General features: G+C 39.3%; 2 protein-coding genes across 3 annotated transcripts in view; one reads left to right on the plus strand and one right to left on the minus strand.

Annotated features, from left to right (window-relative positions):
* The window catches only part of nos1apa (nitric oxide synthase 1 (neuronal) adaptor protein a), a 477,337-nt gene extending 476,795 nt beyond the window's left edge, over window positions 1-542 (plus strand). Inside the window, exon 12 of one of the 2 annotated variants that reach the window (XM_063063833.1) lies at window positions 1-542. This exon is cut by the window's left edge and continues 1,790 nt beyond it. The gene's annotated coding sequence lies outside the window, so the exon portion shown is untranslated. The other variant, XM_063063832.1, reaches the window with a different exon arrangement.
* A 26,085-nt stretch (window positions 543-26,627) lies between these two features.
* Window positions 26,628-60,632, minus strand: uhmk1 (U2AF homology motif (UHM) kinase 1). Its single transcript, XM_063063837.1, has 9 exons — window positions 60,484-60,632; window positions 59,044-59,517; window positions 50,456-50,748; window positions 49,300-49,491; window positions 45,995-46,089; window positions 43,571-43,647; window positions 42,236-42,334; window positions 41,528-41,616; window positions 26,628-33,714 (listed from the first exon to the last, which is right to left on the minus strand). Exons 2-9 carry the CDS (start codon window positions 59,363-59,365, stop codon window positions 33,559-33,561), a joined length of 1,323 nt encoding a protein of 440 aa, XP_062919907.1. The 5' UTR covers window positions 59,366-59,517; window positions 60,484-60,632; the 3' UTR covers window positions 26,628-33,558.
* Window positions 60,633-60,948: the final 316 nt, after the last annotated feature.

A 60,948-nucleotide genomic window follows, 5' to 3' on the forward strand; every position in this document is an offset into this window, starting at 1 on the left:
TTTGGTGAATAGTTTTATTTAATTTTGTTCTTATTTTCTAGTTTACTAATTTTAATTATTTCGATTAGTTTCGTGAAAATACAATGAATCCTCTCGTTCACCCCAATCCTCACATCTACCTCATGGCCCTCTTCACAGTTTTTGCTTTGGGAAGTCTGAAGAGGGAAGTGTGTATTCAATATGGGTTTCAGCATATCACTGCCCAAACTCTCCACTTAAGACACACAGTGTGTGGAGTATTGCATTGGGAGTCTTGTTTTAATGAGAGTTACATTCTTTAAAGTGGTGTGCGAGGGTCGGGAATTGCCTTTGGGAGGAAGCTTTCCCAATCAGTGTCAATCTTTTGGAAACCTGTGAGCTACTGATTTCTGTAGAATGGATCTGAAAATGTGATTGGTATTTCAAATTTAGTGGTTTCATTCAAACACAAATGTTAACACTTAAAACCTGTAGTGTTTATTTGCTTTATTTTATAAATTGAAATCTTTTTAAAAAATTGTGGTTTTCTTTGCGATTTTAATTGTGTTGGGCATAGTCTCTCTCTGAATCGCTTTGAATGATTTATCGGTGCTAGCCTTAATTAGATTGCCATTGTAATTTGTAACGTTTCAGGTATCACCCTTACTTTATAATTCACTCACACGTGCGGTATTATTGTATAATTAGGCAATCTACAGCTGAGGAAGAGGGAACTAGAAAATTAATCATCCACAATTTTGTTTAATTTCATAGTACATGTATTGTTGTGATGAGGCAAATTGCATTAACAATTCAATTTATCTCATATTTTTGACGAGTTCAGAAGAGACAGCATTAAACCTTTTGCCTGTCATGTTTTTAGTTTCGGAGTGAGAGTCGCCATCAATTTTAAGGTGATTTTAAAATCAGTATTGTTACTGGCCCACTACTAAATGAAATTTGATTAACACTTGAAAGAGTAAAGTTTGCAAAGCTTCTCGAAAGGCGTAGAGCTATTAGTTAAGGCCTTTCAAACAAAAAGTGGGCTCAATCTGTGCTGTGAGAGCACCCCCTTCATATCTTTTAATATAAAATATAAGTTCATTAAAAACGTTATATTTTGTTCAAACTGACTTTCCCATTGAGTTAACCAGAGGAAAATAAGTTGATTTTTCCCCCATCAGATGTTTTGCTAAATGAAAATTTTGAAATGCATCTGTTTCTTTTCACGGTTTTGACCATTGAATTGTTGAGAACCAAGTCGAAGTTGCATTGGTGCAGATTTAGTGGGAAGGGGAAATTTCACGGAATTTATTTGGCCATTTGATCCCTGATCCCTGGTTTCTCATCAGCAAACACTAACTATTGCAGTACGCTATAATGTGACCAATAATTTCCTATTAGTACTGGTAAAGATAGAAGCAGAAATGGTAGGGATATGGAAAGGGTCTCGGAGAACTATCTTATTTTTTTATGGGAAAAAGCAAATGATAAAATACTGGATGTACATGCAAAATGTTGATTTCAAGTCTCCTCAATATTCACACTTGTCAGTCCTACACTAAGGCTGCAGTCACCATTCAGAAATGGTTTAATGGGCAGGTATGCTGAAAGGGCTCGATGCCTTGTTGAAGGTTCACCCTCTCAAAAAATGCTGGGGCATTGGCTTCTGAGACAGAGATCATAAATTGCCGGATGCTGTGAAGAATTGCATAGGTGTCATGTTATTCTTCCTACCAAAGTGTGCATAAAAGGCCTTGAGTTCATCAGGGAGTGAGGTATCACCTAGCATTTATGCTGTTAGGTTTCGTCATGTGCCAGTGATAATAAACCTGATTCTGATTAGTAAGTAATGGCATGTGAATACTGCCATAGCTATCAAGATCCAGTTGTGTCTATAACTTTGCATGGGATTGCCCTTTTGCTCTCACAATGCCCTAACACAGTTTGCATCTGGACTTCTTGTCGGATTCTGAATCACTAGTCTTGAACACCACAGATGTAGCCCTCAGCAGCCCTCCTGGTTCATCTAGGTCTTCCGATTCAGGAAGTTCAGTATGTTTTTGAAGACACACACCCATCCACACAGGTCTTACTGGAATCAGTAATAGATGTGAATTGCAAGACCCCTCTATTCCTCTGCCATTAACCCTGTATCCTGCCTTCAATTTCAACCTTCCAATGTGGATCACTTCAACTCTTCCGATCAAAATTTACAGAATTCGTGCAATTTTTTACCGGATTTACAGTGGAGAGCAATCTGACTGTTTGCCTCACAGCCTGGTGTGGAGTCTCCAATGCACAGAATTACATGAGGCTGCAGAGGTTTGTAGTCTCAGCCAGCACCATCATGGGCACAACCCCCTTCACCATTGAGGGTGTCTTCAAGAAGGCAAGCCTCCATCATTAAGGACTTCTCACCACTGTCGTCAAGGAGAAAGTGCAAGAGTCTGAAGTCCCACACTGAGTGATTCAGGAACAGCTTCTTCCCCTCCATTATCAGATTCCTGAATTCTCCGCAAATTCCTGAACGCTGCTACATTATTCCTTTTTCCTTACTCTACTTACTTTGCAATTTATGGTAATTTTATATATTTGCACTGTACTGCTGCCACATAATAACCTAATTTACATCAAAAAAGACAGTGATAATAAGCCTTATTCTGATAACTTTCTAACTTCATATGCTTCAGCAATGTCGAGAGGTGTGCAACCTTGTATCCCCTCTAAACGCTAATCTGTGTTAAATTTATTGCAAGCTTCATTCTTCTGCCATTGCATGAGTTTAATGAGACCCATGCTTAACTGAACATCTCATTTGCCTTTCTTATCAGTGCAGTGCCTTTCCACAAAGAGAATTTTATATAAGGGTATGATATGAAGGTTGATAAGTTCAAGAGTTAAAATCCTTTGCCCACCTGTTCAGTCTATTATGTTTCTGAAAAAGCGTGTCACATCAGAATTAAGTTTGGAGTGAATTTAACTCCTGACTTTGCATGCTGAAGGAATCTCACCAGTGTTAGTTGCCTCACGTGTTTTGCACATCTAGAAGAAGAGATATCAACTTGCACAGTGAGACTGTGACATCATTAATTCGAAGGAGGGGATCACCATAAATCCTGAGGTAGTCTTGAGAGAGTCAATCAAGTGGATTTAGTAACAGGATGATCTGTAACAAGATGAGATAAGTGTACATGAACGTTAGATGGATCAGGTGAGACAAAGGGCCTATTTCTGTGTTGTATGACCCTATGACTTGTTTTGAATGATTTGTCATTCCCGCTTCAGTTGTAGAAACTTTCCAGAAATCTAATTTCTCTGCAGATAACAAATCCTTTTTGCCCACAAAATACTGGATTGTGAATCTTCTGTCTCCTTGTGGATGTTCTAAATCAGTGCAGTCTACCGGAAGAAGAAACATTTTCTCACATTGGCACTGATATAATTTTCAGTACCTAAATGCAAGAACATCTTCAGTTATAATTCCTTGCTCAGAAAATACACGGAGATCTTAATTCTATGTGCTGTAGACAATACTTACTCTGGAAAAATATGTGCTTGATTTATTAACACGTGGTAACATTGTAGTGAGTTTTGCAGCAAGCAGGGATATTCTCACCTTGAATGGCATTAATATAGGCACAGTAGGTCATTATGATACCAGGTTTCAGTTCAAACAATGTACAAAAAGTGGGATAACTATCTATTAATGCCAGGCTATAAGGATAAGCTTCAAACTCCTCTTGACTAGTGCAAAAATCTTATACACATTCAAGGCTGTTTGATGCAGACCTCTCACAGTCAAACAGGCCTCAACTGGACAGCTGAATGTGCTGCAGTGTTGGGGAACCCGGCTTGCCTGGGATCTGCAGTGCAGAAGCCCAAATCATTAAATTCAGTAAGGCAAATTCTCCAAGGAGTTCACTGGTCTTTACTTCGCCCAGTCTCCTGTCCCCTGCTTCACCCCTGACCTTCATTACTTCTCATGTTTCACAGGTATCTCATTACAGTCTGATACCTTTCCACTCCACTGGTCTCTGGCCTACTTAAATATCTGGTCCCGAATGTTCGCTGGCCCTTTCCAAAAATCCCCTTACCTCCACCTCAGATCCTTCTCCTGTTCCTTCCTGACTTCTTTCTTTCTCTCTCTCTCTCTCTCTCTCTTTCTTTCTTTCTTTTCTTTCCCTGTTGTCCCCCCACCACCACCCATAGCCCCTCTCTGTTTCACACTTTCTCTTATTTTTCCCTCTGTCCCTCTCATTCTCTCTTCTATTGCCTCTTGCTCTCTCGCTCTCTCTCTCACCTGCCCCCCACCCCCATCTCCATCTCCCTCTCCATCTCTTTCGACTTTCTTTTAGGCTTGTGGTATGAGTAAGGTAAGATTTTTAAAAATTGGTTTACTTTAATGGTTTTAATTTATCTTTTAATGAAATTTAGTTGTGAATATGTTAATATTTTATCATTGACATCAGTTTTAGTAGTTTTTGAACTTTGAATGCTTTTTAAAATATTTTCTGAATAATACTAATCCAAGATTCACAGTGGTGACAGAAGGCAACTTTGGCTTGTGACAAAGCTTAACCAGTGTATCTGAGGGGAAAGTCTGGATTTCAGTGCTCCAGACCAAGTGATTCATAGAACACATTGTCCACCTTTTAGGTGTGTTTGGCCATCTGCCTCCAGATCAAGTAAGTGGATAGGTAGTAAGTCTGGAAATCCAAAAAGATCCTCCTATAAATTTTGCTTCTCTCTGCATTGATGCTGCCTAACCTGCTGAGTATTCATCACTATTTTGCATCAACCCCATTACATATATGTTGTGAGCTGTCACATTCACAGTTTACTCCCCTAAAGTGGCAGCACAACCTCAGGTGAAAGGCTCAAATCTATTACTGTTTGATTTATTTTCTCATAATAATTCTGTTGTTGAATGGAAGAACAAACAGAGCCAAACATGTGGGAGTGATAGCCTATGACTCTTGGCGTTCTGAACCATATCTTTGCCATACATCTTCATTGGACATGTTTTCCCAGTTAACCTAATTAAAGTTTAAAAAGGGTAAATAATGGGGATACTCAAGAGGTCAGGCAGCGTTCATTCAAACCATAAGACTAAGGAATAGAATTAGGCTATTCAGACCATCAAGTCTGCTCCACCATTCCATCATGGCTGATTTATTATCCCTCTCAACCCTATTCTCCTGCCTTCTCCCCGTAACCTTTGATACCCTGATTAATCAAGAACCTTTGAACTTCCGCTTTAAATATACCCATTGACTTGGCCTGCACAGCTGTCTGGGGCAAAGAATTCTACAAATTCACCACCCTCTGGCTAAAGAAATTTTTCCTCATTTTTGTTCAAAATGGATTTCCCTCATTTCTGAGCCTGTGTCCTCTGGTCCAAGACTTTTCCACTGCAGGAAACATCCACTCCACTCTATCCAGACCTTTCAATATTCGATAGGTTTCAATGAGATCCCTCACCTCCCTCATTCATCTAAACTCCCGCAAATACAGACCCAGAGCCATCAAATGCTCCTCATACAGGAAGCCTTTCATTCCTGGGGTCATTCCTGTGAACCTCCTCCGGGCACTGTCCAGTGGCAGCACATCTTAAATAAGAGGGCCAGGCTGTCCACAATACTCCAAGAGCAGCTCTGACCAATACCTCATAAGGCCTCAGCATTACATCTTTGCTTTTGTATTCTAGTGCTCTCGAAATGAATACGAACATTGCATTTGCCTTCCTTACCATGGACCCAACCTGCAAGTTAACTTTTAGGGAATCCTGCGTGAGGATTTCCAAGTCCCTCTGCACCTCTGCTTTGTGAATTTTTTCCCCCATTTACAAAATATTCCATGCCTTTATTCCTTCTGCCAATGCGCATGACCTTGCACTTCACTACATTATATTCAACCTGCCACTTCTTTGCCCATTCCCCCATTCTGTCTAAGTCCTTCTGTAGGTACCCTGCTTCCTCAACACTACCTGCCATTCCACCTATCTTCGTATTGTCCGCAAACTTGACCACAATGTAATCACTTCCTTCCTCCAAATCACTGGCATACAACATGAAAAGAAGCAGTCGCAGCACTAACTCCTGCAGAATATCCCTAGTCATCAGCAGCCAACCAGAAGAGGCCTCCTTTTTTCCCACTCTTTGCCTCCTGCCAGTCAGCCAATCTTCTATCCATTCTAGTACTTTTCCATAATACCATAGCAGCCTCGTGTGCGGCACCTTGACAAAGGCCTTCAGAAAATCCAGATAAACAACATCCATTGACTTTCCTTTGTCTATCCAAAAAGAATTCCAACAGAATTGTCAGTCACGATTTCCCCTTGAGGAATCCATGCTGACTTGGGCCTATTCTATCATGTGCCTCCAAATACCCTGAAACCTCATCTTTCCAATCACTGAAGTCAGGCTAACTTGTCTATAATTTCCTTTCTTCTGCCTCCCTCCCTTCTTAAAGAGTGGACTGACATTTGTCAGTTTCCAGTTTTCAGGAACCATTCCAGAATCTAGTGATTCTTGAAAGATCACAACTAATGCATCCACAATCGCTTCAGCTACCTCTTTCAGAACACTGGGGTGTAACTCATCTGGTCCGGGTGACTCATCCACTGTCAGACTTTTCAGATTCCCAACTACCTTCTCTTCAGTAAAGTCAACGACACTCACTTCTGCCCCCTGACACTCTGTAATTTCTGACATTCTGCTGGTGTCTTCCTCAGTGAAGGCTGACATAATATACTTAATAAGTTCCTCTTTTTTGTATATAGACAATATACTTGCTAGGTTCCCCCATTACTAGCTCTTTAGCTTCATTTTCCAGAGAGAAACTGCACTAATATTTCAGGTCGAGGGCTGCAGGAAAGAGAAAACCCATGATAGAACACTGCTGCCTTATGTTCATCCTGTGTTGCATTTGCTGGTTAGTGCCACTTTGGTAGTCTGCAGGATCAATAAGAGAGAAGACATATCTTGTGTTTAAATCCGGGTTTATGCAAATAAAAATGCATGTGAAAATCCAGTGGGTTGGGATAGCTGCAAAAGGGTATAAAGGAATTAACCAATAATCCGAAAAGGGGCAAGCAAGTAGGAAAGCTAACAGGACTTTTATTGGAATTGATGGTCATGGAAGGGAGTGTGGCCTTTTAGAGGCAGAAACTGTCTAATAGTGGATGGTGGAAATGGGCAAAATACAAGCAATGCAAAGGAATTAGCCAGAAAATGATGAATCTACCATATCTAAGGTAAAGACCTCCCAACTTCGGTCTGGTCAAGAAACGAGCTACCTATTGCACCCCCTGTTCATTTTACTGTGGAATGTTCTATACGATATATAGAGGGTTAAGGTAACATCATGAGGCACTGAAAAAGCTGGGCTGTAATGTTTCGAGTTTTGTCAGTTCAATGGTGATTTAAAGCTCTTTTTTAAATGATAAAGGAATACAACAAGGAAGACAGAAGGAAACTATTTTATCTGCTGGGGGAATTGGAGCAAAAGATTATGATGTTGCAGGGCTCCTAGAAGTGAAACTTCCTGCACAAAAGGCAGGGTCACTTGAAATTTGCAAAACCAGGCTGAATAAAAGTTGTGAGTCAGGGAATCAAAGGGAAAAGCACCAACACTCATCCCGGAATAAAGGAATTTCTGTGTTGTACTCCTTCAGTCAAAGTGGACCAGAAGAATTGTTTTCCTCGGATAAATAGAATGTGGCACCTCAGACAGGGATCACCGAATCCATCACACCTAGTCCTATCACTGACCACTGTTGAACAGATGTACTGGTGCTTAGAATGTTAACATCTAATGTTAATAAATGGCCATATTATTTGAACCTTCTGTTATTGCAAATCCTTTCATTTATTAACTACAATTCACAATCCTTTTCATTGTATTTATTCTCTCTCAATACTTGAGTAACCATTAGTGCACGAAATAAGAACCTGAGGATTAAAAATACATTTATTCTGCAGCTGCTGAACCTCAGTTGCATTGGCGTGTTGCATTCAAAGAACCATGGTGTTTCTGGGCCATGCCCAAACTGATTACTTGATCAGAAGATTTCAGTTCTGCAGCATTTGATGCTGAGAGAGTTTTATCTGTTTGGTTCTTATTGACTTTCCTACAGTACTACACTACAGATAACAAAAGTATCAGCAAAAAAAGTGCATGATGAAAGTGTATTGACTTATGTGAATAAAATCCATCTTTGCCCATTTTCCTGGGGTCTCTGGCTCACTGAGCTTCTGTCTTTAAATTCACCTGCATTTCTAAGACATGACATTTTCCCTGCTTGCATCTTGTGGAACAAGCTAGGGTTGGGGGTACTGGTTTAAAAATAAAAGGTTGCCCATTTAAGGAAGGGATGAGGCAAAACTGTTTCACTCAGAGGATTGAGTCTTTGGAATGCTCTTCCTCAAAGGCTGGTGGTCACAAAAACTTCTAATAATTTTAAGGAAAAGGTAGATAGGTTCTTGATAAGGAAGGGAGTGAAAGGCCATAAAATTAGACCAGTAATGCAGAACTGAGATTACCATCTGTTAGGCATGATTTTATTAAAGGACAAAACAGGCTTGACAGATTGCTGCTTCTAATTTGTATTTTTATTCCTTTTGCATCAAATCGACCTGGATTAATAAATAATGATAGCTGTACTGTCACGTACCCCGTGACAGGTTAAAGAACCAGCAGAAATGGAAAACACTTTGGAGTCCAGTATTGCTATTAACTAATGATATTTATTAGCAACTACTCAATACAGTAATATAAATGCAGATAAATCAAACAGGTTAGTAATGATTATAGATAAGTAAGTATATCAGTAAGTGTGGAAATATATGAAAACCAAGCTTCTTCAAGTCTAGGGGTAAATAGATAGTCTTACAATGATGAGTAAAGTTCAGTTCAGTTTGTGGTATTGAGTTGGGTGGTGATGGAGAGAGAGAGGGGGAGAGATTTTAGTCTTCAGGTGAGCTGACCCCGTCAATCTTCCCGTTGTCTTCTGAAATCCTTTAGAAGTCACTGATCATAACTTCAACAAAAGGGACTGTTCTTCTGTAGTGGAGTTATCAACCCAGGTGAGGGTTGGGCACACAAACAACTCCCCACCGCTCACACCCTGTTCACACTGCGAGAGCCACTGATGGATCTGCCGAATCGATCCTCTAAAACCCACTTTTTCTGTGGGCACAACAAAGCTCATTCAATGTCCAAAATCATGTGTCTCAGGTCTATCATCTGACCTTCTATTTATCTCCCCATACTGAGTACCAACTGTCATTCAAACAGCTCCTCCCTTCTCTGTCTGTAAGAATGTACAAGCAGGCAATGTCCTTGTAGAAAGTATAAACAAACTATGAGCAGTCTTTCTTTCTCTCTCTCTCTCTCTCTCTGTCTTAAAAACAAGACGTTGGTGTTAAATAACTCTCTCTCTCTTTTCAAAAGCACAGTTCATAGGGGTAATCGAGCACAGTTCAAAGGGGTAATTCAGGACCCCGTCACAGTACAAATAATAATTGCTGTACACAATGGATTTATTTATTCCAATCCTTCAATAGAAAACAATGTGATACAAACTCTACGTTAATCTAACAGTGAACATTTTTGAACATCACCTTGAGACATTGCAAATGAGACCTAAATTTTGTATGAACCATCTCCATTTCCTGCGTCAGGAACGTGAAACATGTCTTGCATTCAAATGTACTGCCATTCTGACTGATAGTTTCATCTTCTTGAAGTCAGTTTTAATTGATTTACAGTACCTAGAAAATGCCATATTACAATTTCAAATTAAATAAATTGATGCACATAAAATAAGAAGTAGATTATTAACATTCATGCCCTGGGATTTAGAAATGTTAATATACCCAAGGCTGGTAGGTTTAATCTTTAATGTTCATGTTCCTTCTCCACTAAGATATTTCTGCACCTGTGATTGATGTATTAAATCTATTGCCAGTACAATTTAACATAACCTCTTCTTTTGTTCACAAATTACCTCCAGTTTTTGGATTTTCAGGCACACTTATTAGAAGTGCTGTTGGCAATAGAACCTGAAAATTACTGGATAGAGGTTCAGATCACAAGTAAATATTTTTAAGTTATCCTTTCTGATCTGTTTTCTTAAATTTAATAAAACGGCAATGTGTCTCGCTACATTCTTTGCAGAGATAGATACATGTCCTATATTCCTTTTTGCACTTTATATCATGAAAAACTTTTAAATCCATTGGTTTTGAGGCATTGTAAAATGAGTAGATCATTTAGCCCTTTGTTCCTGTTCAGTGGGATCATTAGTAATACATGAGCTGACTGTGCCTAACTCCTCACATTCCTTGACATGTTTGACCATCACTCTTACATTTAAAACAGTGTTGATCCAGCTCCAGTTGTTGTTTGTAGAAGGTTGCTTCAAACATTTTTTAGACTGTGCTGCATATTCTTAGATTCCTCTGGAGGAAACAAAATAGCTTGGCCTAGATTAGTTGGATAGATAGAGCCCACCTTTTAACCTGGTACTCAGTCCCATATCCATTTCGACCAGTGTAGATCATGCTGGAGAATACTTCTGGGGGAAGACTTGCCAGGGGCAAAATTGGACCCCGGAGCAACAAACAGGGGAAGGGTTAGGGTGGAAATGTGAAGCAGCTGTCAGATTATCACCAGTAATTAATTTATTTATTCAATTTATAGTACCAACGACACACCTGACTTCTCTCCAGTGTCAAATATACACTAAATTGTGTCATTGTTTTCATAATACTTATTCTCCCTTCCCCAATAAAAATGGATTTTAACACTCCACATTGTGATCACAAAGAGAGAAAAGCATGCCACACTCTTGTTGTTGCTCCTTTAATCTTTATTATTAATTAGACACTCTACTGACATCAGGAGACTTCATTGCACCCACTCAGCAAGCTGATCAGACACTTACCAAAGATCATAGTGTACACTAAAAGCAACCCTATGTTTTCTCCAGCTGAGATATTAACTCAGCAATAGCACAGTCTGCAGTACTACAGTCTTGGAGAGGTTGGGTCAGGGACCTGCAAGGGACAATGAAATGGCCACTAAAGAAGCAGCCATTCCCACAGCATCTTTGAAGTTCCCACATTCTACCAAACCCTCGCATGAACAGTATATATGTATGTCTGGATTCAGCTTTTCCAAGGCCATCATCACTGAGGTAATGGGCATTCTGAGTGAGAATCCTTGACTGCACTTTAACACTGGGATTGTTCTCATTGTGGAGCTCGGTGTCATGTCCATTCTGTCCTAAAAAGTATAATGCTTTTTGTGTTACTAATTTAATTGGCATCTTTTTATCTAGTTTTGGGACTTACATGAAGATCTGATCACATTTTAGGTCATACTTACGCAGAAATAGAAAAAATTCTACAGGGTTCACAAACTTTCTAGCACCGCTGTAGGTATGACAAAGGTTCTCGAGTACTATCTGAGCCATGCTTAAGTTACTTTGAAGTAAATGACATCACATAGTGAAAAGATTGAACATAGAACATAGAAATCTACAGTAATTACAGGCCTTTTGGCCCACAGTGTTGTGCTGACCATGTATCCTACTCTAGAAACTGCCTAGAATTTTCCTAGCGCATAGACAATAGACAATAGGTGCAGGAGTAGACCATTCAGCCCTTCAAGCCAGGACCACCAGTCACTGTGATCATGGCTGATCATCCACAATCGGTACCCTTTTCCTGCCTTCTCCCCATATCCCTTCACTCTGCTATCTTTAAGAGCTCTATCTAACTCTTTTTTGAAAGAATCCAGAGAATTGGCCTCCACTGCCTTCTGAGGCAGAGCATTCCACAGAACCACAACCCTCTGTGTGAAAAAGTTTTTCCTCAACTCCATTCTAAATGGCCTACCCCTTACTCTTAAACTGTGGCCTCTGGTTCTGGACTCCCCCAACGTCAGGAACATGTTTCCTGCCTCTAGCATGTCCGATCCCTTAATAATCTTATATGTTTCAATCAGATCCCCTCTCATCCTTCTAAATTCCAGTGTAGACAACCCCAGTCACTCCAATCTTTCAACATATGACAGTCCCGCCATCCTGGGAATTAACCTCGTGAGCCTACGCCGCACTCCCTCATTAGCTAGAATGTCCTTCCTCAAATTTGGAGACCAAAACTGTACACAATATTCCAGGTGTGGTCTCACCAGGGCCCTGTACAACTGCAGAAGGACCTCTTTGCTCCTATACTCAACTCCCCTTGTTATGAAGGCCAACATGCCATTAGCTTTCTTCACTGCCTGCTGTACCTGCATGCTTACTTTCAGTGACAGATGAACAAGGACACCTAGATCTCATTGTACTTCCCCTTTTCCTAACTTGACACCATTCAGATAGTAATCTGCCTTCCTGTTCTAGCCTCCTATTATTCTAAGCTCCATGTGCCTATCTAAGAGTCTCTTAAAAGACCCTATTGTATCCGCTTCCACTGCCGCTGGCAGTGCATTCTACGCATCCACCACTCTCTATGTGAAAAACTTACCAATGACATCCCCTCAGTACCTATTTCCCAAGCACCTTAAAACTACGCCCCCTCATGTTAGCCATTTCAGCCCTGGGAAAAAGCCTCTGGCTCTCCACACAATCAATTCCCCTCATCAACATATGTGCCTCTGTCAAGGTCACCTCTTATCCTGTGCCGCTCCAAGGAGAAAAGGCCCAGTTCACTCAATCTATTCTCTTAAGGTATGCCCTCCAATCTAGGCAACATCCTTGTAAATCTCCTCTACACTATCTATATAGTATCAACATCCTTCCTGTTGTGAGGTGATCAGAACTGAACACAGTACTCCAAGTGGGGTCTGACCAAGGTCTTATATAGCTGTAACATTACCTCACGGCTCTTGAATTCCATCCCACGGTTGTTGAATACCAACACACCATACACACATTCTTAGCAACACTGTCATCCTGCACAGCAGCTTTGAGTGTCCTGATGGACATGGACCCCAAGATCTCTCAGATCCTTCACACTGCCAAATATTCTGTCATCAAATTTGACCTACCAAAATGAACCATTTCACACTTACCTGGGTTGAACTCCATCTGCCACTTTCTCAGCCCAGTTTTGCATCCTATCGATGTCCTGCTGTAATCTCTGACAACCCTCCAGACTATCCACAACACCCCTAACCTTTATGTCATCAGCAAACTCACAAACCCACCCTTCTACTTCTTCATCCAGGTCACTTACAAAAATCACAAAGAGGAGGGGGTCCCAGAACAGATCCCTGCGGAACACCACTGGTCACCGACCCCCATGCAGACACGGATTCCTCCATGATGTAGGGAGAAATGGATTTCAGTTTGCAGGGCTCTGGCACCTATACTGGGAAAGGACAGAATTGTTCTATTGGCATAGGCTTCCCTTCACTCAGTCTAGGATGTGTGCTTTGATGAATCTACATCACCGTAGCGTCAAATTAAATAGTTGATGGGGAGGCAGGGCACGGAGGGTTGAGTTGGGAGGATAAATGCCGTGTTACAAAATGGGAGACGATGCAGTTTGTCAGGAATGTGCAATGTATACCTCAGATCAAGAGTCAGAGTAGAGAAATATGAAGAAACAACAGAACTGAAGGTTCTTGACCTGAATATACGCAGGGTTGTTTTAGGGGATTGAGCTAATGGTAAAAATGGTCATGGAGTTGACCAACACAATGCTGTCTCTTGTACCCTAGCTATATGGTTCCCACATACCTTCATTCACGCCATAAATGGAAAATTCTACAAGTTGCTGGGAAGTTTCCCAGGCAATGTGCGGGTCTCTGTGCACCAGATAGTTTTGGGAAGTGACCCCACACACTGTAGGGAATGAAAAGAAATTAATAAAAACATTTTTTTTAAAAATGCATAAAGTAAAAAATCGAAATCTCAATCATGTATTGAAAGAGTGGATTCAACAGTGTCTGAGTGAACATGTACCGCTTAACGGTATGCTGATCATGAAACGAGAAAAGATCCATCACGACAAATTGAAAATTGAAGGTAATTAGAGTTTTTAGCAGGCTGGTTACAGAAGTTTGAGAAAAGTCGCAGCATTAAGTCTTTAAAGATGTGTGGTGCTAATGTCTTCTGGTCACAAAGGAGCAGAAAAATTCATGAATGAGTTTGCCAAGAAAGTCACTGATGAAAATCTAACATGCTGAACAGCTGCATCAGTACATATGTGTGATGAACAAAGACTGTGTATGTGTGAGACAAAGACTGTTTACCAGCAGCACATCAATTCAGAGTCAGAAATGACAGCAATCTCAAGCTACCTCATTATTATTCCAAACTCCAAAATCCAAAATCTGAAACACTTCTGGCCCATAAGCATTTCAGATAGGGGGTACTCGACCTATACTGTGACAGTGACATGGTTGCAAAGTGAGCAAGGAATATTAAATATTCCAGGACACAAAGTTTGGAGCTTGAACTTTTGTACTTAAATTTTTGAAGTGCTAGGCAAAATGGAAAGGAGTTGAGGTAAGTATGAATTTAAAGAATCAGATAAAGGCAGCAGCAAAGCTCAGAAAATTAAGAAGCTGAATCAGTTTGGCTAGAGCCAAGGTAGCAACATTGGGTAGAGGTCATCAGTATGAGTTATACATAGGGCTCCAAAGAACAGTGTTAAAGCAGGGCATAGTACAAATCAGGAAATCAAAGATGCATGTAACAAGACTAATAAATAAATCAATTCAGTTTTAATCTATATATAGACTAAGAAATTTAGCTATAAAACTGTGGAGGAAAAATTTGTGGAATGTATAAGAGAGTCTTTTCCAAATCAATATATTAAGGAACGTGCTTCACTATATCCAGTATTGTACATTTTAAAATGGTTAATTGTTGATTTTGTGGATAAGGGAATTCTAGGAAATGTTGAACATAATATGATAGCATTTTGTATCAAGATTGAAAATACATTTGTAGTTTAACTTGCTCTGCAACTGGGGCAAAGAATCCTAAACAAAGCAAACTACAAAGATATAAGGTATGAGCTGGCTATGATAAGTTGAGAAATCATATGAAAAATGCAATTGTTAAAGGAATTAATACATTGTTTACAAATACTATAATGTATGTCCCAATTGTGTAAAGATTAAAAGTCCAGCTGTGGCAACCAAGTGAAGTTAAAGATTATTAGATCCACATTTTGTTGCCAAACAAAAACATAAAGTCTGAGAGTTGGGAGCCTTGCAGAATTCAGTAAATGATGTCCTAGGCATTAGTAAGGAAAAAGCAAGTGAAGTGCAAGACAAGCAACAGGAATTCTGCAGATGCTGGAAATTCAAGCAACACACATCAAAGTTGCAGGTGAACGCAGCAGGCCAGGCAGCATCTCTAGGAAGAGGTACAGTCAACGTTTCAGGCCGAGACCCTTCGTCAGGACTAACTGAAGGAAGAGTTAGTAAGAGATTTGAAGGTGGGGGGGGAGGGGTAGATCCAAAATGATAGGAGAAGACAGGAGGGGGAGGGATGGAGCCAAGAGCTGGACAGGTGATTGGCAAAAGGGATATGAGAGGATCATGGGACAGGAGGCCCAGGGAGAAAGAAAAGGGGGAGGGGGGGAAAAACCCAGAGGATGGGCAAGGGGTATAGTCAGAGGGACAAGGGAGAAAAAGAATTGCAAGAGCAGTTATGCTGGAAACATAGAACTTTAAAAGCTTATATAAATATATAAAAAGGTAGAAAACACCTTAAGATAACCGGAGTACCTTGTAAACTAACACAGAAGAAACTGCATGGAAATGTGCATAAGAGAAAGTTTAATCAATTTATAAAAAGTTTGAAATGTATAAATGTATTTTAAAAATGTTTGTGATGTGTCCTGCTGTTTTAGTATTGTGGCTGGAATGGAACAGTACAAAAATTGTTCAAACAAGTGCAACACCTGCTATTATGGTGTAAGGTTGAGAAACACACTACTCTGTCACTTGTCAAAAGTGGCCCTAACTGCAAACAGTGTAAATAGGCTGATTACACACTCAGTGTCCAATTTATTAGATACACCGGTACACCTGCTCATTAATGCAAATATCTAATCAGCCAATCACATGGTAGTGAATGCATAAAAGCACATAGACATGATGAAGAGATTCACTTGCTGTTCAGACCAAACATCAGAATGGGGAAGAAAAGTAATCTAAGTGACTTTGATTGTTGATGCCAGACAGAGTGGTTTGAGTATCTCAGAAACTGCTGATTTCCTGGGATTTTCACGCACAACAGTCTCTAAAACTTACAGAGAATGGTGCAAAAAATAGAATAAAAAATCCAACGGGTGTCAGTTCTGAGGGCGAAAACACCTTGTTAATGAGAGAGGTCAGAGGAGAAAGGACAGACTGGTTCAAACTGATGGGAAAGCAATAGAAGCTAAAGTAATCATGTGTCACAACAGTGGTGTGCGGAAGGGCAACTCTGAACTCACAACACATCAATACTTGAAGTGGATGGGCTTCAGTGGAAGACCACGAAACATACACCCAGAGGTCACTTTATAGGTACAGGAGGTACCTAATGACGTGGCCTCGGAGTGTATTTGAATCTTGTGTACTGTAAAGGTCAAAGCAATGTCACGGATCAGAATTAGAAGCAGGTTTAACATCACTGGCATATGTCATGAAATGTGTTGTCTTTGCGGCAGCAGTAGAATGCTATACATAATAATAGAAAAAAGATGAAGCAGAAAGACCATGGAATAGGTCAAATTAAGCCTACTAAGAATATGTCATAATGTGCTAACGACATATGGTACTTCGAACAATTAAGCTAAGGGCAGAGCATTAATTAAAAGAGAAGATAAAAGATTTATTTGTCATTTGTACATCGAAACATAGAGTGAAATGCATCATTTGTGTCAGTGTGAGGATGTGCTGGGGGCCAGCCTGTAGGCCAGTAGCGGTGTCATCATGCTTCTGGCATTCTGGCAGCCTGCCCTCAACAGGAAAGGGAGGACACTGAAGGAGTGTTTCTCTGACCATAGGGGACTGTACCTGTAACATAATGTGAGATAATTAATGTGACAATAGGAGAGAAATAAGCGTGATAGGGGATGACACAGTGAAGCAGCTAGAGCTGCTCCTTCTCAGCTCCAGAGACCCAGGTTGATTCATTCCAAATGTCTGAGATTCATTTTGGATTCAGATTCATTTATTTGTCACATGTATTTTGAAACATACATTGAAATGTGTCGTTTGCATTAACAACCAAACCTCCTAACGATGTACTTTGGACAGCCCAAAGTGTCACCATGCATTCCAGCGCTAACATAGCATGCCCCCAGTGCTCAGGAACAACATAGAGCACAACAAAACAACAACAGCTAAACAAGCCCCTTACCCCACTCCCTCCCACCCACACATATGGACAGCCCTCCAACGCCAGAACAGGACTGGCCTCTGGGCCTCCAGTCTCCAGGCTTCAGCATCGGGCTTCCATCAACCTTTGGGCTTTATGCTGTCTGTGAAGTTTGCACGTTCCCCTTTTGACATGAGGTTTACTTTTCTAGAAGCTGTGACTTCCTACCACATGCCAGAGACATGTGGGTTGGTGCATTAGTCACGGCAAGTTGTCCCAAATATGTAGTTAAGTCATGAGGCGGGGTAGGGGATGGATATGTGTGGGGAGAATGAAAGCAGATGAGTGTAAATAGGTTATTAATTGTCAGTGCAGTCTTGATGGGCTGAATGGCCTGCTTCTGTGCTGAATGACCCTGTAGAAGAAGAAAATGAGATGTAAAATATTGTTGAAATGCTGAGAAAGAAGCTACTTTGCTATCACATAAAATCAAAGGGAAAATTCAGATAAAATATTAATGTCAGAGAGAGGACAAGGCTGTAGTAAAAGAGACACTCAGACGTCAAACCTCAGAGGTTTCAAGGAACAGATTATGACTTTAATTATTAAGTATTGCTGCTCCGTATTGACTCAATTTAATAAGTATACCTGTACCAATAGCGGGTAGTTGTGGTCAAGATCAAATCTCTTGAGTTAGTTTATAACCTTTGAAAATAAACTAAAACTACAATCTGGCAGATCTTATACAAGGGAACAGCAGATAAAATTAAACAAATGTTTTGTATCTTTTTCACAGAAGAAGTCATAGAAAATCGTGAAACATAAGGAACTGCATACTGTATCTAGAATGGATTTAGAGTTCAAAATAAATAGCAATGATAAAACATAAACACATGAGATTCTGCAGATGCTGGAGATCTTCAGCAACACGCACAAAATGCTGGAGAAACTCAGCAATTCTGCAAGCATCTGTGGAGGGGAATGAACAGCTGATATTGCCATGCTCATTCTGACATGCCTGTCCACAGTCACGAAGAGGACACACTCGGTTGGCGGAGCAGCACCTCTTATGCCATCTGGGCAGCCTCCAACATGACACCATAAACACTGATTTTGCTAACTTCTGGTAAATGTTCCCACTCCCTCCTTCTTTCTTTTTCCATTCCCCATTCTGGTTACTCTCTCATCCCTTCTCTTCCCCTCACCTGCCTCTCACCTCCCTCTCGTTCCACAGCTTCCCTTTCTTCTATAGTCTGCTGGCATCTCCTAGTAGATTTCTTTCTCTTCAGCCCTTCACTTCTTCCACCTATCACCTCTCAGCTTCTTATTTCATACTCCCTCCCTCACCCACCCACCCACTTACCCACTCACCTTGTCTCACCTGCCAGTTTGTACCCCTTCACCCTCTTATTCTGGCTCTGTCCCCTTCCTTTCTAATGTTGATGAAAGACAGTTGTAAAACCTTGCTTTGGGAAGGAGGAAATCTAAGACAGGCAACAGTACATTAGTTAACCTGACACGCATTGTGGGGGAACTGTTGGAATCTGGTTATTAAGCAAATGTATATAGGCCGTTTGGAAAATGGTAAAAGGATTTGGCAGAGTCACCAAGGACGCCACGGTGGCATGGCAGTTGGCGCGATGCTATTACAACTTGGGGCATTCTGGAGTCTGGAGTTCAATTCTGGTGACGTTCTGGAAGGAGTCTCTATACGTCCTCCCCATGGAATGCGTGGAGTTTCTCCGGGTGCTCCAGTTTCCTCCCACAGTCCAAATGCATACCGGGTTGGTTAATTGGTCATCATAAATTGTCCCATGACTAGGTTAGAGTTAATCGGGTTTGTCAGGGCTTGCTGAGGTAGCATGACTTGACGGGCTGGAAGCCCTACACAGCATTGTAATGCTAAATAGATAAATGAAGGGGAAATTACTTCTGACAGATTTGGTAATATTTTCTTTGTAACTGGCAGAATAGATGTAGTAGGTTTTGATTTTCTGCAAGTCATCTGCAGGGTGCTGTGCAAGAAATTATTAAACAAAAGTATAGATAATTATATACAACTTTGGTTAGGCTGTACTTGGAATACTGTGTGCAGTCCTAGTCATACCATTACAGGAAAGATATGGGGGCCCTGGCAAGGGTACCTGGATTGGAGAGTATTGGCTACAAGGAGAGGATAAACAAACTTATATTATTTACTCTGGAGTATAGGAGTCCGAGGGGATACCTGATAGAAGTTTATAACGTTATAAAAGGCACAGGATAGACAGTCAGAAACCTTACCCATTGTAGAAATATCACCTACTAGATGGAATGCTTTTACACAGAGAATAGTGGGTGCCTGGAATGGGCTGTCAGGAACAGTGGAAGCAGATACAATAGTGTAGTTTAAGAGGTTGTTAGATGGACACATGTAGCAGGGAATTGAGGGATTTGGATTACATAGAGGCAAGAGATTTACTTTAATTTGGCACCATGTCTGGCACAGACATTGTAGGCCAAAGGCCTGCTCCTGCACTATGCTGTTCTACATAAACAGTAGAGTACAAGGGAATAGTTGGGAGGCTATGACCAGTAGGCCACTGCAAGGGTGTCAGTCAATAATCTGGATGATATCCAAGGTGGCTCCTTATACAAGACTGGGTCAGAGTTGTGAGGAAAATGCAGAAAGACATCTGAGAAAATAGTATAAGAGAATAGGCAAGGACATGATGGATGGAATATAATGTGGAAAGTGAAAGATCATCCATTTTGATAGAAAAATAGAATAATTTTTAAATGTTGAGAGATCGAAGTCATCTATGTCTAAAGGAATCTGGATGCAGTTGTACTCGAATCCCCAAAGTTAATACGCAGATACAGCAAATAATTAGGAAAGCAACTTATGCACTGGCCTTTATTGCAAGAGAATTTGAGTACAAGAGTAGAGATTACTATTCCAATTACATAGGGTCCTGACAGGACTATATCTGAAATATTGTGCTTAGATCCGTTCTCCCAAACTAAGGAAAGATAAACTTGCAATAGAGGGAATAGTACAAAGATTAGCCAAATTGATTCCAGGGTTGGTGGCTTTGTCATATGAGGACAGATCAAACAGACCGGGGCTAGACTCTCATTTAGAAGAATGAGAAGTGACCCTAGTAAGGTGTACAATATTCTGATGAGGTGTGACAGGGTAATACAGGAATTACAGTATGTTTTTCTTAGCTGTCTCTAGAACCAGGAGTTGCAGTCGCAAGTGGATGGAAAACTTGGAATTTTTTTTACCCAAGAGGACTGAGGAGAATCAACAATTGGAAATATTCAAATTGAGAGATTTTTTAAAAAACTGAGCGAGTTAGGGGATATATAGTTAGTGTTATAATGGTCAGGCGCAACCTTACTAAATGGCAGAGCAGGCAGAATGTGTTAGGCCACTCCTGCTTTGATTTTTTATGAACTTATATATCCAACCTGAACTTGTGATGTGGCCAGATATGAGAATGGTGTTTTCATACATTCCAAACAATGCCTGGGATTGGAAAAGTCTACAGAAAATGGTAGACGGAGCGCAGTCCATTACAGGCACAACCATCCCATTAGCGAGTGTATCTACAATGAGCCCTGCCACAAGAAAGCAGCTCCCATCATCAAGGACCCCCATCCTCCAGCTCATGGCCTCTTCTCACTTCTACCATCAGGCAGGAGGTACAGGAGCGTTAAATCCCAAACCACCAGATTCAGGAACAGTTATTACCCTACAACCATCAGGCTCAAAAAAAGAACCTCTACATTTCCACTGTGCATTTTCTTGGGTACATTGGTTCCCAAATTACACTCCATATTGCTTGCCAAATAGCCTCATAATTCACCCTCCCCCAGCTGAATACTGTTTTCTCCTATCCCTGTACAAAGCTATGGTAAAGGCTAGGGTGATGTAGTCACCGTCTCTGAAATGTTCACCCACTGAGAGGTCTGTCAGCTGACTGGGTTCTTTATCCATAAGACATAGGAGAAGATTTAGGCTATGTGGCCAATTGAGTTTGCTCTGCCATTCTTTCATGGCTGATTTATTCTCCCTCTCAACCTCATTCTCCTGTCTTCTCCCTGTAACCTTTGATGCCCTGATTAATCAAGAACGTATCATCCTCCACCTTAAATATACCCAATGACTTGGCCTGTACAGCTGTCTATGGCAATGAATTCCAGATTCATCACCCTCTGGCGAAAGCAATTTTTCCTCTTCTCTGTTCTGATGAAGGTCTCTCTACTTTGAGACTGTGCCCTCTGTCCTGGACTCCCCCACTATAGGAAACAGCCTCTCCATATCCAGTCTATCTCGGCCTTTCAATTTTCAACAGGTTTCAAAAAGAATTCCCTTCATTCTTCTAAACGCCAGGAAGTACAGGCCCAGAGCCTTCAAACGGTCCTCATATGTTAATCCATTCCCAGAATTATTCTTGTGAACCTCCTCTAGACCCTCTCCAACGTCAGCACATCTTTTCTTATGTATCCCTCAGCAGGCTTGTACACGCACTTGGCTCATTAGCCAGCTATGCTAACAGCCACATGATCAGTGGTGAGAACACCATCTTTCACTAACAATATATGCCTAGGGTAGGTATGACTTGGGGTTCAATCAAACAGGAACATCATTATGTTCCAATTAAAGGAACCTTGATTTGAGTGAACGCTATATAAATATTGCCCATACACAATTATCGGTCAGCCAGAAGTAACAGATGGTTCATCGCATGAAATTATAAAGAATGTCTATTGGCTAATTTCGCTTTATCAACCATTTAAGAGAAAGAAAAGAAAGAAAAATTTAAAGGGCCCATTACAGTTAGACCCGTCTAAATGTGCACGCAACCATTGGCGCTCATATCTTCCAAAAGCCTGGTATAACCATTGCTCACAGTGCTGAATTCTCATCAACAATCACTAGTAGAACTTCTCATCTTTGTTTTGCAAAGCACTCCTTGCTGTCGCATCTTCCTGCCATCTCCGCCGATCTTCTCTTCTCTGCATCTCCCACCAAAAGGCCACAAATCCCACTAGTGTCTGCCCAGCTCTCTCCAGAACCTTCTCCCAATTCCTTCATTCTGATTGGCTGATGTAACATTCCTAAGTTGAACATTTTAGCCCATTCTCTTTAGCTGAAACCAAAACATTCTACCAGCACTGGTTTTACAGAAAGTTACTAAATGAAATACCCCACGCAATAGCAGTAGAAATCTTAACCAAGGCATTACCCTTAGATAAGTGGTTCAAAACTATTCACAATACTGCGTGTAGTCTGACCAGTGCCTTATAAAGCCGCAGCACTACATCCTCCAGTCCACTCGAAATGAATGTTAACATTGCATTTGCCTTTGTAGCACTGATCTAACCTGCAAATTAACTTTTAGGGAATCCTACACAAGGACTCCCAAGTCCCTTGGCATCTCTGATTTTTGAATTTTTCCCCCATTTACAAAATAGTCCAGGCCTTTATTCCTTCTAGCTAAGTGCATGACTGTTCTGCCCTTTGGACAATTGACTTATGTTTTTTACTATGTAATTAAGCATATTCAGCTTTTATGTTAAAATGAGCAGTTTCAGATCAGGTCACTTGCTGTGCAGTGAGGACATAGTAAGAAAGTACATTGGCTGGCAGAAGTCCAGAGGCTTATGTCAGAAGCAAAATAAGTTTCTATCTAAAGCCATCCTGTTGTTTCCCCAGCAGATGTATTACTTGTAAGTTGATGTTATATTGTTTAGAAGTTAATCTAAAGGTATCAATATGATTTTGCTAAAATAGAAAGTTATAATTGAGTTTATTAGACACTAACATTTTACACATACTATTTACTTGTAGTATTTACTTCTTGGAATCTTAAAATATTTACCTGCAGGACACTTAACAAAGTTCTTACTTACCTTTGTATATTTACTTATGTGAATGGACTATGCAGTAGTTGTACTCCATTTTGGTGTTTTTCAGTTTCATTCCTATTGGCATGCCATTGAGTCTGCAATAAACCCAAGGAGCTAGGATGCAACATCCTGTCTCATATCATTTTTGAATGAAGTTTGGCTGACTGTCTACTTGACATTACAACACCTCAGCAAGGGCAGTACAATGACCATGCACTTCTCTACACTATATTTCATCTGGCACTTTACCTAGTTCCCAATCTGTCCAAGTCCTTCTGCAGACACCCTGCTTCCTCAACACTACCTGTCCCTCCACCTATCTTCATATCATCCACAAACTTTGCCACAAAGCCATCAATTTCTTCTTTCATATCATTAACATATGTGAAATGAAGTCATCAGAACATCAACGCCTGCAGCACACCACGACTCACTGGCACCCAACCAGCAAAGGCATCCTTTAGTCCAACTCTTTGCCTCCTGCCAGTCAGCCAATCTTCTATTCTGCAATACCATGGGCTCATCTTCTTAAGCAGTCTTATTGGTGGCACCTTGTCAAAGACCTTCTTAATATCCAAATAACAGCATCCATTGACACTCCTTTGTCTATTCTGACTATTATTTCCTCAAAGAATTCCAAAAGATTTGTCAGGCAAGATTTCCTCTTAAGAAAACTATGCTGATTTTGGCCTGTTTTGTCAAATGTCTCCAAGTACCCCAAAATGTCATCCTTAATAATAGAAGGATGTCTCCCTACATACTGGTCTGGAATCCTTCCTTCACGCATGTTACTCCATCTGGCAGTATGTGTACACAGATCATTGAAACTGGCAGGACAGTGTCATAAAATGCTGAATTTTGTGTGTACATAAATAAAGATATTGGCCTGAGATATTGAGAAAAGTACTGGAGGAAATCATGAGGTCACCAATCATAATTGTTCAGTGCTGTGGGATTGGCAGAATAAAGTTAAGCCCAGCAACTACAGGTCAGTTTTATCCCTGGTGGTGTGAAAGCATTTTGAAATATTGATCTGGGGCACGAACAATAATCATCAGGGGAAGGACAGATGAATTAAGGCAGCATGGCTTTAAGGGCAACATCAGTAAAGGGCAAACTTAGCCACAATTATTCTAAACCCTGGTGCTTCACAAAATTGCATTCTCAGTCACCTACTCTACTCCCTGTACAGTCAAACTGCATGGCCGGATTCTGCTCCAACTCCACCTTGAGGATAAGTTCTGTGGTAAGCTGCATCTCAAATAACAGTCAATGAATATAAGTACAGGAAGGGCATAGAATGTTTAATGACAGGGTTATGACAACCACCTTTCTCTCAATGTCAGCAAAAGAATTGGTCAATGAAGTGTGTGTGGGGGGGTGTGCATATGCTGTTGTTTGTCAATAATGGTGTTGAGGTTGGGAGCTTCAAGTTCCTTGGTGTGAACATTACCAGTAGTCTGTCCTGGTCCAAGTATATTGATGTCACGGCCAAGAAAGCTCACCAATGCGTCTACTTCCTCATGTGACTAAAGAAATCTGCCATATCCCCATCCACTCTTATCAACTTTTTAAAGCATTATAGTAAGATTTCTGTCGGCATGCAGATCAGTATCAGCTTGGCGTGGCAATTGCTCTGCACTTGACCACAAGAAACTGCAGAGCTGTGGACACAGCTCAGCGCATCACAGGGTCCAGTCTCCCCTCAATGGACTCTATGCTTCTTGCTATCTCAGTGAAGCAGCCAGTATAATCAATGACCTGATTACTCACCCCAGATATTCTCTATTCATCCCTCTTCCATTGGGAAGAAGATACAAAACCCTGGAAGCACGTATCACAAGGCTCAAGGACAACTGCAATCCCACTGTTATCAGACTCCTGAATGGACCACTTGAATGTTAAGATGGATCCCTGGCCTCACAATTTTACCTTGTTATAATCTTGCATTTTTGGTACCTTTTACACAATGTTCTGCATTGTTATTGTTTTACCTTATTGTAGCTCAATGCACTATGTAATGATTTGATCAAATATGCAAGACAAGCTTTTCAATCTATCTAGGTGCATGTGACAATAATAAACAATTGCAAAATTAGGTTTACCAAATTTGACAGTTCTTTTTTCCAGTTGAGGTAACAGATGAAAGTTGTCAGAGGTAACGCAATTTATGTGGTGTGCATAGGCTTCCAGAAGACTTTTGTTGAGAGTTTCACCAAACAGGCCTATTAGTAAACCTTACATAAAAGAGACATCAATAACTTCAAAATAAAGTTGGATAAGAAACAGAAAACAGTAGGGCATGGTGAATGATTGTTTTTCAAACGGGAGGCAAGTAAACAGTCATATTCCCCAAGGGATTGGACTTAGGACATTGTCTTCTTGACATATTAATCGAGTGCAAGCCATAATTTGTTTTAAGTTAATGGATGACACAAACTTGGCACCGTGAGCTGCATAGAATGCTGTAGGATAGGAAATACTCTGGTTGAATTTTCAGTTGCATGGCAGATGAAGTTTAACGCACAGAAATAAACCAATATATTTTAACTGGAAAAATGAGTTGCAACATAAAAGGCACTTTTCTAAAAAGGCAGGACCTGACAGTATGTGCACAAATCACTAATAAGGCATGCAGAATTCTGAACTTCAGCAAACTCTATAAAAAGGACAATTACGTTTTACCTTTTCAAACAATTGCCTGTCCTCAGGAAAGGTGCATAATGTTCAGTTCTTTTTAATATATTATTGTAAGGATGTGAAGGCTTTAAAGATGGTGCAGAAAAGTTTTATCAGAATGGTGCTTGGTAAGATAGTACAAGAATAAGCAGAAACTAATAGATTTTATAAGAGCATATACAATGATAAGAGATCTAGACAGAAAAGATAGTGTCAGGCTGTGCACTTTGGTGGAGGGATTAAGGTCCACAAGTTATACCAATGTAACATGGCAAATGTTTCAATGGTAAATTCACTTTCATGACAAGACTGAAAAGTTTGTTTAGGTAGCTCTTTATTGTGACTAAAGCATAAGGCATTATTTCACCAACAAAAGATATATGTTACAAGACATAGTAGCATGTCTTTTAAGATAGTTAAGTACACAAAGCAGCAGAATAATCAATGTAACAACACCAGTGTACATAACCAAACCCTTGCATAAGGTACGTGGATGCAGCACTGTAAAACTGCTTTTCTGGAAGAGGATAGGAATTGATATACTAATTGCATATTTGGATGCAGGAACCATCTAGTAATGCTACAAGTTTGGTGGAAAATTCAACAATTTTATCATACAATAAAAACTGTACTGGAAATACAGTGATAAATTTTGTTTCCTCTTTTTCTGCAATACGGTTGTGCAAATTTCTGTCTGCAACTCAGACAGAAATTTCACATTAATCATTGTGGTTAAAGTAATGCAGATGTGAAACAACCCATTGTTTAGAATTAATGGTCTGAAGATAAATCAGAATTATAATCACTCATTTTTTTCCATCTTCTAAAATTTTGTAGCTACAATATCAATAGTTATTTCATTTTTCCCATGACCAATAGTACTCTGCAAATATATGTAAGTATACAACAGCTCTTAATCTATCAGGCTGGCCTGAATTCTCCCTTGCTTAATAAACTTCAGTTGGTACTAAACTGGAGTTGCACCCAGATTATTAGCCTGCTCCAAAAGAGTTCATGTACTATTAAGTGCAGTTTCAGTGTTTTAAAATATTCAGTGGAATAAAATTTGACAATATAACCATGAATACAACACAAGCCAAAAATTTGCAAGTGGAAGAACAATCCCAATATTGCAATATACTGTATATAAAAAAACTGCCTCCAAATGTGAAAAATGATAAATCAACACTGATCCATTTGTGTCAAATGACTTCAGTCCTGGAAACACAGAATTAACTCAAACATTGGCCTTTTTGCTAAGGCAGAAATTAGCTTAAAACAGAGTTGACATTTTCTTTGAAAAAAAAATGTTGTCTATGAAAGACGATTATCTGCAGAATAAACTTGCACAACCAGCACACCCAATGAACATTCATTCAAACTGCTTGGGAAATTAATCTTTCCAATTGTTTTGATTTGCAATTCCTGTGCATTGTCTTTTACATGACTTCTTCATTTACTAGTGTGTTTTTCTGCTCTCTGTCTTTAATCCTCTCTCTCTCCCTCCAAAGAAATAACTGCAATAGGTTTCGGTTTCATTGCTTGGCACAAGTGTTAGAAATAGGCATCTATATGGTACTTAGCATTTTAGTGCAGACATTTTTAATTATCAATCATTATGAAATGCATAAAATGAAAGCTGAAAAATACATTTCAATGTTGCAGCAATTAATGTATACAAACTGCAGCTCAATCACAATATTATTATACACAGTTGGTTTATGCATTTTATGCATGTTCACAGTAGCATATCAATATATTAGCAAAAGAAGTATCACGAACAGCAGTATTTTATAATGAAAACAAACTAATGCACCTCCACTTACATTAATTCAGTTAGATGATGCTTCAGTGCATAATTACATTTATAGGCCCACTTTAAAAAAAACAAAGCACATACAATTCTTGTAATAGTACATAGCCAAGATATATTAAATATTGAGAAAGATCAATTTCTTGAACATCTGGCGGTAATGAATGGATTTTCAATTGCAGTTGAACACACAGTGCTTCAGTGTTTTTCACAACAGATACAAACTGACAATATAGATACCTGACTCATTTTTTAAAAGCACTGTATTCAATCATTTGTGTTTATAAAGTTTCAGTGTTTAATATTAGACATCCAATATAGCAACCTGGATTAGGGAAAAATTATATTTGCTCATTAAAAGTTTGCCAGAAAAAAAACTGGCTTATCTATGCACTAAGAATTTTGTTCATCTTTAAAAACCTAACACAGCAGCAGAGAAATAATGGGTGATGGAGTGATCTCAAATCAGAAGTGCATTGAAAGACATCCAAATGCCCAAGTACAGGGCCACATTATGGCTGGTACATTATGTCTTAAAACTGCCTGGGGTGTTATGTTTTTGAAGACTAATGAGTTATCCAAACAGCAAACTGTCTGGAATCTGAGATGCAATCAGCCTTCATATAATGTTGCGGCTTCTACAGAAACTGCCAAGGATTACGATTGATTGTACAACTTTTAAGGACAGTTAATTTTCACTTTAACATTTTTGGGGATTTAGAGGATAATAATTCAGAAATATAACAACATTGTATATCATACTTCTTCGTGGCAGCACATTAATTTTACAGAAATAAATTTCAAATGATAAACAATCTCTCAGTTAAAAGCAGCTACACCCAGAATTAACATTTACCAGCATATAAAACTTAGTAATTCCTTGCAAAAATCCAAATTTTCCTGTTTTACAAATGAAACTTATATCACCCTTGTCATAGCAAGAATCAAACAAATGCAAAGGAGAACCCATGGAAAATTAGAAATGGCACACAAAAAACGCAATAAAAATGCAAGAGGTTACAACTTGCATAAGCCATTCAGACTGCATTCTGAATATTGTGATCTGAAATGTAAACTGTGAACCTATTGTATTTTTGTAAGTTTTGTTAAAAATCTAAATTAAAATGTTATCTATAACTGGAGGAACAGCATGTCAGATTGAGGTGAATGATCTGAAGCACTCTTTTGGAATAGCCTTCATTTAATCACAAGATTTTTGAGCATGATTGTACTCCTCTTAGGAGTGGATATGTTGCAGATGACTGACCCTGAGAAATGCTTTGGGGATGATTCTGTAATATATTTTAAAAATAACTACTGGAATCATTCCAGTTGAGCAATTATCAACTATAGAATCTCAATGCATGGCTACGTTTAATCATCAAAACCATAAAATTTATTGAAGATGGCAACAAACTCAAAGAGATAAAACATATCCAAAATCAACTGCACAATGTTCTGGTAATCACATCAGTCTTCAGGTATGTAAAAGAAAGGGTATATAAATAAAATTTTTATAAAGGCTTATGCTTTTTGAAGTGGCCCTATGCACACTGTTCAAAAGTGGAAAGTTTTATCTCTTCCCTTCCCATTTTCTCTTCTATTTCAGTAAAAAAAACTGGGTGCACTGCTACAAGGCATCTAGGGAAACACAAATATTCAACCCACCCCAAACAACTGCTATAAGGTGGCATGTTTATTTCTTTTGATTCAAATCTTTAGCACGGGGGACACAGAGATCAAGGGAAAAGTGTGTATGATCTGTGCAGTGTCAGATTATTCACTACTTTCAGTAAATAAACAAACTGCTGCTAGACAAATCATACAGGTCTAATACATGCATTCTTAAAAATTAATCCGAACAATGTTAACTTTCAACAAGTTACCTTACTTGAGAATTTCATATACAAATCTGGCTGTATATTATTTCGTGAAACAAATTGTGATGTAACATTAGTATGCCGATAATGAAGAGAAGCTTTGCCTTTCTATCTCTCGTTTAATCTCACTTAGATGCTGCAGTTCCTAAAAACAGAATCCAGAATACACCATGTTTACCTCCCAAGATTTTGGTGCAAAAGTAACTGGGATTGTTGCATACTTAAATGGAATATTTTACTGTCTTGTGGGTGAGTTGCCAGATAAAGAACCCTGACTCACAATTCAGTAAATGGTAAGTCACATTGCATTCAAGCCCATGCTATGTATGGTTTTTAATTTGCAAACATGACTCAGGACTGATCCAAGAATGTAACCAGAATTAACTGAACTCTTAAAGCATCCAGTAGTGAAAAAAACCAGCAGGTTTCTTGTGTTATCATTTAAATCCCATGAATCAACATCATAGGTTTGCATAAACACACTGAAAAAATCTTTGGCCATTTAAAAATATGTATTATTTTGCTCCATCTGGACAGAAATTTATAAGACAAATTAATATGGCCAGAGCTCCAAAACGAGCAGTGCTAAATCCAGTTAATTATATCTACTGCAGCTCTTTCAGCCTTATTCAGCAACAAATTAAACCTACTCTGTTAAAGTTCTTGTGTCCTGGAGAACTTACTTCAGGACTTACAAGGCCCTTCAAAAGGAGTTGTGATTTTTTTCAAATTTCAAAACAAGTTTTTCACATTGCAAAGATGTATGTTTTTGAAATCTCATAACCCCTTGGATTTTCTATGAAAAAATCTTCTATGTATAGTCTAAAACTTTACAATTGTTTAGAATAGATTGGAGCACACTGAAACATGCCATTGCGGTTTCATTGTTTCTAACTTCAGCATTGTGCTAATGAGAACTGTAGAATTACATGTTTAAATATTAGTACTTACTAATTTGATTAATTGCTTCCAAACATACTGAAAATCTGTTCTTTTTCGGCAGTGTGTAGCTAGATTTAATGGCTTCAAAAAATCTTATGGCAGAAATCATATCAAGATTTGAACTAGCACAAATGACCAAATCAGAGAGTATGAACTAATATCATAAGCCAGGGAGAGTCCAGGTACATTGAAACTTAAGCGTGCACCTGGTAAGTACATTTCATATTCAACTGCTGAACTGTTTTACTCATCTGTGTGTGAGAACCGATTTCAAGTACCTATGCATTTACTTGACCAAATCCGCAAAATATACATCCAAAATTTAGGAAACCACCTTAAGAAAAATGTAATCCAAGAACCAGCACTGCATCGGAATTGAATTGGAATGTTAATATCTAGTTCAACAGAATTATTCAGATTCACTTGTTTTAAATTGGAACTGTCTCAGCCACTGGTAATATAATATTAACATAAGCAAATAACAAGATCAAAATGTACTGTATAACACAATCCATGAGGATACAAATATCCCTAGATGAATTCTCATTTCCCTACAAATATTTTAATACTTTGATAATCACAGAATATTTAAATCAGAAATCTATTAATACTAATCAAATAAAACACTAACTTAGGAGATATGCACTTTGTCTATACCAATGGCTGGTTTCTGAGTGTAGATAATAAATGTTCTAAATAAATATCAGTAACAGTAAAGCAAGAAATAGTCTTGAAGTGCATTATTTAATTAAAATGAGTTGGAAGACACAAGCTCACTTTTGTGAATAAACACAAGAGCTGAGTAATGGTTTAGCGTATTCTTGTGTATAGAAAATTATGGGTAAGTGTGATACGTAGGGACAGAATTTGCAGCCACATAGGAATCTGATAGCAGAAGGATGCAGTTGTGAGGCATTCCTAATTGTTGGGAGTATTTGTGTTGTTTTTTTTTACTTTGGCATAATTTGATAAGTAAACATTTTAAAATGGTTTACTTTGCTATAAAACATCTGAACTAAATGTTAGAAATACCTTTTCACAAATTGCTAAATTTAAGTTCACTGTTTTGATTCTAAATTTCTTGAGTTTAAGTCCACAGATAAATTGCTAGAGTTCATTTGTTTTGTGGCTTAAGATTGCAGAGTACAGCTAAGTGACAGAAAGACATATCAATTTTTAAAACACTTTTATAATTGCCTTATATTATAGGTTCCCAACCTGAGGTCCACGGAGCCCCTGCTTAATAGGATTGGTCCATGGAATAAAAACGGTTGGGAACCTCAGCCTTAAACGCACCTGAGCAAATGCCTGAAAGAAACAACCTCAACCGTGCATAACCATACTGCAACAATCCAACAGAGTTCTTTTTGAGACTGAATAGTTCATGTGTCTTCATAAACTGGTTCAATATTCTTGTTCTGCATTTTCTCCATTTCAGCAAGCTGTCTTTGGTTATTAGCTAGAATTGATCAACTTCATGAAATATCCTGCACCTTTACAATTCTAATATTGTAGGAATAAGTGCAATGAACTAGAACACATAACCACAATAATATTTTAACTGCTAAGGACCTGATACTAGCGCTGTGAATACTGTCAATTCCAAATGTAATCTACATTTAGGTGAGATGTTTTCCAAATCAACTGATGGGGGTCCCTGTAAAGGACTACATGGAAATATTTTTCCTAAAATATGTATTTAATATTGCCACAGTAAAATGCTAGGTACATGGAAAACTACGCAACAGTGATGCAATCCAGATTAATTGAATCTTTTGGTTAGGGTAAGATTACTTTTGGTTTTTGTTTGGAGTATATATTAAATTTTACTGGAAAGTCAACATTTAAATTGCACTCACCGGATTATAACATATGTGCAAACTCACTTGAACCACTGTTATGAAATTCATCTAAAAGTACTTATTAAAATCATTTAATTTTAGCAGTATCTTTTAAAATGTTTAGACTCCCAAAGTGATTTGAACAATTACTGCCAGTCTACTTAGTCATTTAGTCTAACAATGATTGCACAGTTTCACTATTTTAGAATTACTATTTTATTGTGTGGGTTGTCAATTTGCTGAAAAACTAAGTGTAGCCAGCAGTCTGATATTTTCCTCAGCCTTTATACCAAATTACATGGAATTAATTATCTGCATGCTTATTATTTCTGATCAGATTTGCTCAAGTATTAGAACACTTGTCATTCATTATGTCTTTGTGTGCCACTGTGGTCAAAAAGTTCAAATCCAGGCTACACAATAGCCAAGCCACCCCCATGCAAGGAAAACAATATAAAAAAATAACCTTAATGCAATCTCTAAAGCTGAGAAAGGATACAAGGAGCTTTCTTGTGTTTCTCCCCTAATATAAATAAATCTGCAACACACCACACATGTATACACACCATTCAAGCAGCTGTATACTAAGGCCAAAAAAAGCACTATTAAGGAATTCTAGGAGTTGTGCTCAAATATGTGTACCACTTGCCCACAATAAAAATCCATTGTTTAATGTATGTCTATTTATGCAAATACACTCACTAAAATCCTTCAAGATATCACAAATATTCTCCATCTGATGTACCCATAGTAGCTATAGTTAAATGCTTGCAACAGGATCCTTATGGCATCACTAACATAGATTCAATCTATTTTACTTTTTATTCCATCATTTACAAAAAAGTGTTCTTTGATTTATTCAGATTAAGATATAGTAATCTATAATAGGCTTCATCAGCATGCTCCCCATTATCAAATGCATTCTTGTTACCTCTGCCAGCAAAACTGTTAAATTAGCATTTTATAAACCAAATGCAGTGGCTATAATTTCTAGTAATAAAATAGATTTTGTTAATAACTTGCTGGCAGTTTTAAGTGCATTAATACCTAAGTTTGTAAACCTTTTTCTAAACCAGCTGCTTAAATCAATGCTATCTTACACATAAAATGAATCAGAGCAAAACATTTAACCTTTATACTGTTGTACTGAGGAATTTTTCAAAAGGGACCTGGGTGATTGTAAAAGGTTGCATGCCCAGTTGAAACTTAAGTATCAGTAACTACTGTATGATACAGATATCCCCTCTTATAGGCACACAGAGGGTAGAACGTAGCCACAACAAACTTGCCATCGAACATTCTTCCAGTCAGCATCTGCTGAGCTATTTTGCAGTCACCAGCGCTTCTGAATTCAACAAAAACCTAGTTTTAAAAAGAAAGAATTAGTGTTGCACACCTTTTGTTTCTGTAAACCATTTGGTCATCTTGCAATAGCTACATTGTCAATTGTTGCTGAGGAAATTACATCGGAATTGGACCGTCATCAAAAGGGTAGCACCTTTGGCAGTTTTGTACTAACTCTGTTCTGCACTGAGGTTTAATCTTGTGCTCTATTCTCCAGAGAGGGGCTTGACACTTAAATCAGAATGTTGTGAGTTCATGCCAATTTAGTCAGAGTTGATAGCCAAAGTATAACTTAACTATCATAAAATGTGGTACTTTTCTAGGCTGAGTCCAATCCAGAACCAGTGATGCGGAAGTCTGAATATCCTCCTGTTGAATGAATTGTCTCCACTTGGTGCAGATTGGACAAAATACCCAACTTGAATCAAAATTTCTCAAAATAGCTAGACAGCGGAGGCAGCAAAAGAATTAAGTCCCAAGATATTTCCTCATTCCCAAGTTATATCAAATCCATGCACTTAAGGTGAGAAGGAGTAAGTTTTTTTTTACACATAGAGAGTGATGGATGCCTGGAATGCACTTCATGGAGTGGTGGTGGAGGCAAAAGCAATCAAGGTGTTTACGAAGTGCTTAGATAAGGTACATGAATGTACACAAAATGGAAGGATATGCTGAATGTGTAGGCAGAAAGGCTTAGTTTAGTTGAGCATTTGATTATACTTCAGTTTGGTACAACATTACTAGATGTGGGTGGGGCCTGTTCCAGAGCTGCACTGTTCTTCATGTTCTATCCTCCAATTAACAGGAAGACAAAATAAGCTGCGAGAGTGAACTATAAGCTATTGGAGCAGACAAGTAGCATAAAGAGGTGAGGGCATCTTGTCTCAATTCTCTTCCTCGCCTCTTTCTTTGTGGCTATATCCCTTTACGATCTCAGTTCTGATGCATGGCTTTGATCCAAAACATCAACTATCCCTTTGCCTCCACAAATGCTGCCTGACCAGCAGCTTGCTTTTCACTCCAAGTCCCAGATTCTGCAGTCTCATGTGCCTCTAAGTCTGCTAGACTTGGGTAAGTTCACAGCAAGTGGAAACTTTTTCCATTTCCTGAGGAAAGATCTTTGCATTCATCCATACCCTACCCCTGCTGCTACAATAATCGTTTATAGCCACATGGGTTATATCAAGCTCCAGGTCGCACTGTCATGGATGTGCCCTGTACAGAAGTGATCTGTGAGCAGTGACTAAGCTTCAAGCAGCTAGACCACCCAGATGTCCTTTTGTCAGTTGGCTGAGGTACTTAAAAACAGCTAATGACAAAAATAATTAAAGTAAGACCATAAGACAAAGCAGCAGAAGTAGGCCATTCGGCCCATCGAGTCTGCTCCGCCATTTTATCATGAGCTGATCCATTTTACCCTACTTAGTCCCACTGCCCCGCCTTCTCACCATAACCTTTGATGCCCTGGCTACGCAGATACCTATCAATCTCTGCCTTAAATTCACCCAATGACTTGGCCTCCACTGCTGCCCGTGGCAACAAATTAAATAGATTCACCACCCTCTGACTAAAAAAATTTCTTCGCATTTCTGTTCTGAAAGGGCGCCCTTCAATCCTGAAGACATGCCCTCTCGTACTAGACTCCCCCATCATGGGAAACAACTTTGCCACATCCACTCTGTCCATGCCTTTTAACATTCGAAATGTTTCTGAGGTCTCCCCTCATTCTTCTAAACTCCAAGGAATACAGTCCAAGAGCAGACAAACGTTCCTCATATGTTAACCCTTTCATTCCCGGAATCATTCTAGTGAATCTTCTCTGTACCCTCTCCAACGTCAGCACATCCTTTCTTAAATAAGGAGACCAAAACTGCCCACAGTACTCCAAGTGAGGTCTCACCAGCGCCTTATAGAGCCTCAACATCACATCCCTGCTCCTATACTCTATTCCTCTAGAAATGAATGCCAACATTGCATTCGCCTTCTTCACTACTGACTCAGCCTGGAGGTTAACTTTAAGGGAATCCTGTACGAGGACTCCCAAGTCCCGTTGCATCTCAGAACTTTGAATTCTTTCCCCATTTAAATAATAGTCTGCCCGTTTATTTTTTCTGCCAAAGTGCATAACCATACACTTTCCAACATTGTACTTCATTTGCCACAATTATTAAATAATAAAACTATCTAAAACACATTTGAGTGATATAAATTAATTTAAAACATGATGCAAAAAAAAGAAAGATACCACACTGAGAGGAGCTGAGTCACATACAGTATGTAAATTCTGTTGAAATAATGTTGAGCAACTGCACACTATGTCACTGCAGAGGACATTGGAGCTGCACTCACTGGGAACTCAGGCGTGCTGGCACCTGACCTTCAGGAGTACCTCACTAATAAATCTCTACCAAACTATCAGAAAAGTATAAGAACGGTTTATCCCATTTTCATTTTCTACCTTTCAAAGTCCTCAAAATAATTGACACTCACATTATAAATACAGTTGCAAGAAAAAGTTTCTGAACCCTTTACCAGGTTTTCTGCATTAATCACTCATAAAATGTGGTCTGATCTTCATCTAAGTCACAACAATAGACAAACACAATCTGCCTAAACTAATAACACATAAACAATTGTACTTCTTGTCAATACTGAATACATTATTTAATCAATCACAGTCTAGATTCCAAGAATTATGTGAACCTCTACAAAAGCTAGCTGGAGTAAGGTGTTCCAATCAATGAGATGACATTGGAGATGTGGTTTGTTGAGGTGCCTTGCCCTATAAAAAAGACATATAAAGTCAGGTTGCTGACAGAGACCCTCTTCTCAAGAAAGATCTGTTTTTGTGCAATTTGCCTTGATCAGCACAACTTCCAGAGGCCCTTCGAAGAATTGTAGAGATGCACAAATCAGGAAAAGGCTACAAAAACATCTCTAAAGACCTAAGTATTTATCAGTCCACAATAAGAGAAATTGGAGGAAATTTAGTACTGTTGCCACTGTCCCTAAGATTGGGTGTCCTGCAAAGATCCACCAAGAGCAGAATGTGCAATGCTGAAGAAGGTGAAAAAGAACCCAAGGGTAACAGCAAAAGATCTGCAGAAATCTCTAGAACTTGCTAAAGTCTCTGTTCATGTGTCCACTGTAAGAAACACATTGATCAAGAATAATGTTCATGGAAGGACACCATGTAGAAAACCACTGCTCTCCAAAAAAAAACATTGCTGCACGCCTCAAGTTAGCAAAAGATCACCTGAATGTTCCACAAAGTTTATGGGACAATGTTCTATGGACAGACCAGACAAAAATTGAACTTTGTGGCAGAATTGCACAGTGCTATGTTTGGAAGAAAAAGGGCAGTGCACATCAACAATAAAACTTTGACCCAACTGTGAAGCATAGTGGAAGGAGTATCATGGTTTGGGACTGCTCTGCTGCCTCAGGGCTTGAACATCTTGCAATTGTTGAGGGAATAATGAATTCAAAATTGTATCAAGACATTATACAGGAGAATGTCAGGGTAGTGGTCCATCACCTGAGACTTAATAGAAATTGGATGATGCAACAAGACAATGATCTGAAACACAAGATTAAATCAACAACAGAATGGTTTAAAAAGAAGAAAATTTCTGCTATGGAATGGCCACGTCAAAGTCCAGACCTTAACCCAATTGAGATGCTGTTGCATGACCTGAAGAGGGATGTTCATGCAAGGTATCACAGAAATATTGATGAACTGAAACAGTTTTGTATGGAGGAATAGCGACGAAGCAGGTTCTACTAGTACTAAGTACAAGGGTTCACATACTTATTCCAGCCTGGACTGTGAATGATTAAAAAATGTGTTAAATACAGACATGAAAAGTACAATTGTTTGTGTGTTAATAGTTTAGGCAGATTGTGTTTGTCTATTATGGTGACTTAAATGATGATCAGACCACATTTTATGAGTAATCAATCCAGAAGACCAGGTAGCTGCAAAGGATTCACAAACTTTTTGTTGCAACTATACATAAGATTCAGTCTTTTGGCTTTTTACTTTAATTTCTTGCATCAAGAATGGAGCTAAATAAATTTGGCAACCAGCTTTTTCAAAGAGAGTTAAAGTAAATACAGGAAGTGAAACATGGGAATATAGATATTTGAAAGTGGCAGAACAAATTGGGAAGGTTGTTGAGGAGGAATGCAAGTTTATTAATAGAAACATAGAAAACCTACAGCACAATACAGGCCCTTCAGCCCACAAAGCTGTGCCGAACATGTCCTTACCTTAGAAATTACCTACGGTTACCCACAGCCCTCTATATTTCTGAGCTCTGTGTACCTGTCCAGGAGTCTTTTAAAAGATCCTATCATATCCGCCTCCACCACTGTCACCGGCAGCCCATTCCACGCACTCACCACTCTGAGTAAAAAACTTACCCTTGCCATCTCCTCCGTACCTACTTCCAAGCACCTTAAAACTGTGCCCTCTCGTGCTAGCCATTTCAGCCCTGGAAAAAGCCTCTGACTATCCACACGATCAATGCCTCTCATCATCTTTTACACCTCTATCAGGTCACCTCTCATCCTCCGTCGCTCCAAAGAAAAAAGGCCAAGTTCACTCAACCTATTCTCATAAGGCGTGCTCCTCAATCCTGGCAACATCCTTGTAAATCTCCTCTGCACCCTTTCTGTGGTTTCCACGTCTTTCCTGCAGTGAGGTGACCAGAACTGAGCACAGTACTCCAAGCGGGGCCTGACCAGGGTCCTATATAGTTACAAAATTACTTCTCGGCTCCTAAATTTGATGAAGGCCAATACACCGTATGCTAGCTTAACCACAGAGTCAACCTGTGCAGCAGTTTTGAGTGTCCTATGGACTCGGACCCCAAGATCCCTCTGATCCTCCACACTGCCAAGAGTCTTACCAATAATACTATATTCTGCCATCATATTTGACCTACCAAAATGAACCACCTCACACTTATCTGGATTGAACTCCATCTGCCACTTCTCAGCCCAGTTTTGCATCCTACCAATGTCCTGCTGCAACCTCCGACAGCCCTCCACACTATCCACAACACCCCCAACCTTTGTGTCTTCAGCAAATTTACTAACCCATCCCTCCACTTCTTCATCCAGGTCATTTATAAAAATCACGAAGAGCAGGGGTCCCAGAACAGATCCCTGAGGCACACCAGTGGTCACCGACCTCCATGCAGAATATGATCCATCTACAACCACTCTTTGCCTTCTGTGGGCAAGCCAGTTCTGGTTCCACAAAGCAATATCCTCTTAGATCCCATGCCTCCTTACTTTCTCAATAATCTTTGCGTGGGGTACCTTGTCAAATGCCTTGCCGAAATCCATATACACTACACCTACTGCTCTACCTTCAACAATGTGTTTAGTCACATCCTCAAAAAATTCAATCAGGCTCGTAAGGCACGACCTGCCTTTCACAAAGCCATGCTGACTATTCCTAATCAAATTATGCCTCTCCAAATGTTCATAAATCCTTCCTCTCAGGATCTTCTCCATCAACTTACCAACCGTTGAAGTAAGACTCACTGGTCTATTATTTCCTAGGTTATCTCTACTCTCTTTCTTGAATAATGGAACAACAGCCGCAACCCTCCAATCCTCCGGAACCTTTCCCATCCCCATTGCTGATGCAAAGATCACTGCCAGAGGCTCATTGGAACAAACCTATGCAGGATTCCACACAAATATCTCCTGAACATTTACCACATTTCTTCTGTACATTTCCCTGATAACATCTGTTCCCAATTTATGCTTCCAAGTTCCTGCCTGATAGCCTCATATTTCCTCTTACTCCAATTAATAGATGCATATTAGAGAAAACATTAGTAAGAAAGACCTGGAGATCAGAGCCAATGAAAGAAGGCAGATTCAGTTCCAAATCAGACTGCTGTGGGACTTGTAGCAGAACATGTAGGAAGTAACATTCCCAAACACCTGCAATTCTTACCCTAAATAGTAGAGGTCTAGGGTTTCATTACTGCTGTTGAAGTAACCTGGGTTAGTAACTGCAATGGATTTTGAAGAATGCATATACCAGAATCCTGGTGTAATGATCATGGAGGGAATGAACATTTAGGGTATTTCTGACCTGCTCATGTAATCATAGTATTTATGTGGCTGATTCATTTGAGTTTTAGCAAAGTGTTAGTAATGACTCGGGATGGCAATTCAATGGAATATCAATCTCTGGTAGTTTCTTAACTAGAGATAGGGTTACTGGTCACTCAAATGTTATTTGCCAGTTATCAACTCATCACTGAATGTTCTACAGGCTATAGGATCACATGCACAACATTTTAGAGATGGAGGGAGAGCAAGCAGATGTCTTAGTACATATTGGTACCAATGGCATAGGAACGAAAAGCAAAGAGGTCCTGAAAAGAGAATTTAGAGAGCTAGGTAGAAAGCTGAGGAGAAGGACCTCCTGGGTAGTAATTTCTGGATTGCTGCCTGTGCCACGTGCCAGTGAGGGTAGAAACACGATAATTTGGCAAATTAATGCATAACTGATAAGCCGGTTCAGGGGGCAGCGCTTCAGGTTCTTGGATCATTGGGATCTCTTCTGGGGGAGGAATGGCCTGTTCAAAAGTGACGGGTTGCACCTGAACCCCAGGGGGACCAATATTCTCACAGGCAGGATGAGCCATGATTGAATGGCGGAGCAGGCTCAGAAGACCAAATGGCCTAATTCTGGCCCAATGTCTAATGGTGTTTACTGCAAAGAGTCATAAGCTGCTCCATTTTCATAAGAGTTACAAGTGGAAATGTTTCATGGTGGGGATGAATGCAAAGAGTGTTTGGATCTTTATTATGGAAATGCAAGAAGGCTCCACCTGCTAAGAATTCACCCAAGTCTTAGAGACTGCAGATGACCCTACAATGGATGGCAATAATGAAACAGCTGAAGATTTTGCCTAGTATACTGCCCCAAGGGTTCTCATGTACAAGACTGAACGACTGGCATCCAACAACTACAACCCCCTTTGCTTTGTGCTAAATATGACTTAAATCATTGGAGCGCTAACAGTTATGCAGAAAGGCAGAATTGTTCTCTGCCTGGAAATAAGGAGGCTAGATATGTTCAAAGTCACAAGAGTTTTTTTGTTATTGAGGAAAAGGAAAATGTTTCCAGTGACAAAAGGGTAGGTGACCCAAGGATAGATTTTAAACAATTGACTGTTAAAATAATTTTTCTCATGCAGATGGAATTGACCTCTAATAAACTACTTGAATGAAAGGTGAAGGACTTTTAAACTTAATGGATAGCAATTTTAAATCACAGGTGAAAGAGTTGACTCCTCCACCCCTCCTCCACATTGCTTCCTTTATTTCTAACAAGTTAGATGTACTAAAACTGGGTCCAGACACCAAAAAGTTTCTTTGGAGAAGTTCAGGACTGTCATGCCTTTGGATACAGTTGAAATCTGTATTAGGAGCTCACAACCAACTTGTCTTATGCTAGTGAGTGAATAACAACCAATGACATTCAAAGGTTTTGTTAATAGTAATAATATAACTTTCTATGATATTGTGATTTAAATGTGCTACATTGAATATTTTTGATTTTTTTTATAAATAAAGTATATTTTCAAATAAAAACAAGAGCCCAAAGGCTATTATTGCAAGTTGCTTTTGGGGTTTTACAAATAAATTGCCTAAGTAGCATTGCTCATGTAAGGTTCTATTCCAAACTGCCCTGCTGCCTTACTCAAGAGATCACCTTTACTCCCAGAAATATACTATATTTGTTATTATAAAAATAGAAGCAATATGCAACATTTTAAGGTAAATGTTTATTTACCTGGCCTTTACCAGGGTTCTCCTTTGGGACAAGCAGACTCATAACTGGTCCAAACTTCTGACATTCTTCCCTCACATCTTCTACGACATCTGTTTGGAAAAGAAATACTAGATTTTAAACAAAATTCAAATGCAGTAATACACTCAGTGGCCATTTTATTAAGTACACCTGTACTTCTACTTGTTAATGTAAATATCTAATCAGCCAACCATGTAGTACAACTCAATGCATCAAAACATGCAGACAAGGTCTAGAGGTTCAGTTATTGTTCAGACCAAGTATCAGAATTGGGAAGAAAAGTGATCTAAGTGACTTTGACTGTGAAATGATTGTTAGTGCCAGATGGGATGGTTTGAGTATCTCAGAAACTGCTGATCTCCTGGGATTTTCACACACAACAGTGTCCAGAGTTTAGAGACTGGTTCAAGATGACAGGAATGTGACCATAACTCAAATAACCATGCATTATAACAGTGGAGTATAGAAGAACATCTCTGAACATTCAACACGCTGAACCTTGAAGTGAGTGGCTATGGCAGCAGAAGACAAACAAACATATACTCAGTAGGCACTTTATTAGTTACAGGGGGTACCTAATAAAAGTGCCCACTGAGTGTATCTTACAAATAACTAACCTTCATTTCTTTCTAATATTATTGAATTATTTAGAAACTACTTCCATAAGTCAAAAAGAAAGCACGAACTGACCTTCATATTCTTCTTCACTTTGAAGGTGGTTGTCATCAATAACATTTAGCAGTCTCAACACCGGGGTTGGAAGCATAACCAAATCTTCAATATGGGGGGCTAGTAATGAAAAATTATATGACAAAGATTTTATTTTGACTGTCGATATTATCACAGTTCAGGGTAAGGAGCTACATTTTTCTGATACATATAAGGAATTGCGATGGAGTAAAAGATTAAGATGCTTTGCTAAACTCATTCCAAGGGTTCTTCATAAAAGAAAAGGGGATGGAAGTAAAGGCATTTCTATCCCAAAAATATGACTGAACCTTACGTAAGGGGGTTTCGATTTTTATGTTACTGCGGAGGCGAATTAAAATGGCGTCTTTGTTATGTTAATATGAGGAATGCGGCTTTGTTGTCTTAAACGCTGAGAAAGTTTGCGCTAGCAGCTTGTTGTGGTTTAGAGGGTGATAAGAAATACGTTATTAACCAATTGGGATAGTTGTTATGGTTTTGGTGTATTTGAAGATACTGATGCGCGGGGTTTTGGGGCAGAAGGCGGGAGAGCGAGACAGAGGATGGACGAGGTGCTGTGAGTCCGCTAATGGGGTCGGACCCCGAGCGGGACGTTCGGCAAGGAGACGGAGACGGAGACGGAGACGGATTCATGTGGAGCATCTGGTCGACCACCGTTGTTGGTCCCAGGCGGCCGGTCGAGGTGGTCCGAGGGGGTCGCAGGGTGAAGAAGAAGGTCCTTGAGCCCCAACGGGTTTTTTGTGCACGAAGAGATTGAACTTTGATAAGTGTGGCGCCTTTTATTTTCCTTTTATATTTTATTCTCTTTTAATTATATAGTTCCAGTAATATCTATAAACTGTAAATCATTTAATTGCATCTGGTGTCTTGTCTGTTATTTGGGCGGGGTGAGGTACCTCACACAGCATCCACACAAACTAATTACCCAGTTTGGCGGGGCCGAGGCTGTTTCCCTAGACAACAGCGAGCCGAGCGACCCTGAGGGTGGTCAGGGGGGCTACACTTGCAGTGCAAACTAATGTGGATTTTCACACAACAGCGCCGATCAAACATGACACATTTGTAATTGCTCCTTAATTGATGATAATTTAAATTACAACTTTCATTTATTTTTCTTATCAGGATAAGAATGGATGGCTAAGCTGTACAAACGATGAAAGGAACACAAAAATCTCACATTTTCAGATTAAAATTTCAGTTGCAATCTAATTCATAATACAGTTGTATTAAAATGTAAATTCAATAGTTTTATGTACGCACATAGCACTGGTTTTGGATTCTTACCAATATGCAATTCATAAAGGACACTGAACTTACCAAAGGGAATACTGAAGAACGGGTTGTATAGAGCACTTTCTGCTGTTACTCTTTGTGCTGGGTCATCATGAAGCATACTGTAATTTAAATAATGGAAGGTGAAAAATGTGGCAATGAAGTATTTTTTTATATAAACAAGTATCCTGCTGTGGGTTGAATATAATTATTTTCACCCATGCACAATGATGTACTTTAACATTTCTAATATCACTATAGAAGCTTTCTGAATCAATATCAGAACTGATTTTTTTTTAAATTTCAGTTACTTTCTATAATAAAGCATGATTATTATATAGGGATAGTGTTATCTTACAAAACACTTGCTTTAATAATATTAATATTCATCCAGTTAGCAAAGACTTCCCACTCAGTTATGTTTGGAAATCTACTACAGGTGACTTCTGTGCTACAGTGTGGGGGCAGGAGGAAGGGACTGTGTTCTACAAAATGGTTTACATCATGATTTTTTGTAACATGAAGGATCACATGCTTGCATCCAGAAAACTGAGTTTATTTACTTTTTCCATATACAGGTTTCCCCCGCCATCCGAAGGCATAGCGTTCCTATGAAATGGTTCGTAAGCCAGAATGTCGTAAAGTGAAGAAGCAATTACCATTTATTTATATGGGAAAAATTTGTGAGCATTCGCAGACCCAAAAAATAACCTACCAAATCATGCCAAATAACACATAAAACCTAAAATAACAGTAACATATAGTGAAAGCAGGAATGATATGATAAATGCACAGCCTATATAAAGTAGAAATACTTTTCCACAATCATTGCCGAACTGTCCACCGTAGCGAAAATCTCACGCAAGTGCTCTCGGCAGAAACACTCTCTCCAGTAACCTTTAAGCTATGAAGCTGCCAAATCATACCAAATAACACATAAAAATACACAGCCTATATAAAGTAGAAATAAAGTATGTACAGTGTAGTATCACTTACCGGAATCGGGAAGACAGTGCCAAGCACACTGATGATGGTGTGTTAGGCTGAGTTGTCGGAGGTTGGGGTGGTGCAGTGGACCCCAACCTCCAGGCTGCCAACGCAATCGGCAATCGCCTCTGATCTGGGCCGACATTTACGTGCCGGGCGGCACCTAATTAATTAGCTTGTTTATTTCGGCTTTTTTCTTAAAGATGTGCTGGGTACATCCCGGCTACCGCTGCACCGCTGCATTCTTTGCAGCCCGGTATCGGTCCGCGGCCCGGATGTTGGGGTGGGGTGGGACACTGGGGTGTCATGTCATCGTCGTAAGTTTCCATCAGGGCAGGCAGGTCATCTTCTTTTATGCCTAGCTGCCTCAATGTCGAAGGTCGAGGTTCGTCGTCTGCTGTGGCTGATGTGGAAGGCTTGAAAACAACAGTATGCTTGACTGCTCAGCCTCGCGCATTTTTCTATCATACAGTTCTTTGTATGCACTCAAACCATCCTGCAAATACGCCCTAAACCTAAGTACCCTTTCAAAATTAAAGTTGTATTTTTCTGCAATCATTGCAGTGAAAATCTCAAGCAGCTGCTTCACGTTCAGTTCCTGGACGACTTCACTTTCCGTCTGTTTGCTACTGCATTCGGTTTCGATTGTTATCCTTTCCTCTTTCAAATGCATCAGCTCTTCATCTATCAGTTCTTGGTCATGGGATGCCAAAACTTCTTCAACATCATCTTCGTCAACTTCCACAAGCCAAACTCACTTTGTCCTTACTTCGTTCACCACGATTGAAATGCTTAATTATGTCTAGTTTTACGCTAAGTGTAACACCCTTACGGGCTCTTTTAGGCTTTTCCGATACCTTAGAACTCATCTTGCTAACGAATGCTCTAAATAAATCAACATAATGCAAAGATGCTCACAGGCAAGTGTTTAAGCAATGCAGGCTAGAATGCCGTTCCGGGGGAGGAGCTTGGCTGCATGGGGCGCGCGCTGCCTTTTTTCTAAATAGTGAAAACTGGTAATTTTTTTGACTGAGGAGCTACTTAAAAAGAGTAAAATTCACATTAAGTTATCTGTATTGTACTGAAATAATTTAAAGTAGGGACAATCATTTCAGTTTTGGCTCATTGGACGTAGTCTCACCTCTGAGTTAGTGGTTGTGAATTAAGCCACTCCAGTAACTTAAATAATCTAGTTTAACATATTTAATAAAACAGTAACCTTTATATATTTTGTTCTTGTTATCCCTCACAGCAAATGCTTATAAATATTAAGATTGGCTGAATTAACACTACTAGCTATAACATTTGTCTTTAAAACACTCTTATTCATTATCTTTCCATAGTTTGATATAGCACAGATATTTTTCCTGTCCCAAAAAGCGCATACACATGTATAACTTTCATTTTATTTAAGTGAATAGCAACATCCATTTAAATAAAGAAAAGATCTTAGTTAGCAAATATTAGAGGATGATAATTTACCTTTTAATAACATCTCTGAGGTGATAAACTGGGATAGCTGAATATACCATATCTTTACTTGCAAAAATGGAATCTATGATAGCAGAACTGTTGGCCTAGACAGAACAGAACAAAAATGATTAGATCAGAAAACAGAAGTTTTGAGTGAAATCATAAAAAACAAATCAATCTTTTTTTAAAAATTGGAGAAAAATTACTATGTTATTATTTCCCATATTTTGCCCAATTCCACTCATGAGCCTCTCTCACGTGTTACTTCAAAATAAAAATTTTAAATTAGATGTGTTTGTGGGAAATGAAAAACACTCTGGCAGATGCTCAATAGTGGAAATTATTTACAATCTACAATATAATTATATTGTATATTATTGCATTTATATTTGCAATATAAAATATCCATCCCCCTGTGTAACCATCTACACTATCTACAACACAACCTACCTCAGTATCATCAGCAAACTTTCTAAGCATGCTTTGTGCATTCACATTTGTAATTATATAAATTACAAACAACAAAGGTCCCTGCATCGACCCCTGTGGCACACTACTAGACCCAAGTTTCCAGTCTGAGAAACAATCCTCAAGCATCACTCTCAGCTCCCCATCATTGAGCCAATTCCTTGCCAGCTCCCCTGAACCCTATGCAACCTGCAACCTCATCTTGCATTATCAGCTTACCAAGTGGGACCTTGTCAAAGTTAATACATACAAAATCTACTACTGACCCTTGTTGATATCTCCTCAAAAAACTCCAAGAGATTTGTCAGACATGATTTCACATGCACAAAGCCATGTTGACTGTCCCAAATCAGATCCTGTCCTTCAGAATCCCCTCCAGCAATTTACCCACCACTAATGTCAGATTTACTGGCCCATAGATTCCTGTCTTGTTTTTGCTACCCCTTTAAAACACTAATACCACATCAGCCACTCTCCAAGCCATTGCAATTTCACCTGTGGCCAAAGATGGAGCAAGAAATCTCCATAAGGGCCTCCGCAATTTCTTCTCTAGCTTCCCACAAGGTCCGAGAATGCACCAGATCAAGTACTGGAGATTTATCCACCTCAGTGAACTTCAAAACTCTGCCGTGGATGGTCCCAAACCAGGCTGCAAAAGGAGGAGGACCGATCATGGGGCTAGCAACTCCATCCTGTAAAACCCAGAGCTACAGAAACACCAACAGAAGCTCCAAAGACCTCGTCCTGGGAGATGAAGAATTCTAAACACCTGGAAACAACTTGAAAGTGGCCAAGGACAGAGGACTTGGGACAAGCTACTGTCACTGGCCTATGCCCAGTAAGAGTGATGGGCTTGAGAAGAATGCACTCGGCCTCCAATGTTCCACCCTGTTCATTCATATGAGGTTTAAAACAACACCACTTATTTTCCCCATTTCTGTTATTGCCATTGGTTTAACTCCATGAAAAACTGGAGAAATAAAATATTCATTAAAAATCTTACCCATTTCCTTTAGTCCCACAAAGGGCCTGCTGATCTTTAAAGGGATTTACTCTCTCCCAAGTCATCCTTCTGATATACCTACAGAATTTCTTTGGATTAGGTCTCACTTTATCTGCTAGATTCTTCTCATATCCTACTTTCTGCCCTCCTAACTTCTCTCTTAAGTGCATTCCTATACCACTTGTAGCCATCGAGATATTTACAAGTTCCCAATTGTTCATGCGCAGTAATTGCCTCTTTCTTTTTCTTAACCAGGACTCAAAATCTCTTGTCAACCATAGTGTCTGAAACCTGTTGGTCTTGCCCTTCACCCATGCAGGCCCTGAACTCGTGACCTTAAAGCCTTTCACTGAGCTCCCAAATGCTGTGGCAGATAAGCAGTATCTATTATCAGGGACCCCCACCACCTAGGACATGTTCTCTTCTTGCTGCTGTGTTGCTGCCATCAAGAAGGTACAGGAACCTCAGGACTCATACTACCAGGTTCAGGAACAGTTACTACTTCTCGATCATCAGGCTCTTACTTCACTTGCCCGATCACTAAAATGTTCCCACAACCAATGGACTCACTTTCAAAGAGTCTTCATTTCATGGTCTTGATATTTATTGTTTATTTATTAATTATTATTATTTCCTTCTTTTTGTATTTGCACAGCTTGTTGCCTTTTGCACACCGATTGACCACCCAAGTTGGTGTAGTTTTTCACTGATTCTGTCATGGTTATTATTCCATAATTATTCAGTATGCCCACAAGAAAATGAATCTCGGGACTATATATGGTGATACACATGTTCTTTGATAATAAATTTACTTCTAACAATTTCACCTGATCAACCCCTGCAAGATCCTGTCTAATGGCTCTAAAATTTGCTCAGCTCTAGTTCCTGGATCCCCAGCAATGGAATCCACAGTATCCTTCTCCACAACTATTTTAAATCTAAGGGAATTATGGTCACTGTATCTAAAATGTTCGCTGACAGACAATTCCTCCACATGCCTTACCTTATTACTACCTACAAGGAGAAGGCAACATCTATTGTCAACAATCCCTACTATCCAGGCTATACCATCTTGCAACTACCGCTGGGCAGAAACATGAAGTTCACACCATCAGTTTCAAGAATGGCTATTTCCTTTCAACCATTTGGTTCTAATCACTACAGTTTAATAACACTAGGACAACTTTGATCACTACACTAAAATGGATTTTGTGTTTTTTTAATTCTAGTTGTGTTCTTTCTTGGAAAAAATATGCCTAATTTATATTTAATTTGTTTTTCTTGTGAATACTGCTTGCTTTTCTTTTGCATATTCCACTTGTGCACATCCAAATAAACTTGACTAAACTAATTTCCCAAGGGGTGCCCTAGTGTTGAAACCCACTCTAGTAGTTCCCTCAATATATTAATAAAAAGCTTTCTTGGGCATATTTCACACAATCCACTCTGTCCATACCATTCATACTGCCAACAACACGGAGGTTAAAATCTTTAAAAGATTTTAAAGATTAGCTTTGTTTGTCATATGTGGAATGTGGAAGGAAACTGGAGCACCTACAGAAAACTAATGCGATCACAGGGAGAACATACAAACTCCTTACAGACAGAGGTGGGTATTGAACTCTGATCAGTGATTGCTGGTGCTGTAAAGAACTGTGCCAACCACTATGCTATCATGTCACCCTTATCTCCCACTAATGCTAATCCATTATGTTTATAACTAGCTGCAATGTCTCTACATATCTGACTGTCAAACATGTCCATTTTCAGTTGATGTTGACCTGTAAATCAACATTACAATGCATATTTTAAATATCTTGGTCTAGTAAATATCACTTCTTACCTTCCATTGCAGAGATTTGATTGTCTCTTTCAGTTTAATTCCTGAGAACATTTCCAGCAAAATTATTCCCAGACTCCAAATATCAACTGCTGTTGTGCATTCTGTATTACTTTCCAATCCCATCTGTGCAAGAATATTATGCAACTCCGCTTCAGGAGCTCTGTAACCATCCGTTTGGATGTATTTTACATCCTGCATAGAATATGCAAACAAAGACAGATTATGATTGAAACTTTGATTACCATATCCTAAAGTAGGTCAAGTAAGCAATTTCCAGATCCTTTCAAGCAAGTTACAGTACTTAATTTAGCTCCTGTAAAGCCCTCTGGAACACTGTACTATAATAAAATGCATTTTGCTATTGGAAGATTTATTAATAAATTTACTTTAAGAAAACAACTGTCATATGCCAAAGAAACTGCTTACTCAATAAATGGTCAACAACTTCTAACTTCTTGCCAAAATTAACTATAAAAGTTAAAGACAGAAAGCTACATTTTAAAGATTAATTCAATTTATTTTGCTTGATTGTTCATTTGTAACTACTTAAGATATTTGGCTATTAAAAGCTCAAGCAGTTGATTATGCTTATTATTTCATCCACGGCAACTTCCAATGATTATGTTTAAAATTCAGACTTCTGTGAAAGGAATGAACCTTTAATTTTATTGACATAATTTATTTAACATGTAATCTCCCCATAAAAATAGCCAGTTTTTCAAAATTTCATGCCTGCTCCTCCTGATATAAAGAAGTTTTCTAACTCGTCATTTACCTCACCAAAAACTACCAGAAATAGTTTTCTGCTTACTAAAACTGTATTGTGATTGTTGAGTCCTTCAAGATTTAAGCTGCATGTTAACTGCAATTCTGGCACCACCGCTTTCAAACTAGACACTTGATTTGTCTTCCTCAATGCTTACACACCTCCTTTACTTTAGAAAACTTACTAAAATGTCAGATCAGATAATCCTTTCAAATAAAGTCCAGAAGGAAATGAGCAGTATTACATTTATTTCAATAATATTCATTTAAAGTATTAATATCATTGCAAGTTTTTGCTATTAAATAGTGAGCAAATGTTTAACAAACTATGCTTTTAAAAATATTTGAACAATTGTTGCTATATTCTTACTTAATGAACTATCTAATTTACCTGATTTCCCTCCTGGAAACTAAGCCCAAAGTCTATGAGTTTAAAACATTCATCCTCTGCACTCCAGAGGATGTTACAAGGTTTGAGGTCTGCATGCACATAACCCTCATGGTGAATAAAAGCCAGTGCATTCAGAACATCCCGTGCACAATGCTGGATCATCCACATCGAATGCCCTCGATTAATGGAGTGTAGCAGCAACTCAGAGACACTGACATCCAACAGTTCAAGCAAAATGCAGTTGCAACGTTGGTTTGGGTAGGATAAGTTAGAAAATCTCCCATATAGAGTTACTGGAATATAAAGAAGAAATTATGGAATTAATCCACATGAAATGATAGAATATTCCTTTTCTGTTATTGTATTATCTTCGTCACAAGCTTCCAGTTCTGTGTTGCAAATGCCCGTTTTACTATCACACGAAATAACATTTTAGTGAATGTGTTTTTGGGAATCTTGGTCAATATCAAAGTACAAATAACACACACTGATCTTGCAGTTTTAAAATGTATAATCAGATGTATGATACAAATGTTTTAACAGTGCTATTGAAGAAAAAGGGTATTACCTACCATCTGCATTAACTTAAAAGATCCTGTGGCACAATTTTGAAGAGCAGGAACGATATCCTTAGTGCTCTAAACAATATTTTTAATATCATCAAAATATAACACTGCAGATTGTCAGAGCTCATTGTGTGCAGATTGGCAGATGTTTTCTAGATTATGATTTCACTTCCAAAATACAATATTGGGACTTTTAGAAATGGATATGAAAGGTGGCATTTCTCTTTGCCTTCCACTGCTGTTTTAAGTACCAGATTTTAAAAATTTACAATGGATATCAGACTGAGAAAAATATGAAAACCATTGTGCAGAGATGGTAAATTAATTGCAAAATCTTGATCTTAGTTATTGAAATTTGCACTCAAAAGTTTTGACCTCATTTGAAGTGACTTAAACAATGGAGAAAGTCAGCTTGTTTTGTGTAAACAACAGGAATTCTGCAGATGCTGGAAATTCAAGCAACACGCATCGAAGTTGCTGGTGAATGCAGCAGGCCAAGCAGCATCTCTAGGAAGAGGTACCGTCAACGTTTCAGGCCGAGACCCTTCGTCAGGACTAACTGAAGGAAGAGTTAGTAAGAGATTTGAAAGTGGGAGGGGGAGGGGGAGATCCAAAATGATAGGAGAAGACAGGAGGGGGAGGGATGGAGCCAAGAGCTGGACAGGTGATTGGCAAAAGGGATATGAGAGGATCATGGGACAAGAGGTCCGGGGAGAAAGACCCGGGGGGGGGACCCAGAGGATGGGCAAGAGGTATATTCAGAGGGACAGAGGGAGAAAAAGGAGAGTGAGAGAAAGAATGTGTGTATAAAAATAAATAACGGATGGGGTATGAGGGGGAGGTGGGGCATTAACGGAAGTTACAGAAGTCAATGTTCATGCCATCAGGTTGGAGGCTACCCAGACGGAATATAAGGTGTTGTTCCTCCAACCTGAGTGTGGCTTCATGTTTACAGTAGAGGAGGCCGTGGATAGACATGTCAGAATGGGAATGGGATGTGGAATTAAAATGTGTGGCCACTGGGAGATCCTGCTTTCTCTGACAGACAGAGCGTAGGTGTTCAGCAAAGCGGTCTCCCAGTCTGCGTTGGGTCTCGCCAATATATAGAAGGCCACATCGGGAGCACCAGACGCAGTATATCACCCCAGCCGACTCACAGGTGAAGTGTCGCCTCACCTGGAAGGACTGTCTGGGGCCCTGAATGGTGATAAGGGAGGAAGTGTAAGGGCATGTGTAGCACTTGTTCCGCTTACAAGGATAAGTGCCAGGAGGGAGATCAGTGGGGAGGGATGGGGGGAACGAATGGACAAGGGAGTCGCGTAGGGAGCGATCCCTGTGGAAAGCAGACGGGGGGAGGGAAAGATGTGTTTAGTGGTGGGATCCCGTTGGAGGTGGCGGAAGTTACGGAGAATAATATGTTGGACCCGGAGGCTGTACCTCTTCCTAGAGATGCTGCCTTGGCCTGCTGCGTTCACCAGCAACTTTGATGTGTGTAGCTTGTTTTGTGTTCTCATTACCAAGACTGCATAAACAACTTCCTTTGAAAAAGTCAATACACTACCAGGGAATAGCCAAACCACTGATTTAAATGTATAAATTATATTTCTAACTCCAGTTCCTTTTTAAACTTATTTGCAAAACCACTTTTGTACTTCAGGGGGATTAGAAAGCTTCCTTTCCATCTCGCAAACATGAGGAAATCTGCAGATGCTGGAATTTCAAGCAACACACATAAAAATTGCTGGCTAGGCAGCATCTATAGGAAGAGGTACAGTCGACGTTTCGGGCCGAGACCCATCATCAGGACTGACGAAGGGTCTCTTCCTTTCCATCTGATGTGTTTTCACGTGCCCAAAGTCACTTCACAGCTTTGTTATCAAATGTTACAAGTAATTTGCATCACAGAATGAAATGAATAAACAATTGTTTCCTAAAGCTGGTCAAGAGTTTAAAATGTTAAGATGTTAAAAATTCAAAATGTTGAGGAACAGGAAAACCCCTCCTTTACAAATAGGACCCTGTTGGTATTTTAAGTCGGTGGTGCATAAATTTACAGTCCAATCTGACAAAAATATTTGGCCACTGCAACACCATTAACTCCCATGGAGAGAAAATGGTTTTGAGGAGGCAGGCAAGTTTCAGGAAAACACTTAAAAAGCTGGAGGAACTCAGTGGGTCAGACTGCACCTATGGTGGCAAGGGCTAACCAATGCTTTGAGTTGACACCCTTCATCAGAACTTAAGTAATTTACATCCAGTTTCAGCTAATTTACTTTTTATAAATATTTAAAACTTTTAGAAATACCATGATTCCTTAATTTAAAATATTTTCTGATCATTATTCATTCCTACAAATTCCCAAATATTTTCAACTTGATGCAAGTATGCAAGAATATGGGAGGCATAAATGGTATAATCAAAGTATTTTTCTCATTTAGGGGTATTAAAACCAAGAGGGCATAGAGCTGAAGCAAGAGATCGAAATTTTTAAGAGGTCTGTTTTTACTAAGGGAATCAGACATAATTACAACATTTATGAGGCACTTAGACAGACACTTAAATAGGCAAGGCAGAGAAGGATGTTGTCCTGCAGGGAAAGGGGATTAGCACAGATGAGCAAAACAGTTTGCATTGATGTGGTGGACCAAAGTGTTGATGTGTTATACAAATCTATACTCATACATGTACTCAGTGTTTTGCCAGCTTAAGTAACTGTCATAGCATTTCTGGAAGTAGAGCCCATCACGTATTGCAGGATAAACCTCTATCCAGGAGCCTGGCTTCAGGGAGAAAACCATTGCTGCAGCTACTAGAGTGGAAACTCACATGGCAAATGAAAGGAAACATTGTGCAGGTCAATTGTACTAAATGACACTGTAATATTTGTATGCCTTTCTACTAAGCTGAGCCCAAGAGCTGGTAAATGAAGATGTCTTTGCTGTAATTCAATTATTTTTGGAAAGTTTACATATACCATAAAAAATTTAAATATGTCATTACTAAAGTTTAAGTAGCTATTTATCAACAGAGACAGCTCCATTTACTGGGTCTACCCATTTTTGAACCTATTTTAAACTTTGGATGAATTCATGTGTTAACATCTTTTGTTTCTGTAATATCTATTGTATCACTGGCCACGATGTTAAACTGAAGCCTAGTCATGTGGATATAAAAGATAATGTGACATTATCTGAAGGCAAGCAAGAGGTTTGCTGTCTTCCTTCCATTTATAATCATCCTTCAAACACATTAAATTGTAATGGGACAGCACACTTGTGCAGCTGTACAGATTCTGCTTCCCAGCTCCAACGAAGAGTTCAGTCCTGGTCCCTAGTGTTATATGTGTGGAATTTCCACTCTCTGGGATGCTCCAATTTCATCAAAAAATCCATGGTTTGCTGGATTAATTGTCTTCATCGTGTAGATGAGTGTAGAATAATGGGGGAGGGGAGAGAAAGAGGAATTGATGGGAATATGGGAAATAGGCTAGGATATGATTGGTGTAAAAAATTGGTGCTTGCTGGTCGGCACAGACTTGGTGAGCTGTCTTCATTACTATTAACCGGTCATTTGTCTCTCTTGCTGTTTATAGAATATAGCTGCATCTTCATAATGCCAATGGCCACTTTATTAGATATGAAAGCTTTTGGAGCATTCTGCACTTGAGGTAATGCTTGAAATGAAATTCTTCAAATGTTGTTTTGTTTTACTGGAATCTAACCCTGAACCCAAATTAGATCTAATATATAAAGGCCTATTAAATTATTTCCCATTTTAATTTTATACAGGGGGTTCTAAACATACTATGCTCTGTAAATCAAATGATTTAGATTTCTAAGAAAGGAATGTCCTTTCAGATAAAATAATCAGTGCTGATGGGACTAATAGCAAGCAGTACTAGATAAACACTTTACACTACACAGTATTAGATCTGCACTCTATGAATCATCCTGATCCAGTGCATTTCAAATTTTGGTGGTAAAATCAATATTTGAGTATAACTGATTTGATGAAATTACTTTACAATGTATTCACTATCTTTACTGTCCTGTTCAGAAATGCAGAGTTTAATTACAAGTTATGTTCATATTTTTAAACAACTAAAGGACTTTTGGAAACCTAGTTAACTTTAACATTGCATACCAACAACAAATTCACATTTAATTCTACTTTTAAAGCACTTCAGTGGGGCTTTTTTATACAATACTGAGGGTCTACATTTTTGATCATTTGCATTTCTTTTAAAGCTCTGGATATCCAAGAGCTGTGTGGCTGCAGGTATAAATTGATCCACCCTTTTCAAATGGAAAAGGCTTGCCCGTCAGAGTGATGTATCGTCTGGGTAACTTGATCCGAAAAGACATTAGAATGTTCTTCTCTTATCTGTTGTTAAATTTCCTGGAACTTTTGCTACACTACCAAAAGTTACAAATTATATGCGCCTGCTTAAATAAAAATTGTAGCTGTATACGTTTATCCTCTATCATTCTTTTGACCTTCCTCAATACTATAATACTAAGGAAACAAATTAATATAACAGAAGAGTAAAATAAAAATCTTAAATAAAAACAGAAGCTAGAAATATTCAGCAGGTCAGGAAACAACGCAGTTAATGTTTCAGAACAATTTTTTTATATCATAACTGGTGAAAGTTGAGGAGAAATATACATTAATATGCAGGAAGAAAGAACAAAAGGGGATGTCTGTAGAAGGGTATGAGACAAGACAGCACAAATGACAAAATGAGTTTACACTGCAAAATAAAAATATTGTACTTAATGACTTCCTGGTCCTTGTTCCCGTATTGTGTTGTACTTTATTTTGTAATTTTACATTTGTTTCAATACAGTTGCTTTTCCTTGATTTCATTTTCATTGATCCAATTATGTGCTTATTACATTCGATCCTTTGCTTTCCCAGGATATTTAACCTTTAATTTTAAAAGTAGCCACTTATACTTTCAGAATTACTTTCGCATAATCTTCTTTAATATTACTCAGCTCAATAAACACATTATATGTGTGGTTTGATTATTTACTGGACTGCTCACTATGATATTGCAAGAACTACTGCATCATAATCATTACCACCAGTTTACTGAATCCACATGGCACAACTTCCCAGGCTCTATCTAGTTACGCGTGGGACAAATACTGCCATCTGTGAGACAAATATTTTTATAATAGAAGAGAAATGGCACATGGAAATGTAATGAAGTACCTTTTCTAGAGCATTAAATTACTGTCATTGTCAAAGATACAGTTTACCCAATCACATAATGATACTATAAAATAATTACTTCCTAATTGTGATTGCACTTATTATGGCTCAAATGGAAGAGACATTTGATTCAACCATAGAGGGAAAGGACCTCTTTTCAAGCCAGCTGTGACAATGGTAAAGTCAAATTAAGTTCAAACATCTGATCAGAACAGAAGTCGTGATGTGCTGAATAAAAACTTGTTCTATTAATATAGTGAGCAACAAATGAAGAATCCAAAATGGAGAAGACAGTAAACAATGTGGAAATTAACAATGGAAAAAAACATTTTTACAGAAGCATAGTGTTTAAAACTAAACATTAAAATATTAGTTGCATTATTTCAGTTCCTATCATAAGTTCCTCTGAAGCCAAGGTCTTTCGGATAGAGCATTTTGATCAGAGTGTGGGTATGATACAAAATCTTCAAATGTTGTTCTAGCTATGCTTTCATATTTACCAAGAGGACAGTGTTCTCCCTGTTCTGACCTTCTACAAATAATTGTAACATCACTGCAATGTCACAAGGTATGTATAAGATATGATACAATTGTAAAATACATGTTACTCTCCTCCATGCATTTTTCCAAGTGCTTTGATAACAAGGGCCAAGAAAAAAAATTGCGTACTAAAAAATCCTCATTGCATAGAAATAGAAATGAGTAACCAGTATAGTGATTGTGCAAAACATCTGATGTGATAGACTGGGATGCGTGTTAATCAGCACACAATTTGTTTGTTCATCAATTTATTTTCATACAATCCTCTTCAGCCTTCAACACCTGCAGTGATCACAATATATTTTTAATTGAAATTATACACACTGAAACAGTTGTGCACACAAATAATTGGAAAATTAAAACTTCTTTTGCCACATGAACTTGTTTTCAGGTTGATATAAAAGATATTTTAATATTCAAACAGAAATGCAATTCACTCTGTTGAACTGTCTAAAAATACATTATTATTAGGTACACCTAATCACTAGTTTAGTAACAGTACAGCACTCCAATCATTTTGCATTACATGGACTTTTTTTTTATCCTAATTGTTTTCTTTCTCGTAAAAGTTGTTTAAGTTCTTCTTGTGAATCATCTGTCTTTGATGCTATATTCCTAAGATGCTGCTGCAGGTAACATTTTTTCATTGCTCCTGTGCATACATGTACTTGTGCAAATGACTATGTACTCAACTTTTACTTTTGATATTCTGTATTTAAGCTGGTTCCTGGTTTTCTACATTACTCCTACACTTAAAGTATTGTTTGCCGGAAAGGTGCAAAAGAAATTGAGTATTTTTTCCCCATTTAGAAAAATTGGCTACAGGCCTCTCAAAAAGGTAGGGCAACAAACTTAAGATTGTTTTTTTTTGAATAAGTATGCCTTCCCCCAGGGATATTCACATGTGCACTGGTTTCCTGGTGTAAATTCATTCTAGAAAGTTTCTCATCACTTACATTTTCATGATTCCAAACGACAAGGAACATGTGTTTCATCCATTTATGTCTGTACTGAATATGCTTAATGTTAACTGCAATATATCTTGACAGTGATAATTTATGTATACTTCTCATTGAGCTATTTGAATACCTGTAATACTAATGGCTGTACAGTTGCCTTCTTCAAATGGACACTGATTTGGAAAAAAAAGGCAAGGAGCAATTAGATTACAGTCCACATGATATGCAAATTCTAATTTACCACCTCATTTTTATTCAACGTAATCTAGTTTTAGTAGCATTACATACTGCAGTGCATCAAGATTATGCTTAGTCTACCTGTACACTCAGATCATTGTAAAACACTTGGTAGCCAATAAAGCTCTTCTAAAGTAGAGCTATGTTTAAACACAGCAAAAGAATATGCAAACAACTGGCAATTATTAACTTATTTTGGATACTGACTGGGCGTAAATACTGAAACATTTCCCTGAAATTGTGCCACAGCATATTTTATATTAACCCAATGGAGCAGATGGGGTCTGATATAAATTTGTTTGTATAGCGGCATCTGTGATAGGCTGAAACTTACTAATTGTGTTACATAAATTTAATGATCCAATTGCTGCAGTATCATTTCTTTCCATTTATGCCTTGTTCTGTCATTTCTGCAAATAGACCCAAACAGAAACATCTGATCATAAAGTATGAGGTGAAGATATGTAATGGTCTAACACCCATTACTAAATGGAAAATGACAGAAATGAACCAAATCAGCATCTGTAAAGAAACACACATTAACAATGCGGGACAGTGATTTGGGAATTAGGTCCTTCACACCTACACTTTAGTTTTGATTGGCAGGGTGGGTGGTGAATTTGGCAGCAACCCACTATAGGCTTTTCGCACGTACAGAGCGTGGGTTGCTATCAAGTTCACACAAAAAGATGGGCATTATTCCACACTTGTTGGTGTCAAAATGCAGTCGCTGAGAATGTACGTGGAGCAGAGAAGGGCAACACAAGCTGCAAGGACAAGTGGTTGGGGATGGCGAACGGCAGGCGGAACTGAGGATGCAGCATCAGTGGTTAGGTGTGGATGGGGGTAATATGCATGGGCCGGGGGCAATGTATAAAAGGGTGAGTGTGGGTGGGGTGGGATAGCGTATGTGTGTGTGTGGGGGGGGGGAAGAAAACAGAAGGGTAGCGTGTACCTAGGGTTGTGGGGAGGGCAATACATACTGGGACGGGGTGGCGTGTACCGGGGAACGTCCTTGCCCACAGGTGCCCCGGGCTCCGCTCCCACCAGTCCCTCGGATATTTACCGATGTTCCTGTGGCCCTGCAAGTCCTCCAGGACCCCGCTCTCCGTCAGGAAGCCGTAGTCTGACTTGGTGTCATGAACGAATTGTTTGACGGCGGCCCGCGCCGTCCCCGACGTCACACCATAGACAGCGGCCGAGGAGCCTTTGCCGAGGCATCGCTGCGCCCGCCACAGGCGCCCATTGGCCTGGAAGACTCCCGACGGCGGAAGAACATTGCAGCCCCGCTCCGGCTCTGAGTACCAACCGCGCGCCGCTCCGCCACCGCCGCCGCCACAACCACCGCGGTATCTGGGTCTCGGCCTCGACCCGCCATACATCGCCATGACGTGGCGGCGGCTCGGACGAACTCGCGATCGGCCTTGGTGCGACAGCCTGACTGTAAACAAGGCCGTGGGTCCGGGGCCGACTCCGCCGCCACCCGTTCGATCGATCGGGCCTACACGGTCACGTCATCGCCACGCCCCTTTTCAGAGCCCTACAAACAAACGCATGACGTAATTAACTCCGGGTCTCTGATTGGGTTATTCAGGGTCCGGAAAACCGAGTCTCATCGAGCGAGACGAGTGTCGAGTTCGTGAAGCCTCTGAAGTTCACCGGAGGTTCGACACTTCAATGAAAGGGCGACCCGTCCCGGGCGGTCACATGAGTGACAAAGCTGCCCCAGTTAGGAGCTTTAATGCCCATATACATATGTTTTTTAATGTTTCTTTAAACAGGGCACTTTTTATTCTCCGTGGAGGAAAAACATCGGAAAGTTACTTCGCAGTGGCTAATTGGTGGCCAGTAGCACCTCTCACACACAAAACAAAAAATAACTTTACTGGAACTGCTTAACCAAGTCACTCTGCCTTGAAGCAGTTCCGCACCGTTAAAATTTTCCACTGGGTAGATACATCTATCAGTAAAATTTTCCATTTTGTTTAATGGTGTTCCATTTTTATTCCCTTAAAATTAACGTTGATATTCAAATTATTTTGCTAACTTAATTTATTATGCCCTTAATCTTTTTGTGAAACTTAAGTAATTATCTCTATACATCTCCCAATATAGTTCTTAAGTTTTATTTTGCATACCCTAAATTTATTACAAAGTCTTTTAAATTTACCTTTTATTTTTACAAATCAATTTTGTATTCATTGACTATTTATAACCACTATACCGTAACTTGATATGCTTTTTAATCATGCCTAACAACTTTGGTGTTAATTTTTTTAATTCTCTAACTCTCCTTTTTCTAGTTTAAAGTCAGATCACCAGCCTCCAACGGGATCCCACCGCTAAGCACATCTGTCCCTCCAGCCCCCCACCCCGCTTTCCGCAGGGATCGCTCCCTACGCGACTCCCTTGTCCATTCGTCCCTACTATCCCTTCCCACCGATCTCCCTCCCGGCACTTGTAAGCGGAACAAGTGCTATACATGACCTTACACTTCCTCCCTTACCACCATTCAGGGCCCCAGACAGTCCTTCCAGGTGAGGCGACACTTCCCTTGTGAGTCGGCTGGGGTAATATACTGCGTCCAGTGCTCCCAATGCGGCCTTCTATATATTGGCGAGACCCGACGCAGACTGGGAGACCTTTGCTGAACACCTACGCTCTGTCCGCCAGAGAAAGCAGGATCTCCCAGTGGCCACACATTGTAATTCCACGTCCCATTCCCATTCTGATATGTCTATCCACGGCCTCCTCGACTATCAAGATGAAGCCACACTCAGGTTGGAGGAACACCACCTTGTATTCCGTCTGGGTAGCCTCCAACCTGATGGCATGAACATTGACTTCTCCAACTTCCGTTAATGCCCCACCTCCCCCTGGTACCCCATCCATTATTTATTTATTATGATTATTTTCTCTCTCTCCTTTCTCTCCCTCTGTCCCTCTCACTATACTCCTTGCCTATCCTCTG

The sequence above is a fragment of the Mobula hypostoma genome, chromosome 12 (assembly GCF_963921235.1).
Source record: "Mobula hypostoma chromosome 12, sMobHyp1.1, whole genome shotgun sequence".
Lineage (NCBI taxonomy): Eukaryota > Metazoa > Chordata > Chondrichthyes > Myliobatiformes > Myliobatidae > Mobula > Mobula hypostoma.

Excerpts from the sequence above, each read along its gene's own strand:
- uhmk1 (XM_063063837.1), bottom strand. The coding sequence starts at position 59,365 with ATGGCGATGTATGGCGGGTCGAGGCCGAGACCCAGATACCGCGGTGGT. Across the intron at positions 50,749-59,043 it reads GCAGGGCCACAGGAACATCG|TAACTCTATATGGGAGATTT; the intron begins GTAAATATCCGA and ends TTTATATTCCAG. Across the intron at positions 33,715-41,527 it reads AGAACCCTGGTAAAGGCCAG|GTTTTTGTTGAATTCAGAAG; the intron begins GTAAATAAACAT and ends TTTTAAAACTAG.